This window comes from Salvelinus namaycush, chromosome 8 (assembly GCF_016432855.1).
Source record: "Salvelinus namaycush isolate Seneca chromosome 8, SaNama_1.0, whole genome shotgun sequence".
In the NCBI taxonomy this organism is placed as follows: domain Eukaryota; kingdom Metazoa; phylum Chordata; class Actinopteri; order Salmoniformes; family Salmonidae; genus Salvelinus; species Salvelinus namaycush.
The window spans coordinates 54,765,561-54,837,241 of NC_052314.1; the positions used below are offsets into that span (position 1 = coordinate 54,765,561).

Sequence of the window (71,681 nt, forward strand, 5' to 3'; positions counted from 1 at the left end):
AGAACCATATCAGGCCAAACACAGAAATAGGAAAACATAGAAATACAAACATAGACTGCCCACCCCAACTCACGCCCTGACCATACTAAATAAAGACAAAACAAAGGAAATAAAGGTCAGAACGTGACACTAACTGTTTTTGCTAGGGAGGTGGCTAGTGGCTCCTCAGGATGCTGCTGAGATGTCGCACTCTGAACAGCTTACACAGGCGCAACGCCTGTCCCTAACCGTAACCCAACCATGGAATATCGTTTGACCTTGACACCTACTGCAACTGTCACGTTTACCAGCCAATTATAGACCTCTATCGCCTTACCTCAAGCCATTGTGCATTTCAGAATTGTAATGATGTCAGAGGACAGTGGTGTAGAAACTGACAACAGCGAGCTGAGCCTGGTAAGATACACACATGATTATATCATACGCTATACACAACTTGTTCATAGACCATGCTAACCTAAGTCATTTAACTTGTACTGATTCTGACCCTCATCTCCACTCCACAGGCATCTACCGTTAACCTGAACCGTTCTGTATGTACTCGGCTTGATTGAGACTGTGTTGATCAGGAGAACCCAGTTGAAGTTTATGTTGACTAATCATGTCCTTAAAGGATTGGTATAACTTTTACTATGGGGTGACATGTATGGGTTAACAACACTGGCGTGATATGTGCATTTGCAGGAGCACTATGTTATGCAGGAATGTTTCCTATGAATAAAAACAAAAACACACATCTTTGACTGACCATTCACTTGGTTTTATTAATGTCAATACCTAACATGGTCAACTCCACTCTAGTTGTAATGTCATTGTATAAAATAGTTTACAGACTATGTTATGAAAAGAGTTCACTATTCATATCCATAGCCTCGGCCTGGGTGCCTGGTTTGAAACCTTTGACACGGTGTGGACCATCTGACTCCTCTTGTGTCCTCCGATCGTACTCCATCCTTGTCATTGTCTCCACTCACGTTAGGGGGAAGGTCGTGGCACAAAAGTTAAATGTTTAGCCTTGATCATGTAGTCCAGGGGTGTCAAAGTCAAATGGACGGAGGGCCAAATAAAAAATTTAGCTACAAGCCGAGGGCCGGACTGTTCGAATGTTCATTGAAAATTTTTTAAATGACGCATATAGTCTAGTGAACCTAATTGAACCTACTGAAAACCTAACAAATATATTCCAATATGATCAGATAAATAAAGCAATATTTTCTTATGGCTCTGTCAGTAATCTTTAATTTTCAACAGACACAAAAGACAAATTTCCTTTATATAAAAATCCCCATAACATGAACATTAAATGAAAGAAACCGGTATTCAAGGCACCATCAGTAGCCTATATTTTCTATTTTAGCAAAAGTGGGCTAAATTTACTTCAAAGAAAAAAACAATAATAGCAATTTTCTATCATCCACTCAACTGAAATATTTTTAAAATATAATTGGATTGAAATACAATAAAATAAAGTGCAAAAATCTATTAATCAAAAACAACACTTTGTTTAAGGAGAAGTAACATGCAGTGAAAACAAATATTAAACTTTAACTTTTAAACTTGAACTGAGTAAAAACTCTAAATATGTGATTGCACAGTAATGTTCACTTGTTTGAGGTTGAGGGTGATACTTGGTGGTGTCCCATCTTTTCCACAAGTTCATCAATGTTCGGGGTAAGGCTCTGAGCTGAGGAAATCCTCAGAATTGAGTGGAGGTGTTCAGCAGTAAGTCGACTTCTGTGTGATGTTTTGTTCAGGTTCATCAAAGAAAACAGTTGTTCACACAGGTATGTGCTGCCAAACATAGACAACGTTTGAGCAGCCTGGATGCGCAGCTGGGGCATTGTGTCGGGGAGGAAACGGGCGAACTCCGCAGCACCCACTGCCGCATATTTTGCCCTCAGTGCATCATTGCATTGGAGGTCAATCAACTCCATTTGGAGGTTTGGTGGTGAGCTTTCCACGTCAACAGCAAATGGGTTACCGAGCAGTTCCAACCTGCTTTTTTGTGCTTCAAAGTCAGCAAATCGGCGTCGAAAGTCAGCGGCAAGCATACCTATTTTATCAGCCAACTGTGCGCTCGGGAACGCACTGGTAGAGAGCTTCTCTTTCATGGTCTGGCAGCTGGGAAAGTGGCTCAAATTTTCTTTCCGCATCTGCGTCTCCCACAGAGTCAGTTTGGTTTTAAATGCCTTCACTGTACTGTACATATCAGAGATGACATGATCCCGACCCTGCAGCTGCAAGTTCATTGCATTCAGATGACTCGTAATGTCACACAGAAAAGCCATTTCACACAGAAACATTTCGTCTCGGAGTTGTGTTGTGTCTTTCCCTTTGCTGTCCAAGAACAGACAAATCTCCTCACGAAGCTCGAAACATCTTTGAAGCACCTTTCCCTGGCTTAGCCATCGCACCTCTGTGTGATAAGGCAAATCACCATGCTCCGTTTCTAACTCCGTCAGAAATGCCTTGAACTGGCGGTGATTCAAACCTTTGGCTCTGATAAAGTTAACTGTGCGCGTGATGATGCTCATTACATGCTCCATTTTCAAGGCTTTACCGCACAACGCTTCCTGGTGTATGATACAATGATAAGCTGTCAGCTCACCTGTCGCGTTTTCCTCTTTCATCTTTTCCCGTATCTTCGCCACCAGTCCGCTCCTGTGTCCACACATCGCAGGTGCTCCGTCGGTTGTCAAACCCACGAGTTTTTCCCAAGGCAGCTCCATCTCATTTACACATCTTGACACCTCTTCATACAAATCATGCCCCGTAGTTGTGCCATGCATAGGACGTAAAGCCAAAAACTCCTCTGTCACGCTTAGGCTGGAGTCCACTCCGCGGATGAAAATTGACAACTGGGCAATGTCAGAAATGTCGGTGCTCTCATCCACAGCCAAGGAATATGCAATGAAATCTTTTCCCTTTTTCACAAGCTGCTCTTTTAGATTGATGGACAACTGGTCTACTCTCTCGGCAATGGTGTTTCTGCTCAGACTCACATTTAAAAAGAGTTGCCTTTTTTCTGGGCAAACTTCGTCACAAACTTTAATCATGCAGTTTTTGATGAAATCCCCCTCCGTAAATGGCCGGGCTGATTTAGCGATCTCTTCTGCCAAAATAAAACTGGCCTTGACAGCAGCCTGGCCTTGTGATTTGGCTTTTTTGAACAGAGCCTGTCGAGATTTGAGGCCTCGTTTTAATTCCTCTGCCTTTTGTAGCCTTTGTTCCATGTCCATATTCTTGTTTTTGTCCGCGTGTTTCGTTTCATAATGTCGTCTCAGATTATACTCTTTCAGTACCGCCACACTTTCTCCACACAGAAGACACACAGGTTTTCCAGCTACCTCCGTGAACATATACTCCGACTCCCACCTTGTTTGAAACCCCCGGTTCTCAGTGTCCACCTTCCGTTTTGCCATTTTTGATGGGTATCTGAAAGTTAATTTTACTGTGATGCTGACGACTGCTGTGCCAATAAATATTGAAATGAAGCAGCCTACTGCTCGGTGCGTCACCGTTGCATTGTGGGAAATGTAGTATTGGTGCGTGTAAAAGATCTGCGGGCTGCCGGCTTGCTGCGGTCTGCGGGCCGGTTCTAATAATAAATCAAGATCATCCCAGGGGCCGTAAAAAACCTTCTCGCGGGCCGGATGTGGCCCGCGGGCCTTGACTCTGACATATGTGATGTAGTCAATCAACTCTCGTATGGTGGAGAAGTGTAGCTTGGGCCCACATAGAAATCCAGACCTATCGAACATGACCGTGTATGACAGTTTTTTCCCTGTTACAATGTTAAAGAGGTATCCAGCGCCGCGTTCATCCATGTAACATATTGCTGCAGCAGGATGGTTGTTGTCACTTTGCATATCCTCTAGGGTGTTTAACACGGCAGTGTGCTCAGATGCCCATCCGGAATTATTCTTTCGGGACATACCAAGAGACAGTCCCCACCATCCACTCTTTAGTAACTGTATCATGGTATGCATCTCTTCCACTACATTTACGAAAGGGAACTCCCTCTGACCACCAGGTATGACTCTCGGGCTAGCCATCGGGTACCCTCCTGGGAATCTTCCAAACATGTCTTCTATCACTTGCGTAGGGTGACTGTATTCACAGTCTAGGAACTTGGTGCATCTGTACCTGCCTCCGGAGACGTATATGGCAAATGAGATAATGCCACATTCCTCTGTCTTCCAAATACATGAACACACTCCTCCAGGTGCCTCTCCAAGGTATGCCGCTATGGCAAAAGCTCCAACCTTTACCTCCGGTCTATTCAGGGAAGATATCATTTCTTCCTCCGAAACGGAGCCCCACCAGCACCAGCGCTCACCCAGCGACTTTACAAATGAACGCCATGTTCTCTCCAATATAGGCCAGTTGCCATACGTTACTTCCGTCCAAGCCATTTCGAAAAGACTTGATACTTCTTCCCCAGTGTTGAGACAGGCCAAATTATGTAGATCTGAAGAGCAGACCTTGCTATTTACCTGCTTCCCTGTAATATTCGGTTGGGTAAACACCCTGAGTTGTATAACAGATAGGCTTGGCTGAGTGCCCAGGGCTGAATAAACAACCAGAGTTGGAAGACTGGGCAAAGGGTAGATAAACCTGACAGGGGTGGAGAGAGTAAGTCTGTGTGGATACAACAGCCACAGTGTGATAAGTGGTAAATGGGTTGCTAACCACCTGTGTGGGATGTATTGTTAATGGCTGGATATAGAGACACGCTTGGATGCAACTGTAAAGGCTAGAAACCACTGAATGGACTCTTGTTTGATAACCCAGACATGCTTGGATGAAGCGGTACTGGGTGGAAAGCCCAGCCATAATCTCTGGGTGGAACAATGTTCATGTCCTCTATCTCTTTGCATATTGACCGGCCTGTATGAAGTGGTTGAGATGGGGTGGAGTTTCCATCTCCCATTTTCTCCTGATCGGTCCTGCTACATCTTTCACCATCCTGCTCCTGCAGAGCTCTTGCAGTGTAGGAAGGGGTCTTAGTACAAAGGTCACCTTTCCAACCTTGCTCATATAGTCCAGCAAACGTGCCATGGTGTTGAAGTGTATAGCTGTGTCAATCACGGGGTTGACTACTACATCTTTTACAAGCACAAACCCGTACTTATCAAAGGTTACCTTGTATGTGTTGCCTTTAGCGGTTCGAAGAGGTATCCAATGTCGTTGTCGTCCATACGACAGATTGCTGCAGCCGGATTGGGGTATTCCTCTTCCATCTTTTGTAGGTCCTGTATCACTTCAATGTGCTTGTATGACCCTGGGGAACTGCCCGTTAGAATTCCCCACCATGCATGCTTCAGTAGCAGTTTCATTTCACGCATCCCTTCCACCGCAAGTGTGCCAGCCGAATTGTTCGGCCCATCGGGTATGTCTCTCGGTCTAGTCATCAAGTAACCTTCTGGGACTGCTTCAATCACATCCTCTATCATCGCAACAGGTTCACTTCTGTCCCAGTCTACGAAGTCCGTGCATTTGTAATAGCCTCGGGTGACGTATATAGCAAATGGGATCAGGCTATTGTCAGGGCTCTTCACCATACCTGAACACACACCTCCGGGCATGTCACCAAAGTAGGCCGCGATGGCAATACCTCCTACAGTAACTTCGGGTCTATTTAGGGATGATATTAGCTGCTCTTCAGGGGGCGTAACCCCACCACTTCTCACCCAGCCATTCTAACAGTGGAAACCACAATCTGTTCAATAGAGGCCAGTTGCCATATTCATGTCGGTAAGAGACACGGAGTGAATCGAATTGTCTTCCGTTTACATAGGCCATCGTCCAAACCCGTACCTATTTCGCTATATGTGTGTAATTGGTATCATAGTAAGCAATGGTAAGTACTATGTAATTGAAAGCATACCCCAACCCGCACACAGTCAATAACCCCAGGGAAAGGACCTCATGTTTCTAACTGTAAAGGCTGTCGTCTTCCTCGTCTGAGGAAGATAAGTTAGAAGGATCGGAGGACCAATGAGCATCGTGGTAATTGTTCATCTTACTTTAATAAAGGTGAACACTCAAAATACAAAACAACAAAAGTGACAACCGAAACAGTTCTATCTGGTGCAGACACACAAAGACTGAAAACAACCACCCACAAAACCCAACACAAAACAGGCTACCTAAATGTGGTTCCCAATCAGAGACAACACAAAACACCTGCCTCTGATTGAGAACCATATCAGGCCAAACACAGAAATAGGAAAACATAGAAATACAAACATAGACTGCCCACCCCAACTCACGCCCTGACCATACTAAATAAAGACAAAACAAAGGAAATAAAGGTCAGAACGTGACACTAACTGTTTTTGCTAGGGAGGTGGCTAGTGGCTCCTCAGGATGCTGCTGAGATGTCGCACTCTGAACAGCTTACACAGGCGCAACGCCTGTCCCTAACCGTAACCCAACCATGGAATATCGTTTGACCTTGACACCTACTGCAACTGTCACGTTTACCAGCCAATTATAGACCTCTATCGCCTTACCTCAAGCCATTGTGCATTTCAGAATTGTAATGATGTCAGAGGACAGTGGTGTAGAAACTGACAACAGCGAGCTGAGCCTGGTAAGATACACACATGATTATATCATACGCTATACACAACTTGTTCATAGACCATGCTAACCTAAGTCATTTAACTTGTACTGATTCTGACCCTCATCTCCACTCCACAGGCATCTACCGTTAACCTGAACCGTTCTGTATGTACTCGGCTTGATTGAGACTGACTATGTTTCATGTCCTTTCATTCACTGTTGAAAAAGTATATACCATGTGTATGTGATATATATCCCATGCCTTTAATACACATTCAGGAGAGCGATTACATACTATCGTCTGACGACGAGGGACCTAGGAACCCTGTCTTGGAACAAGAGCGTCCACTGTTGCACCCAGAGGTCCTCAACCATGCACAGCCTGAGCAGCCTCAACCTCACCCGGCATTACCTCCTCTCACCCAGCTGAACAATGCAGACGATGCCATGGTAGATATGGTAGTCTATACTGTGATTACACTTTGCTTGTGTCTATGACATCTTGGTAATGTGATTATTCTCTTTCTCGCAAGGATATGGCCGATGATGAGGAGGGAGATGACTAGGTGGCAATCTATGGAGGCCTAACTATACCAACCCCTTTTATTCCTTTATGTTTGCAATAGAGGTTGTGTTCTTTGAAAATTAATGCTGTCACTATGTCCTGCTTTAGGTATGGATGTATTGAAATGTACTATGTCAATAAGTGTGACTGGATATTCCTTCTCTGAACAATATTGTCTTTATTCACACATGGATATAGACATTGAATACTACACCACAAGCACTTTGTAATGGCACATGTACCAAGCGATATGACAGTGATCACATACACTATCCACCTATATCTTTACTAATATATACAGTGTGTGTGGCATATCTGACACCTGGTTGTCCTCACAGGTCTTCATCATCAAGGATCTGGTTCATTGTTCGGTTTACAAATATTACCCTTTCAAGGCTGCTGGTGTGGGACAGTACACTTGTTATCTCTGATAAGCGTGCACCTGTCCCAATCGTAAAACCCAAGTTATCAAACGCCACCTTGAATCTCTTTCCCTTGGCAGTTACAATATCAAACAGGTATCCCAGACTGTCCTCATCCATATAATAGATTACGGCAGCTGGGTTGGTGTACATGTTTGTCTTCATTCGTAGAAGCTCTATCACTTCACCATGCGGTAGGGACATTTCCAAACTGAGGAATGCAGCTCCCTACCATGAGCCTTTCATCACTTTTAGCATGTAACACATCTCGTTCACTATATGTATTCAGGGTTATGAGACATTTCCCTGGGTCTACGTAACAAGTGTCCTTCTTCCAGTTTACGGACCAGAACTTTCATAATGTCAATAGGAGTTGAAAATAGACATTGTACCATGTCAGTGCAGATGTACCTGCCTCGACTAATAACAACAGTAAAGGTCACGACTGCATCCTGTGTCTTCACCATAATCGAACATACTCCTCCTTGCATGCCACCGAAGTGTGCTGAGATGACAATGTCCCCTGGGCGAATCTTAGCTGTATCCATGAACGCGACAATCTGCTCTTTAGAGACCGATCCCCACCAGCGCTCAACCAGCCATTCTAGGAATGAATGCCATGATCTGTTCAGTATAGATCAATTAAGGCTGCTTTGCATCTGCTGTTGCTTTCTTGACTCCTCCACAGCTGGAACCGTGTCGTGACCCTTGTCACAGCAAACTTGTACCTTGTTACCCTCTTCATTAGATACTTCGTCGCGGTCCACCACCACGTCGACAACCTCTACATCGTACACTACTTCACAGTCCACCATCTCGTCGTCAACCTCTTCACCGTAGACCTCTTCGCAGTACACCACCTCTTCGTGGTCAACCTCTTATTCACTGTCGACATCTTGGATGTGGACCTCGTAGTCTGAAACCTCAGAATCGTAAACGTCGTAGTCCACAAGACTTTCGGTGGAATGGTACTGGGGACTAGGATCAGCCTCCTAGTCTCTGGTATTCTCCATGTCAGCACCGGGAGTATCTCGGTTATGTGTATAGTCCTCTTGCCGGTGTCCTTGATAATCATCACACATCCAATCCTCGTAGTCACTTGACCTTGGAACCTGAAGACCTAACGGCTTGCGGTATACCGCTGTTCACAATCTCATAAACCTTACAGTACCCATAACAAGATTGAGTCTGAGGCCTCTTGACACAAACAACTGTCTCATAATGGTTCCGACTATTCTCCAAATATATGCCCTGCCTAGAGACCTGTAAACCGTTAGATCTGTATTCAATCCAACGGTTACTCTGACACTGAACGGTAACACATTCTCAGAATGGTCCTATACGTATGTTGTTTGCTCTGTAGCTGCTGCACCACAGCATTTCGAATTGGTTCATGGTACTCCTCTGTACCACATAGCGCTTCACTGACCGCTCTGAAGAAACAGTTTCCGTCACCTTTAATTTTCACATTCTTACAAGGAGCCCCTAACACACCAGACGCAGTATGAGTTAGAGACGTCTTCTTGCACTGCACCTTCAGCCTCGTGCACAGCAACTGGGCATCTTCAGCTGTAACAGGTTTGAACTGCAGCTCTCTACATGTGCTGCCACTAACAAAGCAAACGTCTGAGTCATCGCTACTGTCATCCCCCTTTGCTTTATTACAATATCTGAGTTTGTCTAAAGACTCTGATTTAGGATGTGCCATTATACACTCTTCTGCTTTGGAGTGTCATTAGTGTAGTCATTAATATATCGCTTTGGGCCCTATTGTCAATGAACCATACTTCTGCAGAGACTGAGTCGTGGTAGGGCGGACCTAACAACTCGTCATCAATCACACAGAGCTTGACAGAAGCCACCGGAGCCTATACTGGCTTCCATGCTTGCTCAATGTCATGGGTTGTGTCAATGATACCACTACACTTAACACTATAGACATGGTTATGGTTTATAATGCTGTTGAATCACATTAAAATGATATTATGGTCACACAAGCAAATGTCAAGTGCTACCAATGTATTTTATTGACAACGAGGTCCACAACACCATCTTACCAAATTAATACAATATAACAATTCAACTGTTAGGATAATTACATCTCCCCCATACCTTCTCGAAGCAGTGTCAGATTCAGTGAGACCGAAGCCGGGTCCATCATCCTCACATCTTCAGTCTTCAGTACACTGAGACCCAGGGAATGTAGTCTGGCGCCAGTGCTCACTTCGTATCCGGTACAGTCCACAGGACAGGCTGCGTAGTAAGGCCGATCTACCACGGCTGTTCCGGGTTCATCCATGTATCGTCCAGATGCACAGGTCAACAAGATCCGTAGACCTGCCTTGTATTGTGATCCACTGGCTATTAGAGACTGAGTAGACATTGTCTTCCAGTTAAACACCACAGAAAACACCGAGACGTCAGGCTTGCCTTTACCGTAGTAGCGAACTAGAGTGATAGGCAGACATCTCCCATCAAGTTTATACACTTGGTACTGTTTCATCAATGTCACCCGGTAAGTAACGTTCCATGTGTCATATTCCCTACAAATGTCCCCGTAGCAATAACCTTTGTCTACCCCAATGAGGTCAGGTATAGAGTGGTCACTCGAACCACCTTGGATAGCCCGGGCCACTCCAGATCTACCTTTTAACAGAGGGTTTTTAACAGACAGGACACTGTGTGATTTATCTACCTTTTAACAGAGGGTTTCACAGACAGGACACTGTGTGATTTCCAGCAGTCTGTCCTCCGTGTGCCCTTGGGCCCCGTGTGAGGGCTTTCAAACTCAGGTCCTCCATTCACAACCCTGTGTTCTCTGTCAAACTCAGGTCCCCCATCCATAGCCCGATATTCTCCGTCAAGATCAGGTCCCCCATCCATACCCGGGTAATCTCCGTTAAACACAGGTTCGTCACTGTTGCCACTGTGCTGTCCGTACAGATGCACACATAGATACAAGGGCATTGCTGCAACAAAGATGAACAGGTTAGCCGTAACATTCATGCTGAATATAGCTGATACTTCTTTCCCAGTGTTAAGACATGTAAACTGTTGTAACAACCCAACCTGATATTTAGGTACTTCCCTGTAGTAGTAAGTTGGATACAATAGCGACTGTTGGATATGGGTGGACACTAGCGGGAGGTCCTGCCTCAAAACTCACATCCTGGACATTTCACAGACAGGACACTGTGTGATTTCCAGCAGTCTGTCCTCCGTGTGCCCTTGGGCCCCGTGTGAGTTTGGGTATCGATTTTAAAAACGCCCCCCCTCCTACAATATCTTCCCTGTGTTGTGGACATTGTGCCGTTGGGTATGTTTGTTATCCCTCCCGTCGTCCTCGTATTGTGTCTAGACCCCGCATCCTACAGGTCAGCCTGTCCCGTATTGGCTAAAGGCCCAATGGGCGCAAGTGTGACAGTATGCGTGTGAACAGCCTTTGCAGATGTATTTCTTACACCTGCAGCACACCGTGTGTGTCTTGGAGTCCTTCTTGGGTGGGCAGAGCTGACACCTCTTCCTCTTACTTGCCTCGGTGGCCGGGGCAGCGAGCGGGGCAGCGGCCGGGCCAGCGGCGGGCTCCTCGCGCTGTTGATCACGAGCCGCCGTAGCACCCTGTAGGACTTTGACGAGCGCTGACGCCGCTTTGGTGCGGGAGAGATGCTGCCTTCTTTGGATCAGCGGCTTGACGAGCATCTTTCCCGGGCGATTGTCGAATCGCAGCAGCCTCGAGTACCTGTGAAAGACCTTGAGCGGCATGGTGGCTCGGAACATGGTCCTGCCGCTCTCGGCGTCCCACAGCCTGGCCGCAGCCTCGCCTTGGGACCTGTAGACGCCCGCTAGGATCAGCAGCCCTACGTAGGCTCGCAGGTCCATGGCGTCCATGGCTCGCCAGCCATCGCAGTATTTTCTGGCCCTGTGCAGGTTTGTCATTTCCAGAATTATCCTTTCTATCGCCGGTGTGACAAACAGGTGGAAGGTGGACGCGATGTCGCGACGCAGCGTAGGCCGCGGGGCCCGGAGTCTCGCCCGGCGTGGCAGATCGCACTGGCCCTGCGGAGGCGGCCGTAGGCCATGGGGGACCATTCGATTTTGCCATTTTTCGACAGCAACGTCTCCCTTTGGTCCGGAGCCGAGGAGATCTCTTCCTCACGTTGGTCCTCGTGCTCGTCCTCGCGTTGGTCCTCGTGTCGGTCCTCGTGCTCGTCCTCGGGGGCTTCCTCGGGGTCTTCCTCAGAAGAGGGAGAAGAAGCATCGTCGACCTCGTGGCCCTCGGGATTGTATTCCTCCCCGTCTTCGTCTTCTGAAACCTCTTCCTCCTCCTCCTCCTGGGAATCTGAGTACTCTTCTTGGTCCACGCTGGACAAGATCTGTTCTAGAACCTGCGCGGCCGTGAAACGCGCGGCCATGGCCGCTCGGGTCCACTGATCGGGTCCACTGACCCGCGGGGAAGAGCGCACTTTGCACGGGTGGGGCGCCGGTCACTTTGTGCGCCGCTGACAATATTAGTATCCTCTCTACAGCCGGCCGGACGGATTACGCGGGAGACCAAGACCTGAAAATGCACGAGGCTCGTGTGCGCCCGTGTGTGTAGCCGTGTGCAGTTGACCCACCCGAGCCACAATAACACTTGGCTGCTCTCTAGCACACAGCGGGGCATGTCTGGACCTGTGTAGTGGCTGGCTGGGTCGCTCCGACCCACGAGCGCAGAGCTTGGAGCGCAGAGCCCTGGAAAAACAGGGCCTGGGTTGCTCTGACCCACGAGCACAGAGCGCAGAGCGCAGAGCGCAGAGCGGGGAGCCACACACAACCTCGCCACACTCTCAGACTCTCTACACTCAATGGCATACTCCTCGCCAGTGGCTGGCTGGGTCGCTCTGACCCACGAGCGCAGAGCGCAGGGCGCAGAGCGGGGAGCCACACACAACCTCGCCACACTCTCAGACTCTCTACACTCAATGGCATACTCCTCGCCAGTGGCTGGCTAGGTCGCTCTGACCCACGAGCACAGAGCGCAGAGCGCAGAGCGGGGAGGAACACACAACCTCGCCACACTCTCAGACTCTCTATACTCAATGGCATACGCCTCGCCAGTGGCTGTCTGGGTCGCTCTGACCCACGAGCGCAGAGCGCAGAGCCCTGGAAACACAGGGCCTGGGTCGCTCTGACCCCAGGACGACGGGAGGGTTAAAGAAAAAAGTAAGCAAACACATTTGGTGTACACAAAAAGGAGTGTGGGAGACTCTCCAATCATATGGAAGAAGTTACTCTGGTCAGATGAGACAAAAATGTTGCTTTTTGGCTGTCAAGGAAAACGCTGGCGCAAACCCAACACCTCGCATCACCCCGAGAACACCATCCCCACAGTGAAGCATGGTGGTGGCAGCATCATGATGTTGGGATGTTTTTCATTGGCAGGGACTGGGAAACTGGTCAGAATTTAAGGAATGATGGATGGCGCTAAATACAGGGACATTTTTGAGGGAAGCCTGTTCTAGTTTTTCAGAGATTTGAGACTGGGACGGAGGTTCACCTTCCAGCAGGACAATGAACCTAAGCATACTGCTAAAGTAACACTTGAGTGGTTTAAGGGGAAACATTTAAATGTCTTGGAATGACCTAGTCAAAGCCCAGGCCTCAGTCCCATTGAGGATCTGTGGTATGACTTAAAAATTGCTATATACCAGCGGAACCCATCCAACTTGAAGGAGCTGGAGCAGTTTTGCCTTGAAGAATGGGCAAAAATCCCATTGGCTAGATGTGCCAAGCTTATAGAGACATAACCCAGGAGAATTGAAGCTGTAATTGCTGCAAAAGGAGGCTCTACAAAGTATTGACTTTGGGGGGGTGAATAGTTATGCACGCTCAAGTTTTATGTTTTTTTTGTCTTATTTATTGTTTGTTTCACAATAAAAAATATTTTGCATTTTCAAAGTGGTAGGCATGTTGTGTAAATCAAATGATACAAACCCCCCTAAAAATACATTTTAATTCCAGGTTGTAAGGCAACAAAATAGAAAAATGCCAGGGGGTGAATACTTTCGCAAGCCACTGTATGCTACCAGTTATATGAATGTGAGTTAGCATTTAGCAGTCACTTCTTCTAAACCTGAAAAGGGACTACTTCTAAATGTTATGCAGCGAAAACAGACAAATATATCCAAATCAGACTTTAGTAAGCACATTGTGGGCATGTTACAATCCCTCAAAACTGACAATTTGACAAATATCTATTTTGTTAGATCAGATTGGTTGAATGTGCGTCCTTCTATCCCCCACGGTCTGCGTTCCATTGACTTCTTTACCACATCTATTATCATTCAACACTTTAGTTTATCAGAGATGATCAGTCCTGGTGATCAGGGAGATAGAGAGAGATACAACCACAAGAACAGACAGGCTACTGCCAAGCCATTGAGTAGAGGAGCCTTTGGGGATGATTGATGGAGGACTCGTACTTGTAGGAGATCTGGTGAGACAAACAGACATAGACACACTTTCATTCTCCAAAGAATAAGGTAGACATTTTAAAAACAATTGACTCTTGTGTCGTCTACACCTGTTTGGTAGTCTAATGTTGTCATATCTTTTCGCTTACATAACATGTCCTCACCTGGGGAAGAGGTAACAGTCGTGGATGCTGTCAATGCTGTGAGTCCTTGAACTTGTCAAAACGATCTCTCTGTACTCGTGATCTTTATTTCTTACATTGTTTACCTCTGCCACCCTAAACACCTCTGCTGGGGATATCAGCTGATCAATGCTTTCTGGGAAGCAACTGTACTCATCCATGTTGACTACAGTGCAGGAAGTGATGTTGAAAAGGATCCCACTGTCTGAAGCAGCTTCCTCCGCGTCGGAACGTTTGGCCTTGGTTGTGGTAAACCTCCCAAATCGCACTTCTGACCCTACTTGTGCCTCATATTTTTTGCTTGAGCCACGAAACACAGTTTGGCAGTTCTGTATTCAAAAGCTTCATGGCATCCATTAGCAGGAAGTGGAGGGATTTGAACCAGAAGTCGCCGTTGTAGACATTGACATTCCCACTGCATCGTTTAATCTTTCTGAACATATTTCCCCCATGTCCATAAGCCACCAATGCATCTGAGTGTTGCTTGACGCCTCCCGGGATTAACTTTGTACACTGCTTTGCCTGCCAGGCAGAACTATACTCTATACTGCCTTTCAGTTCTTCTTCCAGCAGACCCCCTTCCACAACCTTCTTCAGCATCTGCTCCCGACAGTGAGTGTACTGGTCATCCACGGCATTAGGAACCATGTCCATTACCTTTGCCTGACATGCTGACCACACCGCTCGCGTCGCGTGCGCGAGCGGTGCAAAATAAATGTACAATCAATCTCCTGACTGGAGGAGAAAATAACAAACAAAATGGTATCATTTTTCCCCCCCTTATACCGTAGTTTGGGTTGGCAATGGGCCTAGTGCAGTTTTACCAAGCTGTGCAATGGTTGTCAGTAGTGATTTAGGGTTTTGGTGTTTTGCCTGATATAAAAAAATCTAGATGGAATTAACAAATATACAGAGTCAGACTCTGGGAGTTGGACAGATAATAGTTGTGTAACAATGGCACTGCATAGGGCTACAATATACATGACATATTTTACTAGTCAGTTTCGGTTTTAATTAGAGTAGATGGGAATGAAATAGAATCGACTGAGTTGTTCGACTGAATCATGAATCGAGGCATCTCTATCTATGACACAGTTGGCCAGTAATACCTTAACTGGGGAGGACAGACTCATAGTAATGGCTGGAACGGAATTAATGGAATGGTATCAAACACATCAAATACATGGTTTTAATGCGTTTGATACCATTCACCGCATTCCAGCCATTATTATGAGCCGTCCTCACCTCAGCAGCTTCCTGTGATGCTATGGCATTTCTGTCTGCAACGTTCCACAACATTTGCATACTGATCATGGCCCGGTATGTAGCCCTTTTATACTCCAGGGTTTCCCAAACTCGGTTCTGGGATCCCGCCTGGGTGCACGTTTCGAAACCACTGTGTAGTGCGATGGCAAAAAAACTAAATGTGCACCCAAGAGGGGCCCCAGGACCGAGTTTGGGAAACCCTGTTATACTCCTTCCCAGTTTATGCACTTAATCGACCACTAGAGGTTACAGAGACCCAATGTCCACCCACAGTATTGCTGCCTTCATCCAATCTCTTTTGACAAAAAGTACCAACCAGTTCACAGACAGTATGTGGAAAATATTTCTATATTTATGTCGATGTATACATTTCATCCTTCCACAATTTGCATTGCAAGTCAAGCTTTATTGGGTTAAAGATTCATAGCAACAAGCATTCGCAAAGAGTTGAGAGCGCAACTCTGTGTGACAAAACAATCAAACATATACTTTACGAAGAATTATTATGAGCCGTCCTAAGGACCTGTTTTTAAATTGTAATACATTTTATGCACAAATTTGATAAATAGGATCATATTTATGGTCAGGGATTTGTTTAAAATATTGATGTAGCCTAAATCAGGGGTTTTCCCTCTTGTCAGGGACCCCCAGCCATTCCTTGTATTTTAACTATTCCACAGTTAGCACACCTGACTCAACTAATAATCAAGCCATTGAATAGGTGAATCAGATGAGCTAAATTGTGAAACATCTGGCCACTGGCCTACATCAATATAATCTATAGGTTCAAAAACATCATTATACAGTAGGCCTATACTAAACAGTAACAACAAACGTAAGAGCCTAAGCATTAATTAAAAATCCAAAACAATCATACCAGATATATTAGACACGTCCACATCTATGTTGGACTAACAGCCATTAAAAATGTTGAAATTGTTGTCAACTTTCGGCACCAGTAGCTTTCTAAGCTCAGTCTCAAGGTCTGTAACAGAGTTATACTCTGTAACATTACTGAGAGCTGTGTTAGGACCCAAGGCACCTCCAGACTTGAGAGGGTTGTCGATGTTGTCGGTGCAGCAGTAGGCATTCCAGTAGTGACTCGGAACATTGACTCGCTCGTTCTGGTCTACCCACGTGTCGCCTGGGACCACCCCTGTCACCACATACATCTTACTACAGTCTTTACTCAAATCATCCTTCAGCTTCTTCTCATACCGGTTCCACGGCCCGGTGTTCATCTTCCCATCTTGCGGAGCTACGTTGGTATGGGTCATGGTGGCTTTGGATGCATCTTCTTTATGGTGTCCTGCGGGGTTTAGGTGCCCGCGGTCATACGAGCCAAAGTTGTCATCGAGAGCCTGACTCCAGCCCAGCTTGTAGTTCTGTCGGTATTGTGGAGAGCGTTCTAAGCAGCCATTGTTTTGGTTGTATTTCTTGATCTCACTCAATAATTTTGTCTTATTCATTTGCTGTGGTGGTAGGTCAGGATGTACAAGCTGAAAAATACAAAAATTTACAAATTAGCCACTCCACTTCAAGCTTTGTGGTAGCAGTCAAATAAAACTCATTATTATTACTGGTATTCTAGGCTACTGCTATTTAGTCTGAAATTACAATATACGAAATAGTACCTTCTGGTGCTTATTGCATGAATACAATCCTTTTCTAACCTGCTCTAGAGCTAATATCCTGTTCTAATGCAAATATTTAAACTACACTAATGCGTTGCATCATTCTGTAGTTGTGCCAGTCACATTAAATGGCTGCTGCACTGAATGTATAGGACATTTAAAAAAGGTGATAATGAAAATGAAATATGCAAACCTGTGGTTCATAATTATCTATGGACCCCTTTCTGTCAGGGACCCCTTCGATATCCATTTGATAGGCAGAGTACAGAGGGATCCTCCTGCCACGGTCATACAGAGTGGCAAAGTAATAGTTGTTACCGTTTCTCTGACAGATGTATGCAGGAGAGGCAGCATTGTAAGCAGAGAGACACTTCTCAGGCTTCTCTAAGCCCAGTGTGTTGGGCTTGATCGGAGTGGGGAGAGCTACATTCAGACCAGACACTGGTGTCATTTTGAAGAAAGAATCTTTGCAGTTGTCGAAATTTGGAGCCACTTCCCCTCTGACCCCCAACAAGGAGAGGAGACCGAGGGACAAGAGGGACAGAGTCACCATGCTGTGCCCCTGTGGAGAAAAACGTCACAGATTAACCTATATTGCAATGTTACCTTTACATTATGACTGTTTAAGGTCACAATTAGTCACTAGAATCAACTCAAGTCAGGTTATGAAAACCACCCATGTTCCTGAAACAATATAGTTCCTGTTTACTGTAGTTTCTCACCATCTAGAGGTTGACTTCCTGCTTCTCATTTCTGGTTAAAGGTTGCTAAATGATCGTGTTGCTGTAAGGTTAATTATGCTATAATCATATACACTCCAAACATATTGTTAATATGTCAGAAGATAGTTTTGCAAATCAAATCAAATTGTATTAGTCACATGCGCCGAATACAACAGGTGTAGTAGACCTTACAGTGAAATGCTTACTTACGAGCCCCTAACCGACAGTGCAGTTTCAAAAAATACAGATAAGAATAGCAGTATATTTCCTTAAGTACATATCTTGATTGCATGACACATTAGTATTGTTTCTTAAGCAGCCTATTTAATTTCCTTGTATGAAATAGTTTTTGCTGTGCTCGATACAGAGAACTTTGCGCTATTGCATCGATTTTCGAAATAACCATAAGAAATTGAATATCCAAATAATTTGTTAGATTTTCAATCTCACCTTCTGAACTTGTTTAACAGTCCTTTGAATTGTCTCACTCCTTCAGAGGTCTGTAGCATCAGAGAAAACACGTCCTGTTACTCTCTATATACTGTACATCATCTCTCTCTCTCTCTCTCTCTCTCTCTCCTCTCTCTCTCTCTCTCTCTCTCTCTCTCTCACTCACTCACTCACTCACACTTTTTCTTGCAATCTAGATCCATAATCATTATGCCTAATTCTATGTCATAAATATCTATATTTTTCTGCTCGGGATGTGCACGGTTATCAAATATCCGAATGGACGTTAGTATTCGATTACTTGTTTTAATATATATTTTTTAAGACAAAAATGTATATGACTATTTTAACCCTGAAAAGGCTTTTTCTGAATTAAATTAAAATATCCATGTGACATTGTTGCATACCCAGTTATGCCATGACATTTCAAATGATTCATTTAATAAAAGTTTGACTCTTTAATGTAGTTTCTATGAAGTGCACGTGCGCCCCATAAAAAGACCAGTAGCCAACCAGAACCTTCAGGTGGAAATAAAAGTTAATGTAAAGTTAATGAAATGAGAAGGAGTAGGCTACAACGAGCAACCAAGTCTGTTGTTGTATGTGAATTGGTTTGGAGAGAAAGCGGATCCTGTGGCCTCAATTACAGTACGGTTCCTTCAGAATTGTTCACACTCTTTGACTTTTTCCAAATGTTGTTGTGTTACAGCCTGAATTTAAAATGCATTACATTTAGATCACTGGCCTACACACAATAACTCTAACATCAAAGTTGAATTGTGTTTTTATATATTTTACTTAAATTACTTAAATGAATACAAAATGTCAATAAATATTCAAACCCTTTGTTATGGCATACCTAAATAAGTTCAGAGGTAAAAATTAGAGGTCGACCGATTATGATTTTTCAACGGCGATACCGATTATTGGAGGACAAAACAGGCCGATATCGATTAATCGGCCGATTTTTTTTAAAATATATATACAGTGGGGCAAAAAAGTATTTAGTCAGCCACCAATTGTGCAAGTTCTCCCACTTAAAAAGATGAGAGAGGTGTAACGGCTGTCCTAGTCGTTCTCCTCCTCAGACGAGGAGGAGCATGGATCGGACCAAGATGCAGAGTGGTTAGTGTTCATTATTTAATGAAAAATCAACAAAACACTTCAAAATACAAAACCAACAAACGTGACAAACCCGAAACAGTCCTGTGTGGCCCAAACACAGACACAGGAACAAACACCCACAAAACACAAGTGAAACCCAGGCTGCCTAAGTATGATTCTCAGTCAGGGACAACGATTGACAGCTGTCTCTGATTGAGAACCATACCAGGCCGAACACCAAATCCCAACATAGAAAATCAACCATAGACCAACCCACCCAACTCACGCCCTGACCAACTAAAATAAATACAAGACAAAGGAAAACAGGTCAGGAACGTGACAAGAGGGCTGTAATTTTCATCATAGGTACACTTCAACTATGACAGACAAAATTAGAAAAAAAATCCAGAAAATCACATTGTAGGATTTTTAATGAATTTATTTGCAAATTATGTTGGAAAATAAGTATTTGGTCACCTACAAACAAGCAAGATTTCTGGCTCTCACAGACCTGTAACTTCTTCTTTAAGAGGCTCCTCTGTCCTCCACTCGTTCCCTGTATTAATGGCACCTGTTTGAACTTGTTATCAGTATCAGTAAAGACACCTGTCCACAACCTCAAACAGTTACACTCCAAACTCCACTATGGCCAAGACCAAAGAGCTGTCAAAGGACACCAGAAACAAAATTGTAGACCTGCACCAGGCTGGGAAGACTGAATCTGCAATAGGTAAGCAGCTTGGTTTGAAGAAATCAACTGTGGGAGCAATTATTAGGAAATGGAAGACATACAAGACCACTGATAATCTCCCTCGATCTGGGGCTCCACGCAAGATCTCACCCCGTGGGGTCAAAATGATCAAAAGAACGGTGAGCAAAAATCCCAGAACCACACGGGGGGACCTAGTGAATGACCTGCAGAGAGCTGGGACCAAAGTAACAAAGCCTACCATCAGTAACACACTACGCCGCCAGGGACTCAAATCCTGCAGTGCCAGACGTGTCCCCCTGCTTAAGCCAGTACATGTCCAGGCCCGTCTGAAGTTTGTGTGGAGTGGCCTAGCCAGTCTCCAGATCTCAACCCCATAGAAAATCTTTGGAGGGAGTTGAAAGTCCGTGTTGCCCAGCAACAGCCCCAAAACATCACTGCTCTAGAGGAGATCTGCATGGAGGAATGGGCCAAAATACCAGCAACAGTGTGTGAAAACCTTGTGAAGACTTACAGAAAACGTTTGACCTCTGTCATTGCCAACAAAGGGTATATAACAAAGTATTGAGAAAAACTTTTGTTATTGACCAAATACTTATTTTCCACCATTATTTGCAAATAAATTCAATTAAAAATCCTACAATGTGATTTTCTGGATTTTTTTTCTAATTTTGTCTGTCATAGTTGAAGTGTACCTATGATGAAAATTACAGGCCTCTCTCATCTTTTTAAGTGGGAGGACTTGCACAATTGGTGGCTGACTAAATACTTTTTTGCCCCACTGTAAATTGATATGTAACCGTATTCTGACATGTATCGTTGATTGCACATTGAATTGCTGACATACTTCTAAAATGTTGTCATTATCATTTGAACGAGGGACGATTCACACACCTCTTTCATTGCACTAGGTTGAAGCTGTTGTCCAGCACACACTGCTTCCCTCCCTGTATGAGGAGCCCATTGGAGTGGAGGGCTTGAGGGTCTACCTGGTTCTCCCCGAGCTCCTGAGGGTCCTTCGCAAACAGCACAGATGGACAGATCTCACCGAACCCTTCTTTTACGCTGCTGCTACTCTCTGTTCATCATATATGCATAGTCACTTTAACTATACATTCATGTACATACTACCTCAATTGGCCCGACCAACCAGTGCTTGGCTAACCGGGCTATCTGCATTGTGTCCCACCACCTGCCAACCCCTCTTTTTACGCTACTGCTACTCTCTGTTCATCATATATGCATAGTCACTTTAACCATACCTACATGTACATGCTACCTCAATAATCCTGACTAACCAGTGTCTGTATATAGCCTCGCTACTGTTGTTTTCAATTGTCTTTTTACTGTTGTTTTATTCCTTTACTTATCTACACACACCTACACACACACACACATACTTTTTTTTTCTCGCACTATTGGTTAGAGCCTGTAAGTAAGCATTTCACTGTAAGGTCTACACCTGTTGCATTCGGCGCACGTGAGAAATAAACTTTGATTTCATTTGCTGCTATCCTCAGACTGCACCCCGACAAGCTGCAGTTCCTCGGTAATGTTGCCGTCCATTTAAAATGTTTAAAGTGTGTCACCCCAAACTCAATTAATCAACAATAATGTAGTCGTAAATCTGTTTGTGCTGTTGCCAACTTCTTTTGTCCTTATTCATTCGCTGTCTGGCAGATTTAGACTAGGCAAAACCAGTGATTATTTTTATTGAGTGTGGTATTCCTGGGCTAAAACTAAATGTGTACACTCTCGTGTTGCGCCTGGAATGATTGTGAAGTAGACCAAATTCTTTACCCCCACAAAATAGTTTGAGAAAGTAATCTGTGTGTTATCATGTCCTGTCGGTGACTGCTGGTCCTTATTGAAGCCCTCTCTCATGACCAAGCACATTGGGGTGTGGAAGAAGGCCCTGTCTGTGATTTTGACAAGGAAACATATTCTACGCACCTGTGACCCAAGGATCAAACACCACACCATTTTCCCCCCGATGTTCACAACATGGACAGCTGTTTATTTATGATACACATTGAATTGCACATTTCCATTCAGTGTACAATTAATGAAGTAGCTGTCTAACCCCGGGGTCTCAAGTGCAGCTGGGCGCCATTTCACAGGGAAAACTGCCTTATTGTTGCACGCAGCTAGCTATTAGGATGTTACTCCATCTCCTCTTTTCCGTGGATGGATTCCAATAGCTCCTAAGAGAGCTTTAGGCCCTGTGGCCGCTCACAGCCTTGATCTCTCTGGCCTCCAGACCTGCATCAGAGAGCTGTTGGATGGTAGTCGTCTTGATGCAGTGGTTGGTATACCTACGGGATGTGCCGGCCTCCTAGAGAGAGCGAGCGAGCGATTAATAATAACAATATGACAGTGATTCTATTCATATGACTGTATAGCAGCCAAGCTATTTGAACAAACTGTTAAACCTTGCACAGACGGGGCAGCATTAATGAAAGCGTGTTGAGTCCCATTGGCTCTATGGTATACCACAATGTTGTCATTGGATAGCTTTCGTCTGGCTAACAATGGGAATTCCAAATCACCCGTTGTATAAAACTATATATGGCAGAAATGTCACCTAGCCTATCAGAGGGCAAGATGGAGCCTATTAGACAAGTTGCCTAGGGGTTGATTTGGGATTCATGGTGAACATGTTCTGAAACCTAGCTAAAATGTTGTTTTGATACATTGATTTGACAAGTAGTTTGAATGGTGTTAAGTGTCTATTGCTTCAACATATTAATTGAGGGCATTTCCCCCAAAAACTAGAACACTGTGTATGAAAGAGAGTACCATGCTGGGCATCCCAGCATCGTCACATTCTGGGAGGTGTTTGAGGAACTGACAGAAGATCAAAAGAAAGCATTCCTGTGTAAGTATGGAACATTTTCATTGTAACAGATGAACCAATAACATAGGCTACTGAGAATAAAGTTCTGTTCTGTCATTCACTGCCCTCTCCCTTTTACCACCTTTGCCCCTTCAGTGTTCCTGACTGGCTGTGATCGTTTGCCCATCCTGGGTATGAACCAGATCAGGATGAGGGTCCAAACCCTTCTCAACTCCTCCCAACAGCATTTCCCAGAGGCGCTGACCTGTCACTCTCTGTTGCAGCTGCCCATCTACCCCTCCAAAGAGATACTACAGAGCAGGCTTATAGAGGCTGTTGGCCACAACAGAGGCTTCTGGAATGAATAATGGGTGTATAATGTTGCTGCTGTATATACTCCTCTCCTGTGTTCATATTTTCATTGTTCCATAGTTGGGTTTAAGATTTGGATTGTTTTAATGTAGGGTTGTATTTCAAATCCTAACTTGAGATCTGTACGGTACTATGACATTATCATATTGCATTCACCAAATTGTATTAAAACATTTATAAATCAAAAAGTACAACATGGTTTGTGCCTGCACATTAAACACATTAACAAAAATGATAACAACCAAGATACAAGGAAATCCCAAAGTATTTGAAATAATCTAATTGTTAAAAGGAAGCATATCAGGTTTTCAGTTGAACACAAGAACTATTCATTTACAAGACCCACCAAATGGTTCATTACAGAAATCAATGAGAGCATAATATCCCTGCAGTTAGGTGGCACACAATAAGGTACAGATCATTTGGCACACATCCTTCTCAACCATGTTCCCCAATTCACAATATAGGGCAGGATTTAACTCAAGGCGCTCTATAGCAAAGCGCACTATAAGATACTTTTAAATGTCATTTACACTTGAGCAGACATGCCAGCGTTACCATGAATGTGATCTCAGTGAAAAGGCATATTTTGGGTTGTATAGTGCCTTGACATAGAAATAAAACCTCCAGGCTCATGATTTGAGCACCACTGACCTCAACTTATATTTAGAGTACTACTCAAGTTCATAGCTCTTCTAAATTAGTAATTTTCCCTCTTGAACTTGATTCCATTTACAAAAAGACGTACATACTGTTCAAATGACGCATTCTTAATTCCCTTAGAATAGATACGTTCATGTGAACAAAGTCGTATCGGGTTTTAAGACACTATATAAAGGTCATGTTAAAGGTACAGTCACCCTTGATTAAATTACAAACATTACTCTTTGATTTTTAAAAGATCAGTGCAAAATAGATCACTTCCAGATCAGTGGAGGCTGCTGAGGGGAGGACGGCTCATGATAATGGGTGGAACGGAGTGTTTGATGTATTTCATATCATTCCACTGATTCCGCTCCACCAATTACCACAAGCCCATCCTCCCCAATTAAGGTGCCACCGACCTGTGTTCCAGATAAATACAGTAAGTATATTTTTGATCAGCGCTCATCATAAGAGATCTTTATGTAACAGCGCCCTCTGGTGTTTGTGGTCAGACTTAACAATGGAATTCGGAACGAGATGTTGGTGAACTCCACGGTACATGGCCCGGGGTTCCATGGGTCCCCCTCCAGCTCCAGGGCGGTCACATTGTTGGGCGCGGCCGTGCTCAGGATGCTACCGGGCACGTACAAGGTGAACTGTGGGCCGCGAGCGGGCCAGTAGAGGCCCAGGTTGAAACCGTTGATCCACACCTGGCCCTAGTGGTTAAAACAAAACAAAGGAAAAGCATTAAAAAAAGTATAGAAATAACGTACATGTTCAGGACTCTGTAGTGTCAGGGACCATTAACAAATATGTTGCACCAGGGGATATGAAACTAACGTGGTTCAGTAAACCACACGTATGTAATGAGTAACCTTGCCTGAGATCTGAAGAGGTGTGTCTAAGGTTAATGCCTAGGCTTTAGCTCAGAGGGATAACACACCAGTCTTGTCATCGCACAGAAGTCACAGGTCAGTTATACTGACCAAAACTATAAACATAACATGCAACAATTCCAACGATTTTACTGAGATACAGTTCATATAAGGAAATCAGTTAATTTAATGTAATTCATTAGGCCCTAATCTATTCATTTCACATGACTGGGAATAAAGATACCTTAAAACAAATTGTGGGCGTGGAATAGAAAACCAGTCAGTATCTAGTGTGACCACCATTTGCCTCATGGGGTACTCTGTTCACAACTTTGACATGAGCAAACCTCTCGCCCACACGACGCCAAACATGTGATCTGCAGTTGTAAGGCAGATTGGACAAACTCCCAAATTCTCTAAAAGGACGTTGGAGGCGGCTTATGGTAGAAATATTAACATTCAATTTTCTGGCAACAGCTTTGTTGGACATTCCTGCAGTCAGCATGCCAATTGCAACCTCCAACATTTTAGACATCTGTGGCATTGTGTTGTGTGACAAAACTGCAAATATTTGTGTCCCCAGCACAAGGTGCATGCACCTGTGTAATGATCATGCTGTTTAATCACATTCTTGATATGCCACATCTGTCAGTTGGATGGATTATCTTGGAAAGAAGAAATGCTCACTTACAGGGATGTAACAAATTTGAGAGAAATACGCTTTTTGTGCATAGGGAACATTTCTGGGATCTTTTATTTCAGCTCACGCTACATGGGACCAACACTTTGCATGGTGCGTTTCAGTGGAGGCTGCGAAGAGGAGAGCGGCTCATAATAATGGCTGGAACAGAGCGAATGGAATGGCATCCAACTTATGGAAACCATGTGTTTGTTGTATTTGATACCATTCCACTAATTCCGCTCCAGCCATTAACATGAGCCTGTCCTCCCCAATTAAGGTGTCACCAACCTCCTGTGTTGCGTTTATATTTTTGTTCAGTAATAGATGAGCTGGTTTAGAAGCTAAGATTTTTCTACAGAAACAGACCGTTCCTTTCTCTAAGCAGTAGGAAGCAGATTATTCAGTCAACCTTTTTATCTGTTCTTGATTATGGTGATATTAGTTATCAGCTGCTACTACTCTTAAACCTTTGGATGCCATCTCCCATAGTGCCCTTTGTTTTGTTACAGATGACAGTTTTGAGACTCATCACTGCATCCTGTATCAAAAGGTTAATGTATACCTATATATTAGTTTGGGTATAAAGTATATATTTATATTGTATATTCAGGGCACATTTGTAAAAGATGCCTAGGTATCAACAGGTCTTCCCTGTTAAAATAAAGGTACAAAAATGAAAAAAAGATATAATAAAAGTTTGGGTTGGCATTGGGCCTAGTGCAGATTCGCCAAACCTTGCAATGGTTTTGGTGTTTAACCATGGTACAATAAATCAAAATCTAATGAACAAAGATACAGAGTCAGACTCTGGAAGTTGGACAGATAAGAGTTGTGTAACAATGGCACTGCATAGAGCTACAATATGCATTACATATTTTACCAATCCGATTAGTTTTTTTATCAGAGTAGATGGGAATGAAATAGAATCGACTGAGTTGTTCGACTGAGTCACGAATCACCACATCTCTATGACATTTATGTCTGCAACTGACCGTGGCACTTTTATCTCCTTCCCAGTTTGTGCACTTTATAGACCACTAGAGGGTACCGCGACCAAAGAAATCTCCACCGACAGTATTGCTGCCTTCATCCGATCTTTTTTGACATAAAATACCAACAGGTTCATCAACAGCATGTAAAAAATGGTTCTGTAATATGACGATGTACACATTTCCTACTTTCACAAAACAAGCGTTTATTGGGTTATAGATCCATAGCAACAAGCATTCACAAAGACGTGGTTGCACAACTCTGTATGACCAAACAAGCAAACATACGCTTTACGAATAATTACTACAAAGGATACATTTTGAAATTGTAATACATTTTAACCACAAATTTGATCAATAGGATAATATTTATGGTTTTCACAGGAGTATAAGACCCAGAGTTACCTCTGCTGCAGAAGATAAGTTCATGAGAGTTACCAGCCTCAGAAATTGCAGCCCAAATAAATGCTTCACAGAGTTCAAGTAACAGACACATCTCAACATGAACTGTTCAGAGGAGACTGCGTGAATCAGGCCTACATGGTCGAATTGCTGCAAAGAAACCACTACTAAAGGACACCAATAAGAAGAAGAGACTTGCTTGGGCCAAGAAACATGAGCAATGGACATTAGACCGTTGGAAATTTGTCCTGTGGTCTAGAGTCCAAATTGGAGATTTTTGGTTCCAACCGCCGTGTCTTTGTGAGATGCGGTGTGGGTGAACAGATGATCTCCGCATGGACTATCATTTGTTTTTCAACAGGAGAATGAGCCAACACACCTCCAGGCTGTGTAATGGCTGTTTTGTCAAGAAGGAGAGTGATGGAGTGCTGCATCAGATGACCTGGCCTCCACAATCCCCCGACCAAATTGAGATGGTTTGGGATTAGTCGGACCACAGGGTGAAGGAAAAGCAGCCAACAAGTGCTCAGCATATGTGGGAACTCCTTCAAGACTGTTGGAAAATCATTACAGGTGAAGCTGGTTGAGAGAATGCCTAGAGTGTGCAAAGCTGTCATCAAGGCAAAGGGTGGCTATTTGAAGAATCGCAATTATTAAATATATTTAACACAGGAGGAAATCCGGTTTTTTTGTATCCTTTTTCCCCCTCATACTGTAGTTTGGGTTGGCAATGGGCCTAGCGCAGTTTTACCAAGCCGTGCAATGGTTGATTGGTGTTTTTGGTGTTTTGCTTAGTATTTAGCCCTTTATACTCCAGGGTTTCCCAAACTCGGTCCTGGGGTCCCCCTGGATGCACGTTTTGGTTTTTGCCCTAGCGCAAATAACAAATGAATCATCAAGTGTTTATGATTTTAATCAGCTGTGTAGTGCTAGGGCAAAATACTTGGCCCCAGGACCGAGTAAAGGAAACCCTGTTATTCTCCTTCCCAGTTTATGCACCTTATCGACCACTAGAGGGTACAGTGACCAAATCTCCACCCACAGTATTGCTATCTTCATCTGATCTCTTTAAACATAAAGTACCAACCGCTTCATGAACAGTATGTGAAAAACAATTCTGTATTTATGTCGGTGTACACATTTCCTCCCTCCACAATTTACTTTGCAAAACAAGCTTTATTGTGTTACAGATTCATAGCAACAAGCATTCACAAAGAGGTGATTGCACAACTCTGTGTGTGACCAAACAAGCAAATATACGCTTTACGAATAATTACTACAAAGGATACGTTTTGAAATTGTAATACACTTTTTCAACACATTTGATCAATAGGACAATATTTATGGTCAGGGATATGTTTACAATTTTGATGTAGCCTAAATTAGGGGTTTTCAAACCTCTTCTCAGGGACCCCCAGCCATTCCTTGCATTTGAACTATTCCACAGTTAGCACACCTGACTCAACTAATAATCAAGGCGTTGAATAGGTGAATCAGGTGAGCTAAATTGTGAAACATCTGGAGGTCCCCGAGGAGAGGTTTGAAAGCCACTGACCTACATCAATATAATCTATAGGTTCAAAAACATCCTTATATAATCATTATAGAGTTAGCCTATACTAAATAGTAACAACAAACGTAATAGCCTAAGCATCAATTCAATATCCAAAACAATCATACCAGATATATTAGACACGTCCACATCTATGTCGGTCTATAACAGCCATTAAAAATTTTGAAATTGTTGTCAACATTCAGAAGCCCTCTAAGCTCAGTCTCAAGGTCTGTAACAGAGTTATACTCTGTAACAACACTGAGAGCTGTGTTAGGACCCAAGGCACCTCCAGACCTGAGAGGGTTGTCGTTGTTGTCGGTGCAGCAGTAGGCATTCCAGTAGTGACTCGGAACATTGACTCGCTTGTTCTGGTCTACCCACTTGTCGCCTGGGACCACCCCAGTCACCACATACATCTTACTACAGCCTGCACTTAAAACATCCTTCAGCTTCTTCTCATACCGGTTCCACGGCCCGGTGTTCATCTTCCTGTCTTGCGGCGCTACGTTGGTATGGGTCATGGTGGCTTTGGATGCATCTTCTTTATGGTGTCCTGCGGGGTTTAGGTGCCCGCGGTCATATGAGCCAAAATTGTCATTGAGAGCCTGACTCCAGCCCAGCTTGTAGTTCTGTCGGTATTATGGAGAGCGTTCTCTGCAGTCATTGTTTTCGTTGTGTTTCTTGATCTCACCCAATGATCCTTTCTTATCCATTTGCTGTGGTGGTAGGTCAGGATGCACAAGCTGAAAAATACAAACATTTACAAATTAGCCACTCCACATCAAGCTTTGTGGTAGCAGTCAAATACAACTCATTGTTATTATTACTGGTATTCTAGGCTACTGCTATTTAGTCTGAAATTACAATGTACGAAATCGTACCTTCTAGTGCTTATTGCATGAATTCAATCATTTTCTAACCTACTCCACAGCTAATGTCCTGTTCAACTGTAAATATTTAAACTACACTAATGTGTTGTATCATTCTGTAGTGGTGCCAGTCACATTAAATGGCTGCTGCACTGAATTTATAGGACATTGAAAAGGTGAAAATGAAAATTAAATATGCACACCTGCGGTTCATAATAAACTATGGACCCCTCTCTGCCAGGGACCCCTTCGATATCCATTTGATAGGCAGAGTACAGAGGGATCCTCCTGCCACGGTCATACAGAGTGGCAAAGTAATAGTTGTTACCGTTTCTCTGACAGATGTATGCAGGAGAGGCAGCATTTGTTATGCTGGAGAGTGAGGACCCAAAAGCGACGTAATAGAAACAGAGTCTTTATTCCAGTATCAAACAAACAATGATTCTCCTGGATATATCAAAGGTAAATCCAAAACAGGAAACTGAAATCCTCTCGTCAGTAGAGAGGAACGACTGGAGACGCGACCACAGACTGCAGGTCGCTTCAGGAAGGCACAGGCCGTAGCTGACATAGACACCTGCTCACACGCAGCATCTGAAGAAGGCAAAAACACGACAGGGCGGAACAAGGACACAGGACAGCAAACATCAAACAAGAATCCGACAAGGACAGAAGCGGAAAACAGAGGGAGAAATAGGGACTCTAATCAGAGGGCAAAATAGGGGACAGGTGTGAAAGAGTAAATGAGGTCGTTAGGAGAATGAGAAACAGCTGGGAGCAGGAACGGAACGATAGAGAGAGAGAGCGGGAGAGGGAGAGAGGGATGAGGAGAGAGAGGGATAGAAAGAGGGAAAGAACCTAATAAGACCAGCAGAGGGAAGCACAGGGACAAGACATGATGATCAAAGACAAAACATGACAGCATTGTAAGCAGAGAGACATTTCTCAGGATTCACTAAGCCCTGTGTGTTGGGCTCGATCGGAGTGGGGAGAGCTATATTCAGACCAGACACTGGTGTCATTTTGAAGAAATAATCTTTGCAGTTGTCGAAATTTGGAGCCACTTCCCCTCTGACCCCCAACAAGGAGAGGAGACCGAGGGACAAGAGGGACAGAGTCACCATGCTGTGCCACTGTGGAGAAAAACATCACAGATGAACCTATATTGCAATGTTACCTTTACATTATGACTGTTTAAGGTCACAATTAGTCACTAGAATCATCTCAAATCAGGTTATGAAAACCAAGTTCCTGAAACATTATAGTTCCTGTTTACTGTAGTTGCCCACCATCTAGAGGTTGACTTCCTGCTTCTCATTTCTGGTCAAAGGTTGCTAAATGATCGTGTTGCTGTAAGGTTAAGAAAAACTCCCTGGTCTTTGTGGTTGAATCTGTTTGAAATTCCTTGCTCGACTGAGGGACCTTACAGATAATTGTATGTGTGGGATACAGAGATGAGGTAGTCATTCAAAAGTCATGTTAAACACTCTTATTGCTCACAGCGTGAGTTCATTCAACTTATTATGTGACTTGTTAAGTACATTTTCACCTCTGAACTTATTTAGGTATGCCATAACAAAGGGTTTGAATATTTATTGACATTTTGTATTAATTTATATATACTGTATATATATATATATATATATATATATATATATATATATATATATAAAAAATACAATTCCACTTTGACATTATGGGTTATTGTGTGTAGGCCAGTGACCAAAAATCTAAATTTAATGCATTTTAAATTCAGGCTGTAACACAACAACATTTGGAAAAAGTGAAAGTGTGTAATTCTGAAGGTACTGTAATTGAGCCCACAGGATACGCTTTCTCCCCAAACTAATTCAGATAAAACAATAGCCTACCTTTTGGTTGCTTGTTGTAGCCTACTCCTTCTCATTTCGTTAACTTTAAATTCCATAATTTTTTTCCAACTTGCATTGCATCAGTGAACTCTCACTCCACTTGCTTGACATTGAGCCTCTTTGCCACTTTGATTGGCAAACATAAACAAAAAGCTACACACCTGAAGAATCTGGTTTTCTACTTGTCTTTTTATGGGGCGCACGTGCATTTCATGAAAACTAAATTAAAGAGTTGAACTTTTATTAATATGACTATTTGAAATGTCATGGCATAACCGGGTATGTAACAATGTCACATGGATATTTTAATTTAATTCAGAAAAAGCCTTTTCAGTGTTAAAATTGTCCTATACATTTTTGTCTTGAAAAAATTCATATTAAAACAAGTAATCGAATACTAACGTCCATTTGGATATTCGAATAACCGTACACATCCCGAGCAGAAAAATATACATATTTATGCCATAGAATTAGGCATAATGATTATGGATCTAGATTGCAGGAAAAAGTGTGTGTGTGAGAGAGAGAGGGGGAGAGAGGGAGAGAGAGATTATGTACAGTATCTAGAGAGTAAGAGGAAGTGTTTACTCTGATGCTACAGACCTCTGAGAAAGTGAGCATATTTTTTGCATATTTCATTTTCATTATCACCTTTTTTAAATGTCCTATACATTCAGTGCAGCAGCCATTTAATGTGACTGGCACAACTACAGAATGATACAACACATTAGTTTAGTTCAAATATTTGCAGTAGAACAGGACATTAGCTGTAGAGCAGGTTAGAAAATGATTGTATTCATGCAATAAGCACTAGAAGGTACTATTTCGTATATTGTAATTTCAGACTAAATAGCAGTAGCCTAGAATACCAGTAATAATAACAATGAGTTGTATTTGACTGCTACCACAAAGCTTGAAGTGGAGTGGCTAATTTGTAAATGTTTGTATTTTTCAGCTTGTGCATCCTGACCTACCACCACAGCAAATGAATAAGACAAAATTATTGAGTGAGATCAAGAAATACAATCAAATCAATGACTGCAGAGAACGCTCTACACAATACACACAGAACTACAAGCTGGGCTGGAGTCAGGCTCTCAACAACTTTAGCTCGTACGACCGCGGGCACCTAAACCCCGCAGGACACCATGAAGGAGAAGCCTCCAAAGCCACCATGACCCATACCAACGTAGCTCCGCAAGATGGGAAGATGAACAAGGGGCTGTGGAACCAGTATGAGACGAGGCTGAAGGTTAATTTGAGTGAAGGCTGTAGTAAGATGTATGTGGTGACTGGGGTGGTCCCAGGCGACAAGTGGGTAGACCAGAACCAGCGAGTCAATGTTCCGAGTCACTACTGGAATGCCTACTGCTGCACCGACAACAACGACAACCCTCTCAAGTCTGGAGGTGCCTTGGGTCCTAACACAGCTTTCAGTGTTGTTACAGAGTATAACTCTGTTACAGACCTTGAGACAAAGCTTAGAAGGCTACTGAATGTTGACAACAATTTCAACATTTTTAATGGCTGTTAGTCCAACATAGATGTGGACGTGTCTAATATATCTGGTATGATTGTTTTGGATTTTTAATTAATGCTTAGTCTCTTACGTTTGTTGTTACTGTTTAGTATAGGCCTACTGTATAATTATGTTTTTGAACCTATAGATTATATTGATGTAGGCCAGTGGCTTTCAAACCTCTCCTCGGGGACCTCCAGATGTTTCACAATTTAGCTTACCTGATTCACCTATTCAATGGCTTGATTATTAGTCGAGTCAGGTGTGCCTACTGTGGAATAGTTCAAATACAAGGAATGGCTGAGGGTCCCTGAGAAGAGGGAAAACCCCTGATTTAGGCTACATCAATATTTTAAACAAATCCCTGACCATAAATATGATCCTATTTATCAAATTTGTGCATAAAATGTATTACAATTTAAAAACAGGTCCTTAGGACGGCTCATAATAATTCTTCGTAAAGTATATGTTTGATTATTTTGTCACACAGAGTTGCGCTCTCAACTCTTTGCGAATGCTTGTTGCTATGAATCTTTAACCCAATAAAGCTTGACTTGCAATGCAAATTGTGGAAGGATGAAATGTATACATCGACATAAATATAGAAATATTTTTCACATACTGTCTGTGAACTGGTTGGTACTTTTTGTCAAAAGAGATTGGATGAAGGCAGCAATACTGTGGGTGGACATTGGGTCTCTGTAACCTCTAGTGGTCGATTTAGTGCATAAACTGGGAAGGAGTATAACAGGGTTTCCCAAACTCGGTCCTGGGGCCCCTCTTGGGTGCACATTTAGTTTTTTTGCCATCGCACTACACAGTGGTTTCGAAACGTGCACCCAGGCGGGATCCCAGAACCGAGTTTGTGAAACCCTGGAGTATAGAAGGGCTACGTACCGGGCCATGATCAGTATGCAAATGTTGTGGAACGTTGCAGACAGAAATGCCATAGCATCACAGGAAGCTGCTGAGGTGAGGACGGCTCATAATAATGGCTGGAATGCGGTGAATGGTATCAAACGCATTAAAATCATGTATTTGATGTGTTTGATACCATTCCATTAATTCCATTCCAGCCATTACTATGAGTCTGTCTTCCCCAATTAAGGTATTACTGGCAGACTGTCATAGATAGAGATGCCTTGATTCATGATTCAGTCGAACAACTCAGTCGATTCTATTTCATTCCCATCTACTCTAATTAAAACCGAAACTGATTAGTAAAATGTGTATTGTATATTGTAGCCCTATGCAGTGCCAATGTTACACAACTCTTATCTTTCCAACTTCCAGAGTCTGACTATGTTTATTTGTTCATTACATTTAGATTTTTTTATATCAGGCAAAACACCAAAACCCTAAATCACTACTGACAACCATTGCACGGCTTGGTAAAACTGCACTAGGCCCATTGCCAACACAGACTACGTTATAAGGGCGAAAAATGATACCATTTTGTTTGTTATTTCCTCCTCCAGTCAGGAGATTGATTGTACATTTATTTTGGTCAGCATGTCAGGCAAAGGTAATGGACATGGTTCCTAATGCCGTGGATGACCAGTACACTCACTGTCGGGAGCAGATGTTGAAGAAGGTTGTGGAAGGGGGTCTGCTGGAAGAAGAACTGACAGGCAGTATAGAGTATAGTTCTGCCTGGCAGGCAAAGCAGTGTACAAAACTGATCCCGGGAGGCGTCAAGCAACACACGGCTGCATTGGTGGTTTATGGACATGGGGGAAATGTGTTCAGAAAGATTTTCAACGAAGCAGTGGAGACTCAGGTTGGGAATGTCAATGTCTATAATGGCGACTTCCTGTTCAAATCCCTTCATTTCCTGCTAATGGATGCCATGGGGCTTTTGAAGACTGAGAACTGCCCAACTGTGTTTTGTGGATCAAGCAAAAAGTATGAGGCACAAGTAGGGTCAGAAGTGGATTTGGGAGGTTTACCTCAACCAGGGCCAAACGTTCTGACACGGAGGAATCTGCTACAGACAATGGGATTCTTTTCAACATTATTTCCTGCACTGTAGTCAACATGGATAAGTACAGTTGCTTCCCAGAAAGCATTGATCAGCTGATGTCCCCAGCAGAGGTGTTTAGGGTGGCTGAAGTAAAGAATGTAAGCAATGAAGATCACAAGTACAGAGAGATCGTTTTGACAAGTTCAAGGACTCACAGCATTGACAGCATCCTCTTCCCCAGGTTACCTCTTCCCCAGGTGAGGCCAGGCTATATAAGCGTTCGAAAAGATATGACAACATTAGACTACCAAATAGGTGTAGACAACACAAGAGTCAAGTGGTTTTATAATGTCTACCTTATTCTTTGGAGAATGAGAGTCTGTCTTTGTCTGTTTGTCTCACCAGATCTCCTACAAGTACGAGTCCTCCATCAATCACCCCCAAAGGCTCCTCTACTCAATGGCTTGGCAGTAGCCTGTCTGTTCTTGTGGTTGTATCTCTCTCTATCTCCCTGATCACCAGGACTGATCATCTCTGATAAACTAAAGTGTTGAATGCTAATAGATGCGGTAAAGAAGTCAATGGAACGCAGACCGTGGGGGATAGAAGGACGCACATTCAACAAATCTGATCTAACAAAATAGATATTTGTCAAATTGTCAGTTTTGAGGGATTGTAACATGCCCACAATGTGCTTACTAAAGTCTGATTTGGATATATTTGTCTGTTTTCGCTGCATAACATTTAGAAGTAGTCCCTTTTCAGGTTTAGAAGAAGTGACTGCTAAATGCTAGCTCACATTCATATAACTGGTAGCATACAGTGGCATGCGAAAGTACATTACATTACATTTAAGTCATTTAGCAGACGCTCTTATCCAGAGCGACTTACAAGTTGGTGCATTCACCTTATGATATCCAGTGGAACAACCACTTTACAATAGTGTAAAGTATTCACCACCTTGGCATTTTTTCTATTTTGTTGCCTTACAACCTGGAATTAAAATGTATTTTTGGGGGGTTTGTATCATTTGATTTACACAACATGTGTACTACTTTGAAAATGCAAAATATTTGTTATTGTGAAACAAACAATAAATAAGACAAAAAAAACATAAAACTTGAGCGTGCATAACTATTCACCCCCCCAAAGTCAATACTTTGTAGAGCCTCCTTTTGCAGCAATTACAGCTTCAATTATCCTGGGTTATGTCTCTATAAGCTTGGCACATCTAGCCAATGGGATTTTTGCCCATTCTTCAAGGCAAAACTGCTCCAGCTCCTTCAAGTTGGATGGGTTCCGCTGGTGTACAGCAATTTTTAAGTCATACCACAGATCCTCAATTGGACTGAGGCCTGGGCTTTGACTAGGTCATTCCAAGACATTTAAATGTTTCCCTTTAAACCACTCGAGTGTTACTTTAGCAGTATGCTTAGGTTCATTGTCCTGCTGGAAGGTGAACCTCTGTCCCAGTCTCAAATCTCTGAAAAAAAGAAACAGGCTTCCCTCAAAAATGTCCCTGTATTTAGCGCCATCCATCATTCCTTAAATTCTGACCAGTTTCCCAGTCCCTGCCAATGAAAAACATCCCAACATCATGATGCTGCCACCACCATGCTTCACTGTGGGGATGGTGTTCTCGGGGTGATGCGAGGTGTTGGGTTTGCGCCAGCGTTTTCCTTGACAGCCAAAAAGCAAAATTTTTGTCCCATCTGACCAGAGTACCTTCTTCCATATGATTGGGGAGTCTCCCACACTCCTTTTGGTGTACACCAAATGTGTTTGCTTACTTTTTTCTTTAACCCTCCCGTCGTCCTGGGGTCAGAGCGACCCAGGCCCTGTGTTTCCAGGGCTCTGCGCTCTGCGCTCTGCGTTCGTGGGTCAGAGTGACCCAGCCAGCCACTGGCGAGGCGTATGCCATTGAGTGTAGAGAGTCTGAGAGTGTGGCGAGGTTGTGTGTTGCTCCCCGCTCTGCGCTCTGCGCTCTGTGCTCGTGGGTCAGAGCGACCCAGCCAGCCACTGGCGAGGAGTATGCCATTGAGTGTAGAGAGTCTGAGAGTGTGGCGAGGTTGTGTGTGGCTCCCCGCTCTGCGCTCGTGGGTCAGAGCGACCCAGCCAGCCACTGGCGAGGAGTATGCCATTGAGTGTAGAGAGTCTGAGAGTGTGGCGAGCTTGTGTGTGGCTCCCCGCTCTGCGCTCGTGGGTCAGAGCGACCCAGCCAGCCACTGGCGAGGAGTATGCCATTGAGTGTAGAGAGTCTGAGAGTGTGGCGAGGTTGTGTGTGGCTCCCCGCTCTGTGCTTGTGGGTCAGAGCGACCCAGCCAGCCACTGGCGAGGAGTATGCCATTGAGTGTAGAGAGTCTGAGAGTGTGGCGAGGTTGTGTGTGGCTCCCAGCTCTGCGCTCTGCGCTCTGTGCTCGTGGGTCAGAGCGACCCAGCCAGTCACTACACAGGTCCAGACATGCCTCGCTGTGTGCTAGAGATCAGCCAAGTGTTATTGTGGCTCGGTTGAGTCAACTGCACACGGCTACACACACGGGCACACGCGAGCCTCGTGCATTTTCAGGTCTTGGTCTCCCGCGTAATCCGGCCGGCCGGCCGTAGAGAGGATACTAACATTGTCAGCGGCGCACAAAGTGACCGGCGCCCCACCCGTGCAAAGTGCGCTCTTCCCCGCGGCTCAGTGGACCCGATCAGTGGACCCGAGCGGCCATGGCCGCGCGTTTCACGGCCGCGCAGGTTCTAGAACAGATCTTGTCCAGCGTGGACCAAGAAGATTACTCAGATTCCCAGGAAGAGGAGGAGGAAGAGGTTTCAGAAGACGAAGATGGGGAGGAATACAATCCCGAGGGCCACGAGGTCGACGATGCTTCTTCTCCCTCTTCTGAGGAAGACCCCGAGGAAGCCCCCGAGGAAGAGCACGAGGACCGACACGAGGACCAACGCGAGGACGAGCAGGAGGACCAACGTGAGGAAGAGATCTCCTCAGCTCCGGACCAAAGGGAGACGTTGCTGTCGAAAAACGGCAAAATCGAATGGTCCCCCATGGCCTACGGCCGCCTCCGCAGGGCCAGTGCGATCTGCCACGCCGGGCGAGACTCCGGGCCCCACGGCCTACGCTGCGTTGCGCACCCGCGACATCGCGTCCACCTTCCACCTGTTTGTCACACCGGCGATAGAAAGGATAAATCTGGAAATTACAAACCTGCACGGGGCCAGAAAATACGGCGACGGCTGGCGAGCCATGGACGCCACGGACCTGCGAGCCTACGTAGGGCTGCTGATCCTAGCAGGCGTCTACAAGTCCCGAGGCGAGGCCGCGGCTAGCCTGTTGGACGCCGAGAGCGGCAGGACCGTGTTCCGAGCCACCATGCCGCTCAAGGTCTTTCACAGGTACTCGAGGCTGCTGCGATTCGACGATCGCCAGTCGAGGCCCGCCAAACTCGCCACGGACAAACTCGCAGCCATACGAGACGTCTGGGACCTGTGGCAGGAGCGGCTGCCGGCCCTCTACAACCCGGGGCCCGAGGTGACGGTGGACGAGCAACTGGTCCCATTCAGAGGTACTGTGCGTATGTGTGTGTGTATGTGTGTGTGTGTGTGTGTGCGTGTGCGTGTAGCATAGCACTCATTTACCCCAATGAACAAGTCATGACGCTAATCTCTTCTCCCCTTGCCAAAGGCCGCTGTCCTTTCCGTCAGTACATTCCCAGCAAGCCGGCGAAATACGGCATCAAGTCGTGGGTGGCCTGCGACGCCAAGTCCAGCTACGCTTGTAAGATGCAAGTGTACACCGGTAAGGCGGCCAGCGGAGGCCCCGAGAAGAACCAGGGGATGCGCGTCGTCCTCGATCTGACAACGGGACTGAGCGGTCGCAATGTCACCTGTGACAACTTCTTCACCTCCTACGAACTGGGCCAGCGGCTCCTCGAAAGGAACCTCACCATGGTGGGCAGGGTGAGAAAGAACAAGGCCGAGCTCCCGCCCGCACTGCTCGAGTCCAAGGGCAGACAGGTCCTGTCCTCCAGGTTTGCCTTCACTCCCACCGCCACTCTAGTGTCCTACCTGGCAAAGAAAAACAAGAACGTGCTACTTCTGAGCACGCTGCACACAGAGGCCGACATTAGCGATCGCTCCGACAGGAAGCCGGCCCTCGTCCTAGACTACAACTGCAACGAGGGAAGCCTGGACAAGGTGGTCGGCACGTACAGCTGCAGACGGATGACTGCCCGCTGGCCCCTGGTCGTCTTCCACAACATCCTCGACCTGTCCTACTACAACGCCTTTGTCATATGGCGCGAGATCAAGCCTGACTGGATGCATCGCAAGCGGAAGAAGCGCAGGGTGTTCCTGGAGCAGCTGGGAAAGGCGCTCGTCAAGCCGCGGATCCAAAGAAGGCAGCATCTCCCCCGCACCAAAGCGGCGTCAGCGCTCGTCAAAGTCCTACAGGGTGCTACGGCGGCTCGTGATCAACAGCGCGAGGAGCCCGCCGCTGGCCCGGCCGCTGGCCCGCTCGCTGCCCCGGCCACCGGGGCAAGTAAGAGGAAGAGGTGTCAGCTCTGCCCACCCAAGAAGGACTCCAAGACACACACGGTGTGCTGCAGGTGTAAGAAATACATCTGCAAAGGCTGTTCACACGCATACTGTCACACTTGCGCCCATTGGGCCTTTAGCCAATACGGGACAGGCTGACCCGGAGGACGCGGGGTCTAGACACAATACGAGGACGACGGGAGGGATAACAAACATACCCAACGGCACAATGTCCACAACACAGGGAAGATATTGTAGGAGGGGGGGGGCGTCTTTTAAATCGATACCCAAACTCACACGGGGCCCAAGGGCACACGGAGGACAGACTGCTGGAAATCACACAGTGTCCTGTCTGTGAAATGTCCAGGATGTGAGTTTTGAGGCAGGACCTCCCGCTAGTGTCCACCCATATCCAACAGTCGCTATTGTATCCAACTTACTACTACAGGGAAGTACCTAAATATCAGGTTGGGTTGTTACAACAGTTTACATGTCTTAACACTGGGAAAGAAGTATCAGCTATATTCAGCATGAATGTTACGGCTAACCTGTTCATCTTTGTTGCAGCAATGCCTTTGTATCTATGTGTGCATCTGTACGGACAGCACAGTGGCAACAGTGACGAACCTGTGTTTAACGGAGATTATCCGGGTATGGATGGGGGACTTGATCTTGACGGAGAATATCGGGCTATGGATGGGAGACCTGAGTTTGACAGAGAACACAGGGTTGTGAATGGAGGACCTGAGTTTGTCAACCCTCTGTTAAAAGGTAGATCTGGAGTGGCCCGGTCTATCCAAGGTGGTTCGAGTGACCACTCTATACCTGACCTCATTGGGGTAAACAAAGATTATTGCTATGGGGACATTTGTAGGGAATATGACACATGGAACGTTACTTGCCGGGTGACATTGATGAAACAGTACCAAGTGTATAAACTTGATGGGAGATGTCTGCCTATCACTCTAGTTCGCTACTACGGTAAAGGCAAGCCTGACGTCTCGGTGTTTTCTGTGGTGTTTAACTGGAAGACAACGTCTACTCAGTCTCTAATAGCCAGTGGATCACAATACAAGGCAGGTCTACGGATCTTGTTGACCTGTGCATCTGGACGATACATTGATGGACTCGGAACAGCCGTGGTAGATCGGCCTTACTACGCAGCCTGTCCTGTGGACTGTACCGGATACGAAGTGAGCACTGGCGCCAGACTACATTCCCTGGGTCTCAGTGTACTGAAGACTGAAGATGTGAGGATGATGGACCCGGCTTCGGTCTCACTGAATCTGACATTGCTTCGAGAAAGTATGGGGGAGATGTAATTATCCTAACAGTTGAATTGTTATATTGTATTAATTTGGTAAGATGGTGTTGTGGACCTCGTTGTCAATACAATACATTGGTAGCACTTGACATTTGCTTGTGTGACCATAATTTCATTTTAATGTCATTCAACAGCATTATAAACCATAACCATGTCTATAGTGTTAAGTGTAGTGGTATCATTGACACAACCCATGACATTGAGCAAGCATGGAAGCCAGTATAGGCTCCGGTGGCTTCTGTCAAGCTCTGTGTGATTGATGACGAGTTCTTAGGTCCGCCCTACCATGACTCAGTCTCTGCAGAAGTATGGTTCATTGACAATAGGGCCCAAAGCGATATATTAATGACTACACTAATGACACTCCAAAGCAGAAGAGTGTATAATGGCACATCCTAAATCAGAGTCTTTAGACACACTCAGATATTGTAATAAAGCAAAGGGGGATGACAGTAGCGATGACTCAGACGTTTGCTTTGTTAGTGGCAGCACATATAGAGAGCTGCAGTTCAACCCTATTACAGCTGAAGATGCCCAGTTGCTGTGCACGAGGCTGAAGGTGCAGTGCAAGGAGACGTCTCTAAGTCATACTGCGTCTGGTGTGTTAGGGGCTCCTTGTAAGAATGTGAAAATTAAAGGTGACGGAAACTGTTTCTTCAGAGCGGTCAGTGAAGCGCTATGTGGTACAGAGGAGTACCATGAACCAATTTGAAATGCTGTGGTGCAGCAGCTACAGAGCAAACAACATATGTATAGGACCATTCTGAGAATGTGTTACCGTTCAGTGTCAGAGTAACCGTTGGATTGAATACAGATCTAACGGTTTACAGGTCTCTAGGCAGGGCATATATTTGGAGAATAGTCGGAACCATTATGAGACAGTTGTTTGTGTCAAGAGGCCTCAGACTCAATCTTGTTATGGGTACTGTAAGGTTTATGAGATTGTGAACAGCGGTATACCGCAAGCCGTTAGGTCTTCAGGTTCCAAGGTCAAGTGACTACGAGGATTGGATGTGTGATGATTATCAAGGACACTGGCAAGAGGACTATACACATAACCGAGATACTCCCGGTGCTGACATGGAGAATACCAGAGACTAGGAGGCTGAAACTAGTCCCCAGTTCCATTCAACCGAAAGTCTTGTGGACTACGACGTTTACGATTCTGAGGTTTCAGACTACGAGGTCCACATCCAAGATGTCGACAGTGAAGAAGAGGTTGACCACGAAGAGGTGGTGTACTGCGACGAAGTATCTAATGAAGAGGGTAACAAGGTACAAGTTTGCTGTGACAAGGGTCACGACACGGATCCAGCGGTGGAGGAGTCAAGAAAGCAACAGCAGATGCAAAGCAGCCTTAATTGATCTATACTGAACAGATCATGGCATTCATTCCTAGAATGGCTGGTTGAGCGCTGGTGGGGATCGGTCTCTAAAGAGCAGATTGTCGCGTTCATGGATACAGCTAAGATTCGCCCAGGGGACATTGTCATCTCAGCACACTTCGGTGGCATGCAAGGAGGAGTGTGTTCGATTATGGTGAAGACACAGGATGCAGTCGTGACCTTTACTGTTGTTATTAGTCGAGGCAGGTACATCTGCACTGACATGGTACAAGGTCTATTTTCAACTCCTATTGACATTATGAAAGTTCTGGTCCGTAAACTGGAAGAAGGACACTTGTTACGTAGACCCAGAGAAATGTCTCATAACCCTGAATACTTTGCTATGACACATATAGTGAACGAGATGTGTTACATGCTAAAAGTGATGAAAGGCTCATGGTAGGGAGCTGCATTCCTCAGTTTGGAAATGTCCCTACCGCATGGTGAAGTGATAGAGCTTCTACGAATGAAGACAAACATGTACACCAACCCAGCTGCCGTAATCCATTATATGGATGAGGACAGTCTGGGATACCTGTTTGATATTGTAACTGCCAAGCGAAAGAGATTCAAGGTGGCGTTTGATAACTTGGGTTTTACGATTGGGACAGGTGCACGCTTATCAGAGATAACAAGTGTACTGTCCCACACCAGCAGCCTTGAAAGGGTAATATTTGTAAACCGAACAATGAACCAGATCCTTGAGGATGAAGACCTGTGAGGACAACCAGGTGTCAGATATGCCACACACACTGTATAGATTAGTAAAGATATAGGTGGATAGCGTATGTGATCACTGTCATATCGCTTGGTACATGTGCCATTACAAAGTGCTTGTGGTGTAGTATTCAATGTCCATATCCATGTGTGAATAAAGACAATATTGTTCAGAGAAGGAATATCCAGTCACATTTATTGACATAGTACATTTCAATACATCCATACCTAAAGCAGGACATAGTGACAGCATTAATTTTCAAAGAACACAACCTCTATTGCAAACATAAAGGAATAAAAGGGGTTGGTATAGTTAGGCCTCCATAGATTGCCACCTAGTCATCTCCCTCCTCATCATCGGCCATATCCTTGTGAGAAAGAGAATAATCACATTACCAAGATGTCATAGACACAAGCAAAGTGTAATCACAGTATACACTACCATATCTACCATGGCCTCGTCTGCATTGTTCAGCTGGGTGAGAGGAGGTAATGCCAGGTGAGGTTGAGGCTGCTCAGGCTGTGCATGGTTGAGGACCTCTGGGTGCAGCAGTGGACGCTCTTGTTCCAAGACAGGGTTCCTAGGTCCCTCGTCGTCAGACGATAGTATGTAATCGCTCTCCTGAATGTGTATTAAAGGCATGGGATATATATCACATACACATGGTATATACTTTTTCAACAGTGAATGAAAGGACATGAAACATAGTCAGTCTCAATCAAGCCGAGTACATACAGAACGGTTCAGGGTAACAGTAGATGCCTGTGGAGTGGAGATGAGGGTCAGAATCAGTACAAGTTAAATGACTTAGGTTAGCATGGTCTATGAACAAGTTGTGTATAGCGTATGATATAATCATGTGTGTATCTTACCAGGCTCAGCTCGCTGTTGTCAGTTTCTACACCACTGTCCTCTGACATCATTACAATTCTGAAATGCACAATGGCTTGAGGTAAGGCGATAGAGGTCTATAATTGGCTGGTAAACGTGACAGTTGCAGTAGGTGTCAAGGTCAAACAATATTCCATGGTTGGGTTACGGTTAGGGACAGGCGTTGCGCCTGTGTAAGCTGTTCAGAGAGCGACATCTCAGCAGCATCCTGAGGAGCCACTAGCCACCTCCCTAGCAAAACAGTTAGTGTCACGTTCTGACCTTTATTTCCTTTGTTTTGTCTTTATTTAGTATGGTCAGGGCGTGAGTTGGTGTGGGCAGTCTATGTTTGTATTTCTATGTTTTCCTATTTCTGTGTTTGGCCTGATATGGTTCTCAATCAGAGGCAGGTGTTTTGTGTTGTCTCTGATTGGGAACCACATTTAGGTAGCCTGTTTTGTGTTGGGTTTTGTGGGTGGTTGTTTTCAGTCTTTGTGTGTCTGCACCAGATAGAACTGTTTCGGTTGTCACTTTTGTTGTTTTGTATTTTGAGTGTTCACCTTTATTAAAGTAAGATGAACAATTACCACGATGCTCATTGGTCCTCCGATCCTTCTAACTTATCTTCCTCAGACGAGGAAGACGACAGCCTTTACAGTTAGAAACATGAGGTCCTTTCCCTGGGGTTATTGACTGTGTGCGGGTTGGGGTATGCTTTCAATTACATAGTACTTACCATTGCTTACTATGATACCAATTACACACATATAGCGAAATAGGTACGGGTTTGGACGATGGCCTATGTAAACGGAAGACAATTCAATTCATTCCGTGTCTCTTACCGACATGAATATGGCAACTGGCCTCTATTGAACAGATCGTGGTTTCCACTGTTAGAATGGCTGGGTGAGAAGTGGTGCGGTTCCGCCCCCTGAAGAGCAGCTAATATCATCCCTAAATAGACCCGAAGTTACTGTAGGAGCTATTGCCATCGCGGCCTACTTTGGTGACATGCCCGGAGGTGTGTGTTCAGGTATGGTGAAGAGCCCTGACAATAGCCTGATCCCATTTGCTATATACGTCACCCGAGGCTATTACAAATGCACGGACTGTTACTTGATGACTAGACCGAGAGACATACCCGATGGGCCGAACAATTCGGCTGGCACACTTGCGGTGGAAGGGATGCGTGAAATGAAACTGCTACTGAAGCATGCATGGTGGGGAATTCTAACGGGCAGTTCCCCAGGGTCATACAAGCACATTGAAGTGATACAGGACCTACAAAAGATGGAAGAGGAATACCCCAATCCGGCTGCAGCAATCTGTCGTATGGACGACAACGACATTGGATACCTCTTCGAACTTGTAACCGCTAAAGGCAACACATACAAGGTAACCTTTGATAAGTACGGGTTTGTGCTTGTAAAAGATGTAGTAGTCAACCCCGTGATTGACACAGCTATACACTTCAACACCATGGCACGTTTGCTGGACTATATGAGCAAGGTTGGAAAGGTGACCTTTGTACCAAGACCCCTTCCTACACTGCAAGAGCTCTGCAGGAGCAGGATGGTGAAAGATGTAGCAGAACCGATCAGGAGAAAATGGGAGATGGACACTCCACCCCATCTCAACCACTCCATACAGGCCGGTCAATATGCAAAGAGATAGAGGACATGAACATTGTTCCACCCAGAGATTATGGCTGGGCTTTCCACCCAGTACCGCTTCATCCAAGCATGTCTGGGTTATCAAACAAGAGTACATTCAGTGGTTTCTAGCCTTTACAGTTGCATCCAAGCGTGTCTCTATATCCAGCCATTAACAATACATCCCACACAGGTGGTTAGCAATCCATTTACCACTTATCACACTGTGGCTGTCGTCGGCACAAAAGTATGGCATGATGCAAAGAACAGACTCGGGGTACATGACGGACCCAGAGCTGAACGAGTCCGGGGTGTGTATCTGCAACATGAGTACAGTCTGATACAGAAGACCTGCCAGGTCAACTAGAGTCCTCTCCCACAGCTCGCTTCTCACTATTGAAAGCCTACCAGTGGAGTAGTCGATCCCCGCGTCTGTCAGCATGACAGTCGGCACCGAAAGCGAGATGGAGGCGTCAGAGCAAGATTCGTTGTTGCTAAGGGACAGTATGCCTTCCGCTAAGGCTTCCGTGAGCCTTTTCCCGAGCGAAGCGCTTAGGTTCCTGTAGACATCACGGGGCTGTAGGGACATGTCCACTGTGATCACATTGATGCAGACCTCGAGTTTCTCACCGGGCAGACGAGCCACAGTCTCCCTGTTTATCCTTAGGTGCTCCAACTCCCTAGTACCGCAGGCCGGTATCATGTGTTTGGGGCAGTTGTTCATTACCGTGTTGAAAGCCATGGTTGCCCTCTTCAACCTCTCTCTGACTGAGGAGATGGAGGTGAGCAGGTGCTCTTTGCAATCATCCAGGCTGTGGGAGCCAAGAGCAGACCTGTACATGTAGCGGGCTAAGCAGTAGACTATAATGCAGTGAGCCAAAAGCTTTCCTGAGCGGTTGACCAAGGCACAGTCTGCGTAGTGAGCTATCAGCACCCTGGAGTTGGCGAAACATTTGTTGAAAGGCTGGTAGAGGTGGTAGATGATCTCCGTGTACGAGGAGGAGTCGATTGGGGTTCTGTGGGGCTGGTCGAGATGCTCCTCCGAGTTGTCATCTCTAACTTGATTGGATCCGCAATCATACTCGTTATCACTGTCAGGCACCTTGCTTGAGTCGGAACGCTTGGCCTCGCACATGAGCGATCCACCGAACATGGCCGTGATAGCCACCCTGTGCTAGCCTGGAGGTTCAAGGGGTATCTGTAGAAGGCTGCTTCGCAAGGGTTACACTTATGATACTCGGTGCACTCGACGGGCTTGACCGAGAGTCCTGTGATCCGCTGTAGCCACGTCTTCACAGTTTCTAGGTAGATCGTTTTAACACTGGAGTTGGCTACCTTCAAGCGATCCAGCGTTTGTTGACTAAAGTGCTTGTTCTTTGATGATTTGATGAGACTGCTCCAAGGAAAGAACTCTGCTGCCATCTTGGACGCGATGAGTTGAGATGCCTTGCACGCTAGCAGGTCTCTGAGGATTCCCTGCTTGCGCGAGAACATGTGGTTCATGCAGTATTTCCAGTCCTTGTACAATGTTCTCCCTGTGACGGTGTCGACCGACGCAGACCCGTAGCCCCGCACGGGAACCAGTGTCGTAGAGACCGCAGAGAAACCAGAGTCCAGCTTCAAGGTTATAACATTGTCCACTCTGTAAGAGGTGAGAAAGGAGCTAGCTCGATGCAAGTCTAACCACTGCCCGAGATCGTCCAGGATCGGTTCCCTCTCCAGGTATAAGATTACATCTCCAGCCTTGAGCTGGTGCCAGGGAGAGGTGGAAAAGCAGGATACCATGTCAGTCTCTAGTTTGATGCAGTCTCCCCTCATGACGCAGGCTATGAAGGTGTCCGTCATGGCAGAATCACAAGGGGAGCGTATACTTTTGAAGTCCGAGAGCCCCCTGACCTTTACGGAGATCGAAGACAGATCACCCATGTCGTCCAGGTTGTGACTGAGAGCCTCGTAGGTCTTCTTAGCTATGTGGCAGTAGACAGAGCAACTGTTTTCATACTCCAGCTTGACTCTCCTGTCTTTGACGAAAGGTCCAACCTCTTCGGACCCAGGGACTCTTGCCACAAATACAGGATATCCTTCCTTGGTCAATCTTCCTTTTGGGTCTCTGACTACATGTTGGTGTGTGTTACCTCTGCCTATCACGTACATCCTCTCGAGAGTGTCCTCCACCAAGGCCATGTGCACGTAGTCCAGAAAGGCAGGCACCTGGGCGCCAGCCCTCTTAAACATGTCACCCACAGCCGTCCGGGCCTTACAGGCGAAGCTCTCGAGTAGTTTGATGTCAGTCTCCCCCGACCGGGGCGTATCTTCTCTGTGCACGTCTACATCAGACACATCCCTTTCAGGAAGGTCCCTGGGGCCGTATCCAACTGAGACCATGACACTGTCAGTGTCTCCGTAGACAACGGGGCAGCGGTGACGGTAGAAAGTAGACACGCAGTTGTTTACCACAGCAATCTGTTGCCTGCCATGGCCAGATATGTTCCGTAGAAGGAGTTGGCTAGGCTAAGACTTTACACTCTCCCTCCTGCAGCTTGTAGTAGACCCGCTCGGCCTCGCTGATGTCAGGGTTCTTGAGTTTCCTCTTGAAGTCAGCTCGCTGGTTGAGATAGTACTCCACCGAGGAAGAGAATATGCCCGGGGCACGGATAAAGCAGCCTTGGGTCTGGTCGTACTTGAGAATGAGCGATGCGTACTCAAACCCCTCAGCCTCCCAGTTGTAACACACCCAATCGTGGGGAAAGTGCACGGGAGGCCAGGGGATGGTGGTCTCAGGCGAGATGTTGAGAGCGCACATGATGGAGGGGTACATACTGGAGAAGTCAAACGACAGCTCCAGACCCATACCGGGTCCCGAGTAGTGTAGGCCCGTGAGGGGGTCACACACAGCTCCCCCTTTCCACGTCTCACTGTCACAATTGTCGGAGGCTAGATTAGGATCCCATCGCAGGCGGCTGTTCAATTCCATACCCAGGGGTCCCGCTTTGACTCTGAGAGTGTCGAGTGTAAACTTGAGCTGAGGAATCTGAACCGAGTGAATGCTCTGCACGAAGCCGCAAAAGTTATCCCCTCTTCCGTGTACCACCACGTCTATATTGAGAGTGGCCCTACATCGATGGAACAGAGCTGATACTGGGTTGAGAACTTTAGCCAGCCTGGCGCACAGCTGTGAGTCGACCAAGTTGTAGAGGAGCACGGCGAATAGACTCTTACCTCTGAGTCTGATCATCTCATCCATTTTAGAGTAACCCACGTCGGCCAGCTTGCAACGCTTTCTGGTGTCCTTTTGGGCCTTTCTGTGTAGCTTCCTGACCTTGGAGATGACAAAGGGTGCTACGTCGTTCAACTTCATGCTGGTACATGCAAACTTTATATCTCTGGTCCCCGCCATCCTGTAAAGATCTATGATGTTCATACCACAGCTGTTCATCTTGAAGTGGCCCAGCTTGGCCTTCTCTTTGTTGAACGTTTCGATGTGCACAGATATCAGTCGGAGCTTGTACTCGGTCAAGGTTCCATTGAGCAACACAGAGCCTACACTCTTCAGCATCTCCTTGTACATATCTAGGTAACGTACGTTTTCAAACTGGAAGAAAGGTACCATGTCATCGGCCAGGGTCCTGGTGACAAAGAGGCCGTACCAGGCTCGCAATAGCGAGGCGCCTCGTTACTGGGTAACGACGTCGCGGAACTTGGTGTAGTTCAATTCAGCATAGAAATGCACACGCTGCTCGATCACCCTCACATTGAATTCGGCATTGAACACGTACAGGAGTTCTATGCCGTACTTGTACAGCAGTTGGATCATCTTCTCCAGGACTGTGAGTTCTCCGGAGCACGGGTAAAACATCATCCTTGTGACATCGTCTATGCCGGCACCCCTGGCTAGTTCGTGGTCCGCCTCTGGGTGATGGTTGTCTGTTACCTTACATTTATTATAGACAATCATCAGCTTCTTTCTGTGGTGGGCGGGTGAGGTCTTGGGTATGTGAGAGTTGAGGATCACGAGAGAGATGCAGGTTATCTCGTGCTGCTGACCTGGCATGTCAGGCGAGAGAGCAGGGATGGAGACGTGCTTACAATGTTTGGGCAATTGTGACCTGCCAGTGTTTAGCGTGTGAACCAGCTTAGTCCTGTACTCTGTCATGCCCTCAACCATACGCTCAGTGCAGTAGGGGAACCTGTAGGCGAAAGAGTCGCATCTTAGGGACATATCCTGGTATGATTTGTCAAACACGGTCTCAATGTCCAGACACGCTGCCTTGTAGAAATAGGCTACGTGTTTACTGTCAAAGAACTTAGTCTCAGCCTCAGACAGGTCGTGATCATAGATGAGTTCGGACACTGAGAGGACCTGGTTCAGCTTGTTTGCGGATATGAAATAGACCCTACCGAACATGACATCGGATCATAGGGCAGGCGTGTTACCGTCTCGAGCAATGTAGTAGCCCTTGTCCGGGCAGAAGTCTCCAAACGTGAGTGCTCCCCTGACGGTTTCTACATACTTTTTGGCCAAGGATATACATTTTAGCGGGAAAACCAGAGCATTTACTTTCCGCTTAATGTCATCATGGAGAACGTGGATGTTCACTGGCTCAGAAGCAAAATGTTTAGACCAATGTCTACCAACCAGCTCCCAGGTCTCTTCCTCACCATCCTGATCTCGAACTAAGTCGAGGTCATAACCCACAACAGGAGCTATACCAGTAACTTTGAAGTGTACCATAGTGTAGATGTTGATATCTTGAGTCTGCACCACCAACCCTCTGCACAAAAGAGCCTCCTCCTGCCTGTTAAAGAGGACAGACTTGATCATCACCCCGACCAGATTAGGCTCAAGGCCAGGGTTGACAGCTCTACGCTCAGGGTAGATGTTAGGAAAGTAATCCACGAAAGGCACGGCTTTGTTCATGATTCTGAATCAAGAGACTCGATACAGAGATGAGGTAGTCATTCAAAATTCATGTTAAACACTCTTATTGCACACAGCGTGAGTTCATGCAACTTATTATGTGACTTGTTAAGTACATTTTTACCTCTGAACTTATTTAGGTATGCCATAACAAAGGGTTTGAATATTTATTGACATTTTGTATTCATTTATATATATATAAAAAAATATATAAAAACACAATTCAACTTTGATGTTAGGGTTATTGTGTGTAGGCCAGTGATCTAAATTTAATGCATTTTAAATTCAGGCTGTAACACAACAACATTTGGAAAAAGTCAAAGGGTGTGAACAATTCTGAAGGTACCGTACTGTAATTGAGGCCACAGGATCCGCTTTCTCTCCAAACCAATTCAGATAAAACAACAGCCTTGGTTGCTCGTTGTAGCCTACTCCTTCTCATTTCATTAACTTTTCATTAAATTTTATTTCCACCTGAAGGCTTCTGGTTGGCTACTGGTCTTTTTATGGGGCGCACGTGCACTTCATAAAAACTACATTAAAGAGTCAAACATTTATTAAATGAATCATTTGAAATGTCATGGCATAACTTGGTATGTAACAATGTCACATGGATATTTTAATTTAATTCAGAAAAAGCCTTTTCAGGGTTAAAATAGTCATATACATTTTTGTCTTAAAAAATATATATTAAAACAAGTAATCGAATACTAACGTCCATTCGGATATTCGATAACCATGCACATCCCGAGCAGAAAAATATAGATATTTATGACATAGAATTAGGCATAATGATTATGGATCTAGATTGCAAGAAAAAGTGTGAGAGAGAGAGAGAGAGAGAGAGAGAGAGAGAGAGAGAGAGAGAGAGAGAGAGAGAGAGAGAGAGAGAGAGAGAGAGAGAGAGAGAGAGAGAGAGAGAGAGAGAGAGAGAGAGAGAGAGAGAGAGAGAGAGATTATGTACAGTATCTAGAGAGTAACAGGAACTGTTTACTCTGAAACTACAGACCTCTAAGGGAGTGAGACAATTCAAAGGACTGTTAAACAAGTTCAGAAGGTGAGATTGAAAATGTAACAAATTATTTGGATATTCAATTTCTTATGGTTATTTTGAAAATCGATGCAATAGCGCAAGGTTCTCTGTATCAAGCACAGCAAAAACTATTTCATACAAGGAAATTAAATAGGCTAGTGGCAGCTTAAGAAACAATACTAATGTGTCATGCAATCAAGATATGCACTTAAGGAAATATACTGCTATTCTTATCTGTATTTTTTGAAACTGCACTGTCGGTCAGGGAAATTAAGGAAATTAAATAGGCTAGTGGCAGCTTATAAAACAATACTAATGTGTCATGCAATCAAGATATGCACTTAAGGAAATATACTGCTATTCTTATCTGTATTTTTTGAAACTGCACTGTCAGTTAGGGGCTCGTAAGTAAGCATTTCACTGTAAGGTCTACTACACCTGTTGTATTCAGCGCATTTGACTAATACAATTTGATTTGATTAGATTTGCTAAAGTATCAACTGACAAATGAACAATATGTTTGGAGTGTATCTGATTATAGCATAATTAACCGCCTTGCAAAGAAGGGCATCTATTGGTAGATGGGTAAAAAATAAAAAGAAGCAGGCAATGAATATCCCTTTGAGCATGGTGAAGTTATTAATTACACTTTGGATGGTGTATCCATGCAACCAGTCACTACAAAGATACAGGTGTCCTTCCTGACTCAGTTGCCGTAGAGGAAGGAAACCACTCAACGATTTCACCATGAGGCCAATGGTAACTTTTAATAGTTACATAGTTTAATGGATGTGATAGGAGGAAACGGAGGATGAATCAACAACATTGCAGGTACTCCACAATACTAACCTAATTGACAGAGTGAAAAGAAAGATAGAAGCATGTACAGAATTTGAAAAATCCGAAACATGGACCCTGTTTGCAACAATGCACTAAAGTAATACTGCAAAAAAAATGTGGCAAAGCAATTACATTTTTGTCCTGAACACAAAGTGTTATGTTTGGGGAAAATCCAATACAACACATTACTAAGTACCACGCTCCATATTTTTAAGTTGTGGCTGCATCATGCTACGGATATGCTTGTAATCATTAAGGACTGGGGAGTTTTCAGGATAAAAAATTAACGGAATGGAGCTTAGCACAGTCAAAATCCTAGAGGTAAACCCGGTTCAGTCTGCTTTCCACCAGACACTGGGAGATGAATTCACCTTTCAGCAGGACAATAAGGCCAAATCTACACTGGAGTTGCTTACCAAGAAGACAGTGAATATTCCTGAGTGGCCAAGTTCCTGAGTGGCCAAGTTACAGTTTTGATTTAAATCTACTTGAAAATGTAAGGCAAGACCTTAAAATGGTTGTCTAGCAATGATCAACAACCAATTTGACAGAGTTTGAAAAGAATAATGGGCAAATGTTGCACAATCCAGGTGTGGAAAACCCTTAGAGACTTACCCAGAAAGACTCACAGCTATAATCCTACCAAAGGTGATTCTACAAAGTATAGACTCAGGGGTGTGAATATTTATGCAAATGAAACATTTCTGTATTTAATTTTCTATAAATTTGCAATAAAATTGTAAAAACATGTTTTCACTTTGTCATTATGGGGTATTGAGTGTAGATGGGTGAGATAAACAAATGTTTAATACATTTTTGAATTCAGGCTATAACACAACAAAATGTGAAATAAGTATGAATACTTTCTGCAGGCATTGCAGCCTAGCCTGAATCCGACTAGACGTTCATTACGTTCTCTCTCTAGTCGGAACGTGGCTAGGCAACGATCAGGACAGCGCGGAGCCGGCGAGACATATGGCTCGGAAATCCAGTGATGGGATACGGCGGTGTACTCCTAATTATCCCAACGGACAAATCGAGAAGATTTAAATACTGCTAGATTTTAATGACTGGTATTTTCGTCAGCATGTTATAGCTAATGCTATAGCAGCCCATTGGATTCTAGCGTTGGGGTGAGTAGATACAGGAAGTGTTGTCGAAACCAATAGAATAGGCTACTCCAGTCAAAACAGGCACTGTTGTATGGGATGATAATAAATAACATTGTTGCTGCTGCAAGTTAGATAGCTATGGGGGGTGATAAGGGACATATATATATGTTATGGGAGGTGATAAGGGACATATATAAGTCTAGGCAACCGTACCACCTGACATGATACCAGCACCTTACTAACTTCTGCGTGACTCCTGCTGCGTTACGTGTTACTTACATGACATGATAACAACGCCTTACTAACGTCTGCATCAGTGTTAATGAAAGTCATAATGTGCATAGTTTATATTTATGTTAATTAAATCTCAACCATAAGTGTTAGAAACGTACAATGTATCGACTGGGTGGTAATGTTTCAAGCATTATCATGTGTGTCAAATGCGTCAGTATATTGTAGGCTCTATTTCCGAGCCCAGCGCCATGTCCCCCAAGCCCCTGAAGTCTCTATCAGGGATCCCCCTGGTTCAGATCACTGCAGGGGGAGACCACAGCTTCTCTCTGTCCCTTTCTGGAGATGTGTTTGGCTGGGACAAGAACACAGCTGGGCAACTGGGACTAGGGGACACAAAAAGTACAGTATACATAACACAATAGCATACGTGTATGTGTTGACTCCTGTTAAATATATTTAAATAATCAAGGTCCAGACCGAAGACCATGAACAATACATTATTTGAAACAGCCTTCACACTCAATAGCTCTCTCAGACTGTAGCTGGAGACCCCTGATTTATCTAATATGAACCCCAAAAAATTGTAGTTTAAAAACTTTTTTGACCAGGATGAGAGAACAATATTGTGTCATGTGTGTGATATGAGGTATGTGTTGTTTTGTAAATAAATAATTTTAATAAAATTAAGCCAATTTTCTGTAGACAGACATGCTCCAGCTCCTGTTGATTGCCTGAATCTGAAGAAGACTGTTTGAATTTCATGTGGAGGAGAACATACTGCCGTTCTGACAAAGGTGACATAATTACACTTTTCCCTATCATTTGAACTAAATGTTGTTTGGACCATACAATATGTCTACATTTTATGTGTATTTATTTAAATGGGTGTCTCAGTGTTGTAGTTTTTTGTTCCCTGGAAATTCGTATTGAAACGTCCTCATTAACGTAGAGGAAAACACTATGATAACTATTTGGGTTGATTTTGTTCTAGGGAGGTGTGGTGTTCACATTTGGCTCAGGCTGCTATGGAAAGCTTGGACACAACTCTCTCCGAGATGAACTACAACCTCGAGTGGTGGGGCAACTCTGGGGGTCAAAGGTGACCCAGATAGCCTGTGGAAGGTAGGTTACACTTATTAGACATGATCTGGAATTGACAAAATGTTGTGATACAACAAAAATTGATGTAGGACTGTTTTGGTTATTTTCATCTTAGCATAAGACCTTTTTAGAATTCATTGTTGATTTGAGAAATGTTTTCTCTGTCCGTTTGCCACATTAGACACCACACATTAGCATTTGTGGGGCCCTCAAATAAGATCTACTCATTTGGGCACGGAGAGCAAGGGCAGCTGGGAAATGGAGTAAAGATTGATCAGTCTGTGCCCCTTCCAGTACAACTGCCAGGTAAAACATTCATTTATCGTATAACATTACCCAGAGTACACGCATTTTCAGAACAGATCAAACTTGAATAAACGTCAACTCAACAAAAGGCTTATTTCAATACTCAACTAAAATAACATGAGGTAAAACATGAAATAACATTAACTTGATCATCAACTATTTTTGTCAACATTTCAGACCAGATTGATGACCAGAAAATTCAACACATTTTTGCTGGAGGAAACCATTCCTTTGCATTGTGCACTCTTGGTCAGGTATGGACACAATTCATATTTGAAACAATGAGTTAGCAAAACAGGACATAGTTTGTCCTTTGTACTTAACATTGCTGTGATACGTTGCATCACATTGTCATCTTCCCAGGAGTCTGAAGAAAGGTCTAACAATCTCAGGTCAAGTGTGGGCAAAGTGACACAACAAGCTATAGATGAAGAAATCATTGACAAATGGATCTCGGAATGTGATTTAAAATCATGGAAAAAAGTACAGAAGTAAGTATGATATAAGTAGCTATAATTTACCGTTGTTGTTATTTCCTTATTTTGTTTATGTACGGTCACATACTGAACTGAAATTGCAGGAAATGTTTTCTTCTGCATCATGTTTAAATAGGAGCTTTCTTGATTAAAGGTAACAGTATTTAATATTGGTTCAAATACATGATTGTCTTATGTTTGAAATATTACATTATTGACGAATACTGATTTAAATATGGCCTAGATATTGACAATTATTTATTGGTTTTATTAGTTGTGACAAACATTTCCAAACCTCACCTAAACAGTCTGGCCTGGATTTGTCTCACCGGAAGCTGGCGAAAAAGGACAAAGTTTTGACTGAGGTATTTTGTGAATATATATATAAATTGATATGTAATTGTATTCTGACATGTATCTTTGATTGCACATTGAATTGCTGAAATACTTCTAAATTGTTGTCATTATCATTTGAACGAGGGACGATTCACACACCTCTTTCATTGCACTAGGTTGAAGCTGTTGTCCAGCACACACTACTTCCCTCCCTGTATGAGGAGCCCATTGGAGTGGAGAGCTTGAGGGTCTACCTGGTTCTCCCTGAGCTCCTCAGGGTCCTTCACAAACAGCACAGAAGGACAGATCTCACCGAAGCCGTTGCTGCTGCTCTCCTCAGACTGCACCCCGACAAGCTGCAGGTCCTCGGTAATGTTGCCGTCCATTTAAAATGTTTAAAGTGTGTCACCCCAAATTCAACTACTCAACAACAACGTAGTCGTAAATCTGTTTGTGCTGTAGACAACTTATTTTGTCCTTGTTCATTCGCTGTCTGGCAGATTTAGACTAGGCTAAATTTACAAAACCATTGATAATTTGAATCGAGTGTGGTAGTGCTGGGCTACAACAAAACGTGTGCACATTGGGGGTGCCCCTGGAATGATTGTGAAGTAGATCAAATTCTATACCCCCACAAAATGGTTTGAGAAAGTAATCTGTGTGTTATCATGTCCTGTAGGTGACTGCTGGTCCTCATTGAAGCCATCTGTCATGACCAAGCACATTGGGGTGTGGAAGAAGGCCCTGTCGGGGATTCTGAGGAGTGGACATATTCTACGCACTCGTGACCCTGGGATCAAACACCTGCTCCAGGTCCTCGGCCATCTCCACAGAGTCAGTGTCCATGCTTCTCTGCTCGTACTGTCAATCCATTTATAATGCTGTTTTCCCATTTTGACCAGTCAACTTCGAGGACCAATCTGGTGCCATGGTGGCAGTTATTTCAATGCAACCTATTTAGAATCGATGAGACCGTAACTGAGATTTGATGAAATATTATTTTGCTGACAAACATGTAAAATATTTAGCTAATACTTGCAAGTAATTGTTTATTTATTATCAATGTATTTTACTTTTCTATATTATTTCAAAGGCAAACCAGAAATCTGTAGAGACCCAGACAGTTCCAGACAGTACCTTTTGTATGGAGGAGGTTCACTTCAATCCCATATTTCTAGAGGAGGATGTAAAGCTTTGGCGTTCATGGTCAAAGCAGGTAAGAAAAGTTATTTTGTCTCAGTCACCGATTGCTAACCATACTAGTGGTTGTCAGTCTTGAGGTGTTTTGATGTTCGTTGTTTGGGTCTTAGAAAGTGTCCTGGCTGCATCTCAATAGAGGCTTTAAATTTCCTCTACCTGAAATGGTCTGGAAAGAGAGAGTGAAGGAAACATTTTGTTTTCCTACTGGAGAATCTTTCTCACCTACTAAAGTTCCTTCTTATCGGTGCAGATTAACATAATTAGACAAAGAAGCTCCTTAATTGAGATGCATTGTATGTTTTCTTTTGCATCACTTTCAGGATGTGGATCAGACACCTGCCATCTTTTGTCGTTACCCATTCTTGATGAACCTGCAGAGCAAGATAAACGTTTTTAACATCAACGCCGCACTCACACAGGTAATGAATCTTGCTTCTCAATATATAGTATTATAATATACAGCAGATACTATAAATCAGGGTGGCTAAACCCCCTACCAGAGACCAACTGACTGTGAATGCAGGTTTTTGCTCTTGCCCTGCTCTAACACACCTGATTCTACTAATCAGCTGCTCACCAGGATCTTGATTAGCTGAATCAGGTGTGTTAGAACAGGGCTGGAGCAAAAGCCTGCAATTCAAGTAGCTCTAGAATATTGGCCATCACTACTGAAGAAACCAGCCATATTTCTTGACTTTTTGATGGAAGAAACTGGTTGAAGTAATACCGGTCTTGTATACTAGAAATGCACTAACTGAGAACTTAATATTGTACTGTATGCATTGCAGAGGACTGGCATGGGGCCTTTTGACATGTTTCTCGTGGCGGCGCCTGCTCCGTTCTTTGAGCTGAGGCTGAATAGAGCATCACTCATCAAAGACACTTTCCATCAACTGAGTGTAGCATGTCCCAGTACCTTCAAGAGGTTCCTTGTGGTAAGTCCATATTTTTTAATATGAAGAGACAATGTTTTGAACAGAGAAGGGCTATGCCAAAATGTACTGCTTACCTCTCTCAGGTGTATTTCGACGAGGATGCGAAGCTGACAGATGTCTACAAAAGGGACTTCTTCCTCCATTTGTTTGATAAGCTGTTGGTCCCCGAGTCTGGGATGTTCATGTACAACGACACCGAGACGCTGGCCTGGTTCCCTGCAATGGTGAGGCACGTTTAGGGAAATCACACATGGATTATGAGGTTTTCCGCACCTCAACACATTATAGAAATAAAATATTGATAATTATTGTTCTTTCAAATAGCTTCAAATGTGCTGGTAGTGAAACACTGTAATGATATGTTTCTAGAGAGGAACTACTATAGTATTTCTACTGTATTAATAGCCTACTATTGTATTCTAGAAACCACAATACCTACCCTTTACTGTATATGAATCATTTTCCCCAGATTAACAACAGCATGTCTGATACTTTCACTCATGGCTTATTTCTTGTCTCTTGTCCAACACATCCTCACTAACAGCCTAGAGTGGAGGAGAAGCGTTATTTCCTGTTTGGGGTTCTGTGTGGGATGGCCCTGTACAACAACAACATGGTGCACCTCCCCTTCCCCATGGCCTTCTTCAAGAAGCTGGTGAACATCAAGCCCTCTTTAGAGGACCTGAGAGAGTTTAGCCCCATTGAAGCAAGGTAAATTCAGACCATAATATATTGTTATCCCTTAGTCATTAATGTATTACAGTACAGGCAGTTGTATTTGTTATAAGGACACCAAGGACAGATTAAGAAATTGCATCTCAATTCATTTTATGGCATCTCAGGGGCAGGGCACTTGCTCTGTGTGGATAAGCAATTATTCATTATTTGGATAAATAGTTTTTCACTTATGAAAGCATCATGATTTATTGATTGCCAATTTATAATTGTCACATCTATTGTCACATATTATTTTCAATGCTTTTGAAGGAGTTTGCAGTACATCTTGGATTACCCTGATGATGATGTTGAAAACATGGACAGGACTTTCTCATTATGTATTGCATTCAAACAGTTTGATCGATGAACAAATAAAATGTAACATAATACAGATGTAGGATTTTAATTTGAACACTCTTTTGTTGCTGAGAATTTTCCCACACAGCAAGAAATGCAAACTTGTCGTGTTTTCAAGGTTTTAAAAGGCTTCTAAAGTTAGTAATTTACACTTTAAAATGACAGACTTGAATTGCCCTTACGAAAAATCTATCAACCCCTACAAAAAATGTCCATTAATTATAATACACATAATTCACAATTCCAGTTGCTGCAGGATTATTTTCCTGCTGTATCAAATTGGCTCAAATTAAGATCCTACATTGAAGTGAAGTGGTATGAATTACTGAACATTAGATCAATTATATTATTTTAGTGTGTATGTCTCTCGCAGATCACTCCCATCTATTTGTCCATACCCTCAGTCTGCAGTGTTATCATTGTTCATTTACCTCACTATTTTCATTACTCACTATTATAGGTGATGTGGGCTGATGTAGCGGTGGAACTTGATCCCAAAGAAACTGGAAAACTTGTCACAAGTGCTAATAAGTAAGATTATAGCAATATTTACAACTGACAAAATACAAGGTTTACAGTATGACACATATTTCCATTGCTACAGCTACCAGGATTGGGGTCAATTCCATTTCGGCAATATCATCTCACGTTGAAATGTAATTGTATGAATGGAGAAATCATAATGGGAAGTAAATGATGCTTCTCATTCCTTGAATTGACTCCACCTATACTAGCTACAACTCAATGGATATCTGACTCTGTCTGTCATTCTTTTGACAGGAAGGAGTTTGTTGACACCTATGTGAACTACATCTTCAACCAGTCAGTAGAGGTGGTGTTTGAAGAGTTCAGGAAAGGCTTCTTCAAGGTGTGTGACATAGACGTGGTGGAGTTCTTCCAGCCAGAGGAACTGAGGGGAGTGATGGTGGGGAAGGAGATTTTCGACTGGGAGACGCTGAAACAGGTCAGAACCATGTTTTGTTACTACATGACTGAAGCTCAATCCCAAATCTACCCCTAGCCAATTGTCTACATCTGAGCGCATTAGACAAGTAAAACATATAATATATGCAGAAATGTCACGTAGCCTATCAGATGGCAAGATGGAGCCTAAAAAACAAGTGTCCTGGGGTTGATTTGGGATTCATGGTGAACATGTTCTGAAACCTAGCTAAAATGTTGTTTTGATACATTGATTTGACAAGTAGTTTGAATGGTGTCTATTGCTTCACCATATTAATTGAGGGCATTTCCCCCAAAACTAGAACACTGTGTATGAAGGAGAGTACCATGCTGGGCATCCCAACATCGTCACATTCTGGGAGGTGTTTGAGGAACTGACAGAGGATCAAAAGAAAGCATTCCTGTGTAAGTATGGAACATTTTCATTGTAACAGATGAACCAATAACGTAGGCTACTGAGAATAAAGTTCTGTTCTGTCATTCACTGCCCTCTCCCTTTTACCACCTTTACCCCTTCAGTGTTCCTGACTGGCTGTGATCGTGTGCCCATCCTGGGTATGAACCAGATCAGGATGAGGGTCCAAACCCTTCTCAACTCCTCCCAACAGCATTTCCCAGAGGCACTGACCTGTCACTCTCTGTTGCAGCTGCCCATCTACCCCTCCAAAGAGACACTACAGAGCAGGCTTATAGAGGCTGTTGGCCACAACAGAGGCTTCTGGAAAGAATAATGGGTGTATAGTGTTGCTGCTGTATATACTCCTCTCCTGTGTTCATCTTTTCATCGTTCCATAGTCGGGTTTAAGATTTGGATTGTTTTAATGTAGGGTTGTATTTCAAATCCTAGCTTGAGATCTGTACGGTACTATGACATTATCATATTGCATTCACCAAATTTTATTAAAACATTTATAAATCAAAAAGTACAGCATGGTTTGTGCCTGCACATTAAACAACACATGAACAAAAATGATAACAACCAAGATACAAGGAAATCCCAAAGTATTTGAAATAATCTAATTGTTAAAAGGAAGCATATCAGGTTTTCAGTTGAACACAAGAACTATTCATTTTCAAGACCCACCAAATGGTTCATTACAGAAATCAATGAGGTACAGATCATTTGGCACACATCCTTCTCAACCATGTTCCCCAATTCACAATATAGGGCAGGATTTAACTCAAGGCGCTCTATAGCGCAGCGCACTATAAGATACTTTTAAAGGTAATTTACACTTGAGCAGACATGCCAGCGTTACCCTGAATGTGATCTCAGTGAACATCGGAGAAAATGCCTTTAAAAGGCGTATTTTGGGTTGTATAGTGCCTTGACATAAAAATCAAACCTCCAGGCTCATGATTTGAGCATTACTGACCTCAACTTATATTTAGAGTACTACTCAAGTTCATAGCTCTTCTAAATTAGTAATTTTCCTTCTTGAACTTGATTCCATTTCCAAAAAGACGTACATACTGTTCAAATGACGCATTCTTAATTCCCTTTGAATAGAGACGCTCATGTGAACAAAGTCGTATCGGGTTTTAAGACACTATATAAAGGTCATGTTAAAGGTACAGTCACCCGTGATTCAATTACAAACATTACTCTTTGATTTTTAAAAGATCAGTGCAAAATAGATCACTTCCAGATCAGTGGAGGCTGCTGAGGGGAGGACGGCTCATAATAATGGGTGGAACGGAGTGTTTGATGTATTTCATACCATTCCACTGATTCCGCTCCACTAATTACCACAAGCCCATCCTCCCCAATTAAGGTGCCACCGACCTGTGTTCCAGATAAATACAGTAAGTATATTTTTGATCAGCGCTCATCATAAGAGATCTTTATGTAACAGCGTCCTCTGGTGTTTGTGGTCTGATTTAACAATGGCGTTCAGGAACGAGTTGTTGGTGAACTCCACGGTACATGGCCAGGGGGTGCATGGGTCCAGCTCCAGGATGGTCACATTGTTGGGCGCGGCAGTGCTCAGGAGGCTACAAGTACACAGTTCATGTACAAGGTTAACTGTGGGCTGTGGGCCGCGGGCCAGTAGCGGCCCAGGTTGAAACCGTTGATCCACACCTGGCCCTAGTGATTAAAACAAAACAAAGGAAAAGCATTTTTTTAAAGTCTAGAAATAACGTACGTGTTCAGGATTCAGTAGTTTCAGGGACCATGAATAAGTTGTATGTTGCACTAGGGTATATGAAACTAACGTGTTTTAGTAAACCACACTTATGTGATGAGTAACCTTGCCTGAGATCTGAAGAGGTGTATCTAAGGTTAATGCCTAGGCTTTAGCTCAGAGGGCTAACACACCAGTCTTGTCATCGCACAGAAGTCACAGGTCAGTTATACTGACCAAAACTATAAACACAACATGCAACAATTCCATCGATTTTACTGGGATACAGTTCATATAAGGAAATCAGTTAATTTAATTTAATTCATTAGGCCCTAATCTATGGATTTCACATGACTGGGAATAAAGATACCTTAAAACAAACTGTGGGCGTGGATTAGAAAACCAGTCAGTATCTATTTGCCTCATGGGGTACTCTGTTCACAACTTTGGCATCAGCAAACCTCTCACCCACACGACGCCAAACATGTGATCTGCAGTTGTAAGGCAGGTTGGACAAACTGCCAAATTCTCTAAAAGGACGTTGGAGGCGGCTTATGGTAGAAATATGAACTTTCAATTTTCAATTTTCTTCTTTGGTGGACATTCCTGCAGTCAGCATGCCAATTGCAACCTCCATCAACATTTTAGACATCTGTGGCATTGTGTTGTGTGACAAAACTGCAAATATTTGTGTCCCCAGCACATGGTGAATGCACCTGTGTAATGATCATGCTGTTTAATCACCTTCTTGATACGCCACATCTGTCAGTTGGATGGATTATCTTGGAAAGAAGAAATGCTCACTAACAGGGATGTAAACAAATTTTAGAGATATGAGCTTTTTGTGCATAGGGAACATTTCTGGGATCTTTTATTTCAGCTCACGCTACATTTTTTAAAACATTTTAGTCATTTAGCAGACGCTCTTATCCAGAGCGACTTACAGTAGAGTGCATACATTTTATTACATTTTTACATACTGAGACAAGGATATCCCTACCGGGCAAGAGCAGACGCTCTTATCCAGAGCGACTTACAGTGGAGTGCATACATTTTATTACATTTTTACATACTGAGACAAGGATATCCCTACCGGCCAAACCCTCCCTACCGGCCAAACCCTCCCTAACCCGGACGACGCTATGCCAATTGTGCGTCGCCCCAATTGTGCGTCGCCCTCCCGGTTGCGACAGAGCCTGGGCGCGAACCCAGCCCAGCCTGGGCGCGAACCCAGAGACTCTGGTGGTGCAGCTAGCACTGCGATGCATTGCCCTAGACCACTGCGCCACCCGAGAGACGTGGTCTACATGGGAACAACACTTTGCATGGTGCGTTTCAGTGGAGGCTGCTGAGGGGAAGACAGCTCATAATAATGGCTGGAACAGAGCGAATGGAATGGCATCCAACTTATGGAAACCATGTGTTTGTTGTATTTGATACCATTCCACTAATTCCGCTCCAGCCATTAACATGAGCCCGTCCTCCCCAATTAAGGATCCACCAACCTCCTGTGTTGCGTTTATATTTTTGTTCAGTAATAGATGAGCTGGTTAAGAAGCTAAGATTTTTCTACAGAAACAGACCGTTCCTTTCTCTAAGCAGTAGGAAGCAGATTATTCAGTCAACCTTTTTATCTTTTCTTCGATTATGGTGATATTAGTTATCAGCTGCTGCTACTCTTAAACCTTTGGATGTCATCTCCCATAGTGCCCTTCGTTTTGTTACAGATGACAGTTTTGATACTCATCACTGCATCCTGTATCAAAAGGTTAATGTATATCTATGTATTCGTTTGTGTATAAAGTATATATTTATGTTGTATATACAGGGCACATTTGTAAAAGATGCCTAGGTTTCAATATGTCTTCCCTGTTAAAATAAAGGTACAACAATCAAATAAAAGTTTGGGTTGGCATTGGGCCTAGTGCAGATTCACCAACCCTTGCAATGGTTTTGGTGTTTTACCATGGTACAATAAATCAAAATGTAATGAACAAAGATACAGAGTCAGACTCTGGAAGTTGGACAGATAAGAGTTGTGTAACAATGGCACTGCATAGAGCTACAATATGCATTACATATTTTACCAATCCGATTTGGTTTTTATCAGAGTAGATGGGAATGAAATAGAATCGACTGAGTTGTTCGACAGAGTCATGAATCGCCACATCTCTATGACGTTTATGTCTGCAACTGACCGTGGCACTTTTATGTCCTTCCCAGTTTGTGCTCTTTATAGACCACTAGAGGGTACCACGACCAAAGAAATCTCCACCGACAGTATTGCTGCCTTCATCCGATCTTTTTTTTCATAAAATACCAACAGGTTCATCAACAGCATGTAAAAAATGGTTCGGTAATATGTCGATGTACACATTTCCGACTTTCACAATTTGCTTTGCAAAACAAGCTTTATTGGGTAATAGATTCTTAGCAACACGCATTCACAAAGACATGGTTGCGCAACTCTGTGTGACCAAACAAGCAAACTAATAATAACAAAGGATATGTTTTGACATTTTAATACATTTTATCCACAAATTGTATCAATAGGATAATATTTAAGGTCAGGGATTTTTTACATTTATTCTGATGTAGCCTACATCAGGGATTTTCAAACCTCTCCTTGGGGACCACCAGCCATTCCATGTATTTTAACTAAGCATGAATTCAAAATTATACCAGATCATAATGAAACATGAAATTGTTGCCAACACTCAGTAGCCCTCTAAGCACATGTAACGGATGTGAAATGGCTAGCTAGTTAGCGGGTACGCGCTACTAGCATTTCAATCAGTTACGTCACTTGCTCTGAGACTTAAGTAGGGTTTCCCCTTGCTCTGTAAGGGCCGCGGCTTTTGTGGAGCGATGGGTAACGATGCTTCGTGGGTGACCGTTGTTGATGTGTGCAGAGGGTCCCTGGTTCGCGCCCGTGTCTGGGCGAGGGGACGGTCTAAAGTGATGCTGTTGACCCGGATCACTGGTTGCTGCGGAAAAGGAGGAGGTTGAAAGGGGGGTGAGTGTAACGGATGTGAAATGGCTAGCTAGTTAGCGGGTACGCGCTACTAGCATTTCAATCAGTTACGTCACTTGCTCTGAGACTTAAGTAGGGTTTCCCCTTGCTCTGCAAGGGCCGCGGCTTTTGTGGAGCGATGGGTAACGACGCTTCGTGGGTGTCAGTTTTTGATGTGTGCAGAGGGTCCCTGGTTCGCGCCCATGTCGGGGCGAGGGGACGGTTTATAGTTATACTGTTACACACAGGATGCTCTCGATGGTGGAGCTGTAAAAACTTTTGAGGATCTGAGGACCCATGCCAAATCTTTTCAGTCTCCTAAGGGGGAATAGGTTTTGTCGTGCACTTTTCACAACTGCCTTGGTGTGCTTGGAGTATGTTAGTTTGTTGGTGATGTGGACACCAAGGAACTTGAAGCTCTCAACCTGCTCCACTACAGCCCCGTCGATGAGAATGGGGGCGTGCTCAGTCCTCCTTTTCCTGTAGTCCAACTATCATCTCCTTTGTCTTTGATCACGTTGAGGGAGAGGTTGTTGCACAACACGGTCAGGTCTCTGACCTCCTCCCTATAGGCTGTTTCATCGTTGTCGGTGATCAGGCCTACCACTGTTGTGTCATCAGCAATCTTAATGATGGTGATGGAGTTGTGCCTGGCCGTGCAGTCATGAGTGAACTGGGAGTACAGGAGGGGGCTGAGCACGCACCTCTGAGGGGCCCCCGTGTTGAGGATCAGCGTGGTGGATGTGTTGTTACCTACCCTTACCACCTGGGGGCGGCCCATCAGGATGTCCAGGATCCAATTGCAGAGGGAGGTGTTTAGTCCCAGGGTCCTTAGCTTAGTGATGAGCTTTGAAGGCACTATGGTGTTGAATGCTGAGCTGTAGTCAATGAATAGCATTCTCACATATGTGTTCCTTTTGTCCAGGTGGGAAAGGGCAGTGGAGAGTGCAATAGAGATTGCATCATCTGTGGATCTGTTGGTGTGGTATGCATATTGGAGTGAGTCTAGGATTTCTGGAAAACCGGCCTTTCAAAGCATTTCATGGCTACCGACGTGAGTGCTACGGGTTGGTAGTCATTTAGGCAGGTTACCTTAGTGTTCTTGGGCACAGGGACTATGTGGTCTGCTTGAAACATGTTGGTATTACAGACTCCAATAGGGAGAGGTTGAAAATGTCAGTGAAGACACTTTCCAGTTGGTCAGCGCATGCTCGGAGTACACATCTTGGTAATCCGTCTGGCCCAGCGGCCTTGTGAAGGTCTTACTCACATCGGCTGCGGAGAGCGTGATCACACAGTCATCCGGAACAGCTGATCCTCTCATGCATGTTTCAGTGCTACTTGCCTCGATGCGAGCATAGAAGTTATTTAGCTCGTCTGGTAGGCTCTTGTCACTGGGCAGCTCTCAGCTGTGCTTCCCTTTGTAGTCTGTAATAGCCTGCAAGCTCTGCCACATCCGACGAGCGTCGGAGCCGGTGTGTCGTACGATTCGATCTTTGTCCCGTATTGACGGTTTGCCTGTTTGATGGTTCGTCGGAGGGCATAGCAGGATTTCTTATAAGCTACCGGGTTAGAGTCCCGCTCCTTGAAAGAGGCAGCTCTACCCTTTAGCTCAGTGTGAATGTTGCCTGTAATCCATGGCTTCTGGTTGGGGTATGTACGTACAGTCACTGTGGGAACGACGTCCTTGATGCACTTATTGATAAAGCCAGTGACTGATGTGGTGTACTCCTCAATGCCATTGGAAGAATCCCGGAACATGTCAGTCTGTGCTAGCAAAACAGTTCTGTAGTTTAGCATCTGCTTCATCTGACCACTTATTTATAGACCGAGTCACTGGTGCTTCCTGCTTTAATTTTAGGTTGTAAGCAGGAATCAGGAGGATAGAGTTATGGTCAGATTTGCCAAATGGAGGGCGAGGTAGAGCTTTGTACGCGTCTCTGTGTGGAGTAAAGGTGGTCTAGAATAAAAAATGTCCCTCTGGTTGCACATTTGACATGCTGATAGAAATGTGGTAAAACTGATTTAAGTTTCCCTGCATTAAAGTCCCCGACCACTAGGAGTGCCGCCTCTGGATGATCGTTTTCCTGTTTGCTTATGGCGGGAAACAGCTCATTGAGTGCGGTTTTACTGCCAACCTCGCATTGTGATGGTATGTAGACAGCTATGAAAAATACAGATGAAAATTCTCTAGGTAGAAAGTGTGGTCTACAGCTTATGAGATACTCTACTTTAGGCGAGCAAAACTTTGAGACTTCCTCGAATTTCGTGCACTAGCTGTTGTTTAAATAAATGCATAGGCCCCCGCCCCGTGTCTTACCAGAGGCTGCTGTTCTTTCTTGCCGATAGTGTATAACCTGCTAGCTGTATGTTCTTAATGTCGTCGTTTAACCACGACTCGATGAAACATAAGATATTACAGTTTTTAATGTCCCGTTGGTAGGATATTTAAGAATATTTTGAAGATAAACACACAACGCAGAGTTTGAGAGGACTAAAAACTAGAGTACTAATGGTCAATAGCGAATTGTAAATAGGAGTTGGGTGTCAGTTCAACATCTGTTCAGAAACTGTGGAATGTCACTCCTGAACTCAGAGCGACGTGTGCTACGTGGGTCACGTTTCCATTGGTCTGTACATTGAGTCTGGAGTGGGATACTTGTTATCTGGCCACTGGCCAAGTTGTCCCGCAAGGACTTCTGATTAGTCAACCCCAGGCTAGGGTAGGGGGTTATAAATTCCTTTGCATCAAGTTCCTTTGTTCGGTGGCGAAAATCTGAGGACAGGGGAGACTGAACATCTGAACATCTACCTCCCAGCATAACATCTTGATTTGTCCTCTCTGAATAAACCAATTTTTCTCCCCCTGATTTGCTTTGGAGTTTGTGTTATTGAAGAATAGCATAAATTGCTAAAACTTGGTGCCGTGACCCGGATGAATTGGTCTGAACTACAACAAGAAAAACTTATCAACTGTGTGTTGATCCAGAGGAAAGAGAGAAGGCTGTGCGCAACCCACTTTGGGGAATCAATTCTTAATCTCCTGATTGATGGCAGAATTGCTGGGTTAGTCTAGACCAATATCATTTTAAAAGAACCAAATCAGGTTAAAATAGTGTATGCAATGAGTGATATGTATCTGTGATGTATAAGTGTTCAAGTCCTTTGTGATATTACAGAGTTTAGTCCTGTGTTACTCTATTAAAAAGTTTGAGGCTTTTTTGTGAAACTTTCTTGTTGTATAGAAGTGAGTTGTTAGCTGAGAAGCATTTCTTGGGGGGTGAAAGCTTTTTGAGTGAACATAAGTTATGGGTAGCCAGGACCTACAGAAACAATTTGTGTTCTAGGAGAGTTTTGGGTCCTCAAAAGGCGATATACATGTATATATATCACTTTTGCCGTTAATGTAATGTTATTGTTAAGTGAGAAAACCACTCTGGAAAAAAGCTCTTGTGAACATGAAACTCACTGTCTATAATCATTTCAAAGTAGAGCAGGAGACATGGGTGAAAAAGTCAGACGTGACCCCCACCTGTGGCCTCTCTGTTCCCTCTCACACTGAATTGGGCAAGGCAGATCAGGTTTCAAGCAACTGGTCGGCACTGCTTGTTTTTGAGTCAACAGATTCTAACAGCAGTGACGAGCGATGTCTTAGGCCAACCAGAACACATGCTGTAAAAGGAAGTAAAGACAAACTTCGAGAGACAGTGATCACACAAATCAGCATCTCCAAAACAGTTGGATGAATGGTCAACAACTTTTAAGCATCCACGAGACGTGGTTATCAGAGTTATGCAGGTTCCGAGTGAAACCAACATTATCCGTTTAGTAGAAAATAAACCTGGTGTATGTTATTATTGCAGGAATTCTGGTCACTGGCAATGAGAATGTCGGGAAAGAAAATGTGATTTTATGAAAAGTGGCCAGGAGAAAAAGGGTCTGTCTAAGGGAAGATGGAATCAAGACAACAGCCCCAATGACATAATACTTGTGCAGAAATTTAAGAAGCTCTCTCCGGCTCAGCAGCAGAGGTTGCTAGATGCTGTAGAGGTAAACTAACAGACCCCCTCCTACGTCCCATCTCAGCTGGTGAACATATGAAATCGGATGGAATATATGTGAACATGATGGTTAACAACTTTGCAGTAGATTCTTTTAGTAGATACGGGTGCTGAATTCACTGTATTTCAATATCTTATGCAAAACATATATGTCCTCAGTACACGGGCAAGAAGATGAGAGCAACAGGAGTGGGGGGAAGACAGATATAAAACTTTGGATATGGAACCACAGGTGTTGCTCCACCTTGCACAAAACAATATCCCATTAGCAAGGAAGCTATGGACGCTACTACAGTAGTGATTAAAGCTCTATGGGACATGGGTATAGTCGAAAAGACCCCATGTAATCCAGCTACTCTGATGTATCCTTCAGATACCACATTACTTGCACACGACTGCTGTGAGTTTTTTTTTGATCAGCTCTCCGATGGGTTTACAGAGTCATCCGTTGGAAAACCCTGAGTTTATCTCATACACAGACGGTTCAAGCGTTGTGGAGGGGGGTGTGAGGCAGGCTGGACATGGGTAGTTGCTGGGTAGTTACTACAATGGACAATGTGATACCGGGCATGTTAGAGTTGAGAAAAGCAGATGTTCACTTTATGAGTGACACAATGCTTAACTATTGCATACAACTCTCTAATGGGAAATAACTCCCGAGGGGGGACATGACGTAGTGCCAGGACAGTGGGTGATGGTAAAACAAATATGTGACAGAGACGTTAGGGCCAATCTTTGGTGAAGAAGCATGGTAAGATGATCAGAACCTGATAAGCTTCTGTGTTGTCCACCAAGGTCATCATATTAGGGATATCTAGGTGAAATGTCCAACGTTTTCCTGAAAATTGGGACATGCTTACTCAGGGAAATCTATCTGAAATATAAATTTCTCTTGAAACCAAGACATGTTACTTTCACCTTTTTGCTTCCTTCATTACAGGTTATGAGAATCTACAGTCTGAAGGAATATCCTTCGATTCAAGGACTGTACCTGAAAAAATACAAGATCACTGGTGAAGTGCAACCAGTGGAAGGGAAGAAGAATTCCTCACTACCTGCAGACTGTCAGAACATAATTTCTAATAGTTATCTATGTGGGACTGATACCATGGTGGAAGAGCTGGTCACTTTTAAATTACTTTGTGAATGATTACTCTGACAATAGGACGATTTAATATTGTTGTCTTGCAGACAAGTGAAAGATGTTTGAAATTATTTCTCCTGTGAGTTTCCTACTAATACAGGATGTGGGTGGTGTTTCCATTTCTAACACAGAGATGCATCAGCAGGATGAGGGACACTCGGGCGTCAATACGTTTCTATCTCTCTCTCTACATTATGCCACAGTTGTCCTTCAAAGTAGTTGTTGGGTTTGTACGTATGCTCCATTCACATCAAGGCCAGGTATTCCATTAAGGGTTATTCATTTTAACCAGAATGAAATGTTGTGTGTATGGAGAGATGTTATTTGGTATAAGGAGATTATTGGTACTAATTTGGTTGAGAACGTTAAGAATCAACATGCGAAAGTACCTAGTTCTACAGTACCTTCCTTCATTTGAGATAACCAATGACACTAATCAGCGACCACTTTACCTAGTTATTACACATGCCCTTGTTGGGTGGTTATGTTTTAATAGGTCACTCTCTCAGAACTTGTCTCAACAGCACCAGGACTCATTTGTCAAAATAGGACAGAGTAAGTGTGATCAGACAACAGACCCATCTGCCTGTGACGGTACTAAGGTTGCGGAATGTCTAATGTCTGTTGAATCGACACTCAGTAATGGCACTAGGACTACTTTTTATGCCAATACCTTCGGTAATATCATCAATAATGGTATGATAGCTCCTAATGGGACTTACTTTATCTGTGGATCCCATGCCTCTTCCTGGTTACCAAAGTTGTGCCAAGGGTCGTGTTAGTAATGGTCGTGTTAGTAAGGGTCGTGTTAGTAATGGTCGTGTTAGTAAGGGTCGTGTTAGTAATGGTCGTGTTAGTAAGGGTCGTGTTAGTAATGGTCGTGTTAGTAAGGGTCGTGTTAGTAAGGGTCGTGTTAGTAAGGGTCGTGTTAGTAATGGTCGTGTTAGTAAGGGTCGTGTTAGTAATGGTCGTGTTAGTAAGGGTCGTGTTAGTAAGGGTCGTGTTAGTAAGGGTCGTGTTAGTAATGGTCGTGTTAGTAAGGGTCGTGTTAGTAATGGTCGTGTTAGTAAGGGTCGTGTTAGTAATGGTCGTGTTAGTAAGGGTCGTGTTAGTAAGGGTCGTGTTAGTAAGGGTCGTGTTAGTAAGGGTCGTGTTAGTAATGGTCGTGTTAGTAAGGGTCGTGTTAGTAATGGTCGTGTTAGTAAGGGTCGTGTTAGTAATGGTCGTGTTAGGAAGGGTCGTGTTAGTAATGGTCGTGTTAGTAAGGGTCGTGTTAGTAAGGGTCATGTTATTTGGGATATATTGTACATTCTGTGAATTCTCCTTTTTCACAGCGCCATAAACGTGTGATTACAGAAACTGAGAGATTCTTTGCAATTGCGTTTCCCTCTTATGGTATTTCTAAATTAGCACGGGAAGTTATTAATATGGCTAAATCTTTGGAAATCCTACCTAATTTACATTTACATTTACATTTAAGTCATTTAGCAGACGCTCTTATCCAGAGCGACTTACAAATTGGTGCATTCACCTTATGACCTAATAGAACGTCTGAGAGTCTTGAGTTAATTACTGCTGAGATGGTTGCCATTCGGACTGTGGCAATGCAAAATAGTTTGGCCCTTGATTATCTTCTGTCCGCATAAGGGGGTACATGTGCTGTTACTGGTGCT

The 71,681-nt window shown here is 44.0% G+C and overlaps 4 protein-coding genes, 1 long non-coding RNA gene and 2 pseudogenes across 5 annotated transcripts; 5 read left to right on the plus strand and 2 right to left on the minus strand.

The window, feature by feature from the left end:
- Positions 1-15,842: 15,842 nt before the first annotated feature.
- Positions 15,843-18,372, minus strand: LOC120052841 (endonuclease domain-containing 1 protein-like). The gene is made up of 3 exons (XM_039000029.1): positions 18,264-18,372; positions 17,285-17,653; positions 15,843-16,956 (listed from the first exon to the last, which is right to left on the minus strand). Exons 2-3 carry the CDS (start codon positions 17,642-17,644, stop codon positions 16,369-16,371), a joined length of 948 nt encoding a protein of 315 aa, XP_038855957.1. The 5' UTR covers positions 17,645-17,653; positions 18,264-18,372; the 3' UTR covers positions 15,843-16,368.
- Positions 18,373-28,365: 9,993 nt separating this feature from the next.
- Positions 28,366-30,430, minus strand: LOC120052840 (annotated as a pseudogene).
- Positions 30,431-31,764: 1,334 nt separating this feature from the next.
- LOC120052198 (nuclease EXOG, mitochondrial-like) lies at positions 31,765-32,768 on the plus strand. Its single transcript, XM_038999029.1, has 2 exons — positions 31,765-31,785; positions 32,128-32,768. The coding sequence occupies exons 1-2, from the start codon at positions 31,765-31,767 to the stop codon at positions 32,704-32,706; spliced, it is 600 nt and encodes a 199-aa protein (XP_038854957.1). The 3' UTR covers positions 32,707-32,768.
- A 1,457-nt stretch (positions 32,769-34,225) lies between these two features.
- On the plus strand, positions 34,226-41,876 carry LOC120052200. The gene is made up of 8 exons (XM_038999030.1): positions 34,226-34,471; positions 35,060-35,070; positions 36,480-36,722; positions 36,966-37,073; positions 37,339-37,622; positions 37,723-38,217; positions 38,337-39,260; positions 41,689-41,876. Exons 1-8 carry the CDS (start codon positions 34,226-34,228, stop codon positions 41,874-41,876), a joined length of 2,499 nt encoding a protein of 832 aa, XP_038854958.1.
- An 11,645-nt stretch (positions 41,877-53,521) lies between these two features.
- On the plus strand, positions 53,522-55,051 carry LOC120052201 (annotated as a pseudogene).
- Positions 55,052-55,794: 743 nt separating this feature from the next.
- Positions 55,795-56,701, plus strand: LOC120052849. Its single transcript, XR_005477415.1, has 3 exons — positions 55,795-55,861; positions 56,172-56,326; positions 56,586-56,701. It is a non-coding gene; the product is annotated as an uncharacterized LOC120052849 (long non-coding RNA).
- Positions 56,702-57,489: 788 nt separating this feature from the next.
- On the plus strand, positions 57,490-60,395 carry LOC120052202 (E3 ISG15--protein ligase HERC5-like). Its single transcript, XM_038999031.1, has 7 exons — positions 57,490-57,627; positions 57,711-57,851; positions 58,172-58,333; positions 59,162-59,232; positions 59,482-59,665; positions 59,967-60,069; positions 60,184-60,395. Exons 1-7 carry the CDS (start codon positions 57,490-57,492, stop codon positions 60,393-60,395), a joined length of 1,011 nt encoding a protein of 336 aa, XP_038854959.1.
- The last annotated feature ends 11,286 nt before the right edge of the window (positions 60,396-71,681 follow it).

Excerpts from the sequence above, each read along its gene's own strand:
- LOC120052841 (XM_039000029.1), bottom strand. The coding sequence starts at position 17,644 with ATGGTGACTCTGTCCCTCTTGTCCCTCGGTCTCCTCTCCTTGTTGGGG. Across the intron at positions 16,957-17,284 it reads TAGATAATTATGAACCACAG|CTTGTACATCCTGACCTACC; the intron begins GTTTGCATATTT and ends TGTATTTTTCAG.
- LOC120052198 (XM_038999029.1), top strand. The coding sequence starts at position 31,765 with ATGCTACAGACCTCTGAGAAA. Across the intron at positions 31,786-32,127 it reads TGCTACAGACCTCTGAGAAA|CTTGTGCATCCTGACCTACC; the intron begins GTGAGCATATTT and ends TGTATTTTTCAG.
- LOC120052200 (XM_038999030.1), top strand. The coding sequence starts at position 34,226 with ATGGTTCCTAATGCCGTGGATGACCAGTACACTCACTGTCGGGAGCAG. Across the intron at positions 37,074-37,338 it reads GCGCTCTGCGCTCTGTGCTC|TGGACCCGATCAGTGGACCC; the intron begins GTGGGTCAGAGC and ends CCCGCGGCTCAG. Across the intron at positions 38,218-38,336 it reads GCAACTGGTCCCATTCAGAG|GCCGCTGTCCTTTCCGTCAG; the intron begins GTACTGTGCGTA and ends CCCTTGCCAAAG.
- LOC120052202 (XM_038999031.1), top strand. The coding sequence starts at position 57,490 with ATGGGGCCTTTTGACATGTTTCTCGTGGCGGCGCCTGCTCCGTTCTTT. Across the intron at positions 57,628-57,710 it reads CCTTCAAGAGGTTCCTTGTG|GTGTATTTCGACGAGGATGC; the intron begins GTAAGTCCATAT and ends TACCTCTCTCAG. Across the intron at positions 59,233-59,481 it reads CTTGTCACAAGTGCTAATAA|GAAGGAGTTTGTTGACACCT; the intron begins GTAAGATTATAG and ends TTCTTTTGACAG.